This window comes from Brachionichthys hirsutus, unplaced genomic scaffold, assembly GCF_040956055.1.
Source record: "Brachionichthys hirsutus isolate HB-005 unplaced genomic scaffold, CSIRO-AGI_Bhir_v1 contig_465, whole genome shotgun sequence".
Taxonomy (NCBI): domain Eukaryota; kingdom Metazoa; phylum Chordata; class Actinopteri; order Lophiiformes; family Brachionichthyidae; genus Brachionichthys; species Brachionichthys hirsutus.
Window position 1 is genome coordinate 86 of NW_027180594.1, and position 69616 is coordinate 69701.

Consider the following 69616-nt stretch of genomic DNA (forward strand, 5'->3'; position numbering starts at 1 on the left):
CTCTCCGCCTTTCGGTTGACCCGTTTAAACGTTTGCTGCAAACTTTGCCTTTTAATTACTGTGATTAAAAAATCAGGCCCCTTTCCTCGAGACTTCGCGCTGGTTCGATGATTGACAGGTGAGAATGTGCGCGGTGGGGTTTAACCTCAGAGCGCGTGCGCGCGCGCGCGGAGCGAGCGGTGACTGAATCACAAATTCACATCTCAAGAACATAATGCACAGAGGCCATAAGTTCAAGTGTTGTCTGTTTTTGTAAGTAATGACCACTTTCTTTTTTTTTTTTTTTAAATGTCATTTTGGTAATCGTCGGGCGTTGTCATGGTGAAAAGAGAAAGGAATGATATTTATGGGATGGAGAGTTGGGCATTTAAGACCGCTGCTGCAGTCTGACGGACCAACATCCTCTTCGCGCTTCCCGTCATGTTTGAGGATTGCAGAGGAGACCAAGAGCTGCGAGGCAAAAGCACTGAGGACAGGAGAGACGTGATGGTAGGAACGGATTGGAGCTCAAACCGGATCCGTTTTTTAAAAGAAAACTTACTAAAATTTCAATATCACGACTTTTCGTGCTCGATTAACAAAAAAGACAACAAAGGAGCAAGTTCTTGAAGCCAAATAAAACTTTTAGCTTTAGGCCTCAGGGGTGAGAAAATTATTTCCAAAAGTCATTTAAAACAATAAAAATAAAGGCCGATAATAACTTTACTATTCGTACAAGATATTCAGACGAGCCTGTTTTATTCTCATCACGGCAGAAGCAGTTGGAGCTCAAACATTATGCCTTACTGCGCGTTTTGTTCACTGCGCGTCTGATCCCTCAGGGCGCGTCGGTGGAAGTCGAGGACGCGTCGCGTCTGCAGCCGATGGCATCCGCGCCCCCGTTAGGAAGCGTGGAAGTGTGCGCGAGATGCAACGAGGACATCGTGGACAAATATTTATTAAAGGTAAACACTAATCTTGCGCTTTATGACACGTTTTCCATTGAAAGACTCGCGCAGGCGCGTGCACGTTTCGCACTGATTGACTTTCGCTCCTTCGCCCCGTCGCTGCTGCAGGTGAACGACTTGTGCTGGCACGTGGACTGTCTGTCCTGCAGCGTGTGCGAGACTTCACTCGGCAGCCACGCGAGCTGCTACATCAAAGACAAAGAGGTCTTCTGCAAACGGGATTACTTTCGGTAGGCGCGTTAACGGGTTAACGGAGAGGCGCCGACTCCTCTAAAACAACAACAACAACAACAACAACGACTACTACTATACTACTATTACCAATACTGCTGCTGCTGCTGCTATACTTCTTCTGTTATTACTCTGACTAAGAAGTTTATTATATTAATATAATATGTGGGTTGGCAGAACATGTAAGTCATTGAATATATTTTATTTTACTAAATGAAAAGTTTCACTCACAATTTTCATTGTCTTAAATTTACTGGCATAACAGACAGATAGATAGATAGACAGATAGACAAAGATAGATAGATAGATAGATAGATAGATAGATAGATAGATAGATAGATAGATAGATAGATAGATAGATGATAGATAGATAGATAGATAGATAGATAGATAGATAGATAGACAAATAGATAGATAGATAGACAGACATAGATAGATAGATAGATAGACAGATAGATCCTTTTACTCACTCTGCCCAAGGATTTTCAACGGAAACCAGACCACAAGGGCTTTTGTACTATAATACATTCTACTGTGTGACTGTACATTGTATCTAATAAATATATTCATCATCATCATCACGTGCAGAAGATTCGGGACCTGGTGCGCGTGCTGCGGCCGGACCATTCACTCCACGGACTGGGTCCGCCGGGCCAAGGGCAGCGTGTACCACCTGGCCTGCTTCGCCTGCGTCTCCTGCAAGAGGCAGCTGTCCACGGGGGAGGAGTTCGCTCTGGTGGAGGAGAAGGTGCTCTGCAGAGTTCACTATGACTGCATGCTGGACAACCTCAAGCGGGCCGTGGAGAAAGGTGAGCCGTCCGACGGTCCGGGACCCGGTTCTGGACCGGTCTGCGTTTTCATCCTGCTGCTGCGGCTGATTTAATTTACTGCCGAAATTTCACTCTAGTTTTTCTTTTATTTTTCCATTAAAACAAAACATTGACCTCACTGTCTAAAATGTATTTTTTTTTAATATGTAGCCGATACGGAAATAATTCATTTAACATTATAACGAAACAAATAAATGAACAATCCCGAAAACAGACATAAAGAAAGTTTTTTTTTATGGGTGTAGGCTATTTCAAAGTGATGGTCTAAATATTTCAAGTTGTTCTGACGCTTTCTGCAGGGACCAGCGTGAACATGGAGGGGGCTCTGCCCACCGAGCAGGAGATTAACCAGCCCAAACCCTCCAAGAGAGCCCGGACCAGCTTCACCGCCGACCAGCTGCAGGTTAACCGCCATCACCCGACAGACAGGCGCAAATAGTTTATCAACCCGGACACTGGCCTTTTATTAAAAATAGCATATAATAAGAAATGTGTCTTTAAAAATCGTTAAAAAAAAATCTTTAAAAAAAAATCTTTAAAAAAAAATCTTTAAAAAAAAATCTTTTAAAAAAAAGAGTTATTATTATTATTATTATTATTACTATAATTATTATTATCATTTTCAGGCTCCTGAATAGTTGTTGAACAATTCATATACTAATTCGGTGTAAAATAGCATTCAGATAGAGCAAGAAAAATATTTTTTGATTACTGACAGTACATTTTAAAGTCAGCCTGTGTAATTTTAGCCGGTTTTCTTTTTCCTCTGCTCATGCAGGTGATGCAGGCCCAGTTTGCTCAGGACAACAATCCCGACGCCCAAACGCTGCAGAAACTGGCCGAGCAGACGGGCCTCAGTCGAAGAGTCATTCAGGTGAGAGCCGGACGGCAGCAGGCATGCAGGAAAGACGGGCACACAATGTTCCCTCTAATTTTTCATGCGTCTGAGCAAACACACAAATTCAAATAACGAATGATAACAATAAAAAAATGATGATAGTAATAACAACAATACAATAATAATACTATTTAAAACATAAATAACAACATTACTACTACTATTAATAATAATAATGTGTAATAACTTAATTGGGAGATAACATGAAGATGATCTCGAGTGTCCAACTCAACTGCCAAACTAAAGCAAAAATTATTTATCACTTCTCCAGAGATTTAAACGAAGATGAGGCCCTAACATTTTTTTTTTAACTTTGCAAGAGTTCTACAAACCGAAAAATAAATAAACAAGCTTCTGGAAAAACACATTTTTAAGTTTTAATCCTATTAATCCAGGTCTGGTTCCAGAACTGCCGGGCACGCCACAAGAAGCATGTGAGTCCCAACCACACCTCCAGCACCCCAATGACCTCGCTGCAGCCCGGCCACCTCTCCCAGCGCACTCCCACTCCAGAAGAGCTGCAGTACACATCCTACGGCGGCCCGGAGGGATCAATGCTCGCTGCGCTACACTCCTTCATAGACAGTGAGCATCCGTGTATTCATTATTGTACATGTTAAAAAAGATTAGGAAATTCAAATTAATCTTATTTTGTGGAAATGTCACAAACCCATATTGGAGATTTCCTGTTACTTTGGTTTTCTGATATCTTTAATTTCACATGTGAACTCTTTGCATTCCAAATTTAAGGTTGGTATGATTTTCTTTATTGAAATTGCCAAAAAAAAGCATTTGCAACTTATTAAATTCAATATATAAAATAAATGATTCCATTCTGAAATTATGCCATAACCTTAACTCTAAATTATTTGAGTTGTTCTGCTTTATTTAGATTCACCCGTCGGCAGCAAGGCCATTCATGTTTTTTCTGTTTAAAACCTCTGTTTACGTGAAACATGAGGGAAAATGACTTAGCAATGCTAAGGGAAGTTATAAATCTGTGCCACTATCCAGAACACTAAAGCAACACAAAACAAAACACTTCAAACCCAATTAGAGTTCTCTGACAGGCTTCCCTTCAAACAGATTCATGGAAATTACTACCTCCACCAAGGAGGTTATGTTTTTGATGGCGTTTGTTTGTCCGCCTGTCTGTTTTTCTGTTTGTTAGCAGGATTAAAGAAAAACATCTGGATGGAGCGTGATCCATTTTGATGCTGCTGTTATTGCTGGTTTCTTGTATTCATATGCTTTTTTTTTTTTTTTACCTTTGGATCTGATCCAGAACGAGGTCATTTCAAAGCTTTGAACCTGTGCCTCAAACATTTATGATCCATTCTATTTGATGTGTTTGTCCACAGTCCACTCACCTCCATCCATGTTTCCACCTCTGCTGCCTGCCCACGCCATGACCCCCCTGCCCGTGTCTCACGCCTGAGCCGCTCTCACACACAAAGACGAGCACAAACCTGCCTCAGACTTTACGAGCATTTGTATTTTGTCTCATCAGATTATAGCAAACGTCGTTTTGTTTAAAGTGAACCGTAAAAGCCTTTCATTTTACACGTTGATAAATCGTGATTCACTGTTGAGCTTATCACGTATTCCTGTAATCCAGTCCACGTCTGCTGCATTAGTACTATGGAAAGGGCTCAGTGTACCTCATGGGACCGACGTGCATCACTATGGTTTTGTTTGACCAAGCTAAGTGAAAGCCACCACATCCAAAATGTCAACTAATTATGAAGGCGACCTTGATTGTTTGTGTTTAAATATTGCAATTTTATTTATTTATTACATGTGAGGTCTGTTTTGAAAATAAATGATTACTTTCACAAACCTGAGAGACGAATGAGTGAAAAGAGATGTTTCACACGTGCAAAAGCAGCTGACATGGTGCTGTGTTTACCTCGGTGTGTGTATGTTTAGAGTCCAGGACACAAACAAACGTCAGATAAACAATTGACATTTTTTTATTTACATACATGCAATGTAGTCGGTTAAAGCCGTTTTTCAGTTGTGCACACATGAAGAAGTATATCTGCACAACTGAGCAACAATAAAGCAAAAAAAAAAAAAGAGAATTGCCTGCATTTCAGAGTGAGACTTTGTGGTGAGACGACTGACGCACATGTTTTACCTGCGTCTACTTGTTGACTGTGGTTGACCAAAAGAATCTCATTTCTAGACATGGCCGGGGGGATGAGGCACATGAAACAGTTTTTACTTCACTTCTCAGATCTCACTCTGCTGGGAATAAACTGAACCTGAGCTGCATTGACATAAAGACACAAAACACACACTTAGTTAGCTGTGCTGCATAAGAAAAGGAATAACAACATGCTATACGTGTGTAATAAAGCATGCTTAGCGCTGGAGGCAGCGTTTCTCTCCTTTGAGACACACTGTGCGATCTCTCTTGCTTTCATCGAATGCTTATGCTAAGCATGTTTCAGCGTGTTCGGCTGAAAACGAGGTGTGTGTGTGTGTGTGTGTGTGTGTGAGTCTGGTGGTGCCGCCACTCTGGAGCACCATGAGGGCAGCTTCTCAGGCTTAGAACGGCTTATAAAGCTAATCATTCCACGTGGCAGAAAGACCTCGCCAGAAGTTAAAAGTTGGTCTAATACTGGACATGGTGTGTCAAACATGCAAACAGCTGCATTACTGATTTATTTGTTCAGTCACCTGATCAACATCTTGGTGACATTTTAAACCCGGCTCATCATTAACATGAAAATCAAACAAACAAACAAACAAATTGACCTGATAAAACTCATAAAGCATTTGTATTTTGTCTTATCCAAGCAATGTGCTTTTACTCCACAAAACAACCTGCAGTGTTTTCTTCTCTATTTGTGTGCCATGAAAACCGAGTAGAATAGAAATTCCCTTTTTAAGATCAATAAGAAGACGAGACTTCAATTATCCCCAACATGGGGACATTTAAGCTGCATGTAATACGAACAACAAATGTTCTCGGTGAATGACACACTCACACATGTCCATGTTAGCCTCAGATTAAAAAGCAAAGCAAGTTCAAATGGCTGAACATTCAGGTTGCTGATCTTTGTTCAGGTGAGAGCATGAAATCCTTTCACTCCTATATTCACAATAAACAATAAACTCCTACCCTGAACATTTGTAAGAGATTCTACCTATAAAACTGCAGCTGCAAGACACAATTAGACAACGTGCAGGAAAAAAAAGGCACTTTGAGAGTGAAACACTTTTAAACTGCGTGGCCGTTGTATTCTTGACAGTCAAATAGTAAAACAGTGAAGACAAAGTCGTGAATTTATGTCTCAATATGAGACAATTTTTCGGTCAAATTGCTTGACCATTCATGGAAGAGTCAGCCCGTCGGCGGAGGGTTCACGTCTCAGTCAGACAAAGCGTATCTGGGTGCGTTGACACCACCAGGTGGTGATAGCAGGTTACCAAAGCACAGCTCACTAAAACCCCAATAAAGAACTAAATCACTGGTTCATGTAGAAACTGGCTTTGGATGTAAACAGAGAAAAACATTTTAAAGAACTATTTACAGGAACTTAAACACTTATAATCAAGCTGTCTTCTGCAGTTGCCTTTGAGTACCAACTAATTATCAAGAACACTTATACATGATTAAAGCACAGAACATAATCACAGCTGCTCGCCAATTCTATTGTGCGTTTCTAGCTTGAATACAGTTCTGTATTTTATATATACTTATTAAATGCTTGTACTGTGGATTAGTAAACGATTTGCTGTCTTTCTCCAGCCCCCCACCTTCTTTCCTCTATGTCCTGCTTCTGTTCTTGACGTTCTTCTTGCCCATTATCTTCCTCAGGTTGTGGTTCATGTAGAAGGGCCGATCAGGCGAGCCGTCGTTCACTTCCAGGTCCCACACTAGGAGGCAAGAGTGGCAACATGTCATAGATCAGGTGCAGACTGAGCTCACAGCTGAATCATGTCACAGCCTACACAGTTAAACCGGGATGTTTATGGTCATCTTTTCTCCACAGGCAAAGTATTTTCAAAATGCACAGGACAATACATAAACCATGTATGTTTATTAAAAAAAAAACAAAGATTGACATTTTTCATTATATTTCATCGATAAAAAAAAAATCTCCTGTACAACAAGAACAATGAATCACCTCCACACAGATGCGTGTATTATACTCGGTATTAAAACAGCACTACATCTGAGCCACCCGATAAAAAAAGGTACCAAAAATGGCTTTGACATCCTTTTAAAAACTTTATCACAAAAAGTTCCTGGTGTTCGGTCAAAACCACAGAATAAAAGGAACTATTTCCCCACAACTAGGCACATAAACTAGTGGCTGCATACAGAGGTTTCCTTAAACTGTCGGGATCTGTTCATATTCTAAGTCTTGACCTCCCCACAAATGTCTCTGTCTGGTTCACAGTACCTCCATGATAATAACTGAGACTATTGTGACCTTTTTCTATATAAAATAAGAGGAACCTGTTTTACTTAAGTGCAGAATCAAACACCATTTTGGATCTATGTGTTTGTAGTAATAATGTGGCTTAAAGCAACCTATAAAAACAATGGTAAACATTAACAGCCAGCAAAAATAATCATGCTTGATAGAAGAAATAGATCACGGTTCTTGTTCCATATGTGAAAGTGCATGCACTTTTACAATAGCAGAACGACGTGCGACAAGAAGGGTGCACCACAAGGGTGCGCCACAGTCCATCAAGTCTGTACAAGTTAAGGTCCTCATGTTTATTTGGGTAGAAATGCTCATGTTTCATTGATCTCAGCCCGTGCATCTGTCCTGCGAGTGGACGCGTACCGTCTCGGTAAGGCAGAGGTCAGCAGAGAACACAGAAAAGAAAAACAAAGAATAAAAGCGTGGCAGAAAAAAAGGCAAGTATCTGAGTTGGCTCAAGACAGGAAGTAAACAGATGTCTTTTTCTCGTCCCTCGTGCCTTTTCTGTGAGGAACTGAAGTACAAGCAAGTCTTTTCAGGTTCCTAGTTTTCTCTGTACCAGGCTGGGATGCATCCAGTGTTGAATTTTAGCCCTAGAGGAATCACTCTCATACGGCCAGAGCCTCCACACATACAGAAGATATGGAGAAGTGACTGAGAGTCAGCAGTTCATTAGCATAACCACGCGTCACTCAGGAGGCAGCACATAATTTAGCACCCTCCTGTCCTTTGCGCAGGATCTTGTGCAGACCAGGAGACATGTAGTAGGGCCTGGAGGGAGACCCATCGTTCCTCTCCAGGTCTTCACCTGAGACCGTGACCCCAGAAGAGGAGAGGAGGCGCAGGAGGAGCAGACAGTGCACAGAGAGAGCGGCAGCAAGGAGGAGAAAAGAAAGCAAAGACTTATTAGAGACAAACTATTATTCACAGGAATTAAAGCGCTGCATGAGCAGGAATCCATTTTATCAAGAGGGAAAGGGTTAGATCCAACCAATGGCATGCTATTTGACCTTTGACCTTTAACCAACAAGGACCCAGCGCGTGCATCGACATTCTCACACTGTGTAATGTATTGAAAAGCAGAGCATACTTACAAAAGCACAGGAACAGTGTGTCCACACACATGGCATAGACGTTAAAGAAGCCATGTGCAATCATGTAAGAGCCAAATATCACCGTCTGAAAGAATCAGCAGGTTTCAAACATCAAATCGGATCAGAAAGCACAGCCGCCTGGTCGTCATAGAAATCAGCAAAGCAAAACTAGCAGCATTAAAAGTCCTCTGTGAGAGTCCAAATCAGAAGAAAGACACAGACAAACCGCAAGGAACGCGATTCAGGCTCGCTGTAGTTTCATTCCTTACCACGAGGGGGACCCAGAAGTAATTCAGGGACGGCACCTCCTCTTGAATGACTGGTATCTTATGTGTGAAGACGAAAAATGCAAGAACACCTGGAAAATATATATATATATTAAAAAAACTGTGAAAAACAATGAGAGGTAAAGAAATGAGGACGACAGCACTGGAGATAAATCACAAGGACATTTCGTGGACATTGCGGCGGACACGTTTAACCCTCATGCCGTCAGAAACACTGTAAACAGGTGGAGATCTGCAACATTTTTAAAGATAAGTTTCACTTCACAAACTGTGAGAAATTAAACTCACCAACACTTCCTGAAATAAGCAGCTTCCCCAGGAAGAGCAGAAAGTCAGTCACCTTGTCCAGGACGGCCACCCTAAAGGGAAGAGAGTGAAAGCCAAGTGTGTCAATCAGCAGAAGGAGAAGGCAAAGGGATCAACGGATTCGCTGACTCAGATTTCCAGACGCTGATCACGTTTAGGCGAATCCATCCGACATTATTAAAATTCTCACCGAATAGCATTCCTCATCAAGAGGAAGAAAGCATCTTTGGAAGAGGTGCAGAAGTTCCTCCCATAGATGGCGATCTGTTGGTGAGTGAACGCAGCGCTTTTAGAGAGGAATCAGGAATCAAGCCAAACCAACTAAGAACTGAACTGCTGCCAGATTACAACGTTAATCTAAACAATCAGGACACAAGTTGCTTCTTAACTCACCATAATGTATGCATTCCTGTTCATAAACCTGATGAAGCATTCCAGGCACCAGAAGCAGCACTTGAGGCAGCAGACCAGGAATCGAGCGCATGCGTTTTGAGAACCTTGGAACACATCAATCTATGATCAACATCTCAACTGGAGAACTAAACTAAATCGAGCAAAATTGGAAAAAAAGCTGTTTTGCTCTTTTGGCGTTCCAGCTTACCTTTCACGTTGCGGCTAAGGTACTCCAAGACAATTCGGACCATCTGCACCACAGCGAGGATCAGGGAGCCAAAGGCGAGAGAACCAGTGTGGTAACTGTAAAGAGCAAGGAGAACAGCTTTTAAACATCTGTATAGACATCCAAGTCAATGCTCAATAGATCTTCAATACCCCGTTGCAGCTCTTTACCGTATAGCTCTGCTGAAAGAGGAGTACAGCGGGCAGGCGGGGATGTCGTTTGGCTTCTTCAGAGCCCAGTAGTACGACGCGAAGGCCCCAGCCAGGGTGCACTGGCCCAGCGCAATGACAAAGTTGACCAGCCAGAGGAACACAAACAGGTTGCACAGATGGAGGACCAGGATATAGCGGTGGTACACACTCTCCCCACCGTAGAAGGCAAACATGCACTGTGATCCAGGGCAGACTTTGGTGATATTGGTCTGACTGAAGGTCTGAAATAAAGCAAAAGAGTTCCTCACGATCAGTCTTTGTTGTATGAATCCTGAAGATGTTCACATAAAATGACACAAAGCAGGAAAAGCAGGTCAGGCTTAAGCAACCTCTGTTGGGTATTAAAGCGTCAGCTGTCAGTACGAACTCGACTGATGTTAAAATCCTGAGACTGACCTTTGGACTGCATGTGAGGCTGGCATACATGCACTTCTCATCAGAAGGAGTGACCTTGTAGACCGCATTGCCAGATGATGCTAGAAAGCTGAAGGTAACTATTAAGGACAATACAAAGGAACAAAGGGAAGTTTCACTGGTTGTTTAGTAATTAAAAATATTGGTTTTGTTTGAGTGCTTAGCTATCTGCTATCGAGTTGCATCTCAGACATGCAGGGATTACAATTCTAGGGCTAAGACAGAAAATCAGCTTGTTCCTGATTCCATAAAACAACAAGTGAAAGATGCACTCTTCCCTTTCAGTAAAATAAATCGACGACAGTTCGTTTTCCTCCAGTAAATCCTCCACAGAATGCATGACAGAAGCATCATTCTTGGATAAATCAGTTCATCAGTGTGAAGGATACACTGCTGTGATGGCCCAGTAAGCAATGCAAATGGCCAGAAGGAAAAAGGTGATGATAGGGTAGAAGAGAGTGGACATGATGTAGCTGATAGCCCTGAAAACCAGAAAGACCAAATATCTTTTACACACATTTCAGTTTTTAATGAGGGAACCGCTTTTTATCCATTCCTACCTGCTTCCCTCCTTCAGCAATGCAATAGCAATACGCAGCCTCGTCCTCAAGAATATTAGAACAATCACAACAATTGTCTCAATCACGCACAGTGTGATCACTGCAAAAAACAACACAGAGCTAGTTCAAGTTTTAGTGAAGAAATAATTTCTGACAAAAACAAAAAAAAACGTGTGGTAGAGGACGATAATGTACTGAAGATGAGCCAGGTCTGGCGGAGCTTTAGGTAAATGCTGAAGTCCGTGTGGAAGCCGATGTCAGAGATGGTGATGTTAGCGCCCGGCTTCCCGCTCAGAGTGCTGTACTCCCAGTAACAGTGCCAGATACCTGAAAGACGCAGACCGTGAATGAAAGCCAGGACAGGATTGAACAAAACCTTTGGTTGGGAAGCCAAATGCCAACGTAGGCAACTAGACAACAAACAAGTAGATCCAAGAAAACGCAGACGTGTTGAAATCGGTGACCCCATGACCTCTGTCATTGCAGGGTGACATAAAATACGTTCAATGTGTCTGACAATGTAAAATAAATATGCCAATCGAAAACAACGCTGAGGAGCAGATCTTTAGCACCTCGGCAAAGCACATCTGGATAGATCATACCCTGTTACATACGGCCATACGTGTGAACGCACATACAGATTGTCCAACAGGCAAGTTGAGCTACTGTCCAGACTCCAGAGCGTGTGCTCACCGTAGCCGACGGCAGCAATGACAGCAAAGATGACGAACCACAGGAGCACATCAGCAGTGTAGCGAAGCACCAAGATAAAGAGCAGACTAACCACCATAGTCATCACCAGACCCCTGCAACGACAGAAACACATGCATGCTGGGAACTGGCTCACTGTTGAAAGGCTAATAGGAGACTGTAAAAGTTTGTTTTCACCAAAGAGCAGGAGAAGGTTCTCAGCTCAAACGCCACACTTCATAGAGATGCACAACGTGAAAAGAACCAGAGGCCGTTCTTACATGAGGATCCAGTCCCAGGAATTTGCATAGTCCTCAAAGATCTTCATGCCAACTTCTTTGGCATTCAGCAGATTGGCGATGCCTCTGTGATGGAGTGACAAGATGAGATGGTACAAAGTGAGAGAGAGAGAGAGAGAGAGAGAGAGAGAGAGAGAGAGAGAGAGAGAGAGAGAGAGATAAGAGGTGGCAGTCGTTAGTACAGGACACTGATAGGGGCTGAGGTTTGTTTGTTTTAGTACTTTACTGAAGCTCCTCGAAAACATTTTGACACTAGATCTTTAATGTTGCCATGCTGAAGCAAACACGGATCCAGTTTCAAAATGGTTTTTGACGTTTTTAAGATTATTTATCAGATTACGAGGGATTGGAAGAACAGATTTTAGTTTCAAATAGTCAGTAAACAAGCATCAGTTAGTGAAGCACCGTCGGTCAATGGTTCCTTCAGGATGCTGGTCATTTTTTGCTGCGCAAAATGTGATACAAACCTGCATTTACATCAGCGTAAACACAGCATCTGCATCAAGAATGGGAACCCAACGACCACCAGGGAGCAGCACAACACCGTCGAAGGTGCATTACTTAACGTCGCCCACAGAGGAGCCGATGGCTCAAAGTTTTGAAGCCGATACATGAAAATAATTGTATTAACGTGTCTTAATTCCTGTCCTAGCCGTTGGAGGGATGCAGGTACAGGGTCGTCACGATGACGATTTTGAGAGTTAGTCTGTGCAAAGGCACCGCTACAGCGGAGGCAAGTTAAAAAGCTGAAACAAATCATCGGAGACCTTTCCACTCCTTGCTGAATGGAGGCCATTCGGCTACAGAGAAAAGAAGTGAAGCACGTTATAGTTTAATTAATTCATAAACAAGTGGATCGCAGTGCACAGAATCATGTATGTATAATAACTTCAGCTGACTGGTTCAAATGCACGATTTCCATGTTCACGTTTCACCTTTGCTGTCGCAGCCCATCAACACGATGTTAGGGCTGCGATAGGATCATAAGCTCGCGTGTGCTGCTGAAGTTCTGCTCATGAACTTATGAGTATGCAGAATTATCATGCAATAAACATGCAAATAATTGAATGTGGCTGAACACATTCCGGGGCATCAGTGACATCGGGGCCAGGCCCACCGGTCCTACCCTGGAACGTTTGTCCAGAACTCTCTGGCTGCTGTGTTGGCATTCCTATTGACAGTTTAAAAGTTTGGAAACACTTGAACACTTGATCTACAAGGCAGATAATAAATGTATGATCTTTTATCTAAAGCAAGAACACCAGTTCTCAGTCTAATCCTTGTCATATTCCTTCTTGAATATCTCATCTGGCTGCAAAACAAGGATAGAAGCCGACATTGAAGAGAAGCAGATCTTACTTGGCAGCATCTTTGAGGTCCGAGACACTCCTCTCATGATTGTGGCCGTCTTTGAAGAGCGTCTGATTGGCTACAGTTAAAATTCCATTTCTTGTATTGAAATCGGGGAAGCACCGCTGAAGGACTGAAACGTTTTACAGGGTTTATTTCTCTCTCAGTAAATTGGGCAACAAATAACAAGCTTGTGTTTTAAATTCTTGAGACACACTTACAAGGTCTGCTTGGCACAATCATAGACGGACAGTCTTCATCTTGAATGACTTCTAAAACTGACTGCAAAGAAGACGATTGAAATAATTGGAGAAAAAACAAAATTCAACAGGAAGTTTCCTGTTTGTTATTTGTGTGACAAAACAGGGGTTTTCAATTTAATGCAACTGTATTTTGCATGGTTATAAATACACTGTTTGCATCATTCAGTTCACAGAGAACAAAATAATGATCCTTACATATCCTACACAATTTGTGCTCAAACTAATAAAATCACAGAGATCTGATCTCACCACGTTTTAATGTACAGTGGTTTTAGAATTGATATTATTACTATAATTATTCCCAAACAACACCAAGAACTCAAATTCCGTGTGTTGACTTGGAAAGGGGCTAAACAGTGTGACAGAGCTGTTAGGCGCTCCCACACGCCACCTCAGGTACACTCCACCATGCCCACGTCACTGTCACGGATCCACCCCCAGCCTACAGAGCAGGGCTGCGATGTGATCCGTGTGCTGCTGGCTCACCGGTGCCTGTTTCAAATGGGCTCTTCATTAGAACGACTGGTGGAAACTGGGGGATGCATTTTCAAAAGCTATTCCCTGCATGATTTACTTTGGTTTTGTGAAAAACATTTGATTAAAATGTGTGTCGACAACAAAGGAAAAAGGTTCTAAACTATCAACAATTAGGACAAAGAGATTGAAATACATTTTTATCGAATTTGCAAAATGGCAAGAGACCTATAACTCCTCTCACCTTACTGCCAATCCCGAAGCCTGGTTTGCAGAATTGCTTGTAATATTCCCAGTTTTTGGTATTCCATGCATCCAAAAGAGTTGCAAATCTGTCAGGGCACTTGGAGACACAGAGCTGCAGGAAGCAAGACATCATGTTAATGAGAACGCCCATCAATCTTGCATAATCAAGCGTGGAGGAGAGGTTTGAGATGAACGGTGTAAGAAGCGATGGAAAAATGTGCAGCTATATAGAGGGGGCATGACTCAGCCTCTTACCTGGGTTGTAGGGCACTGGAGGTTAATTAAAACTGTCGGATTGGCACATTTCAACATGTTGAAGTAGAATAATATGGCTTTGTTTCTGTGGAGAGAAACGGGACACCGAGGAGGGTCTCGTTAGAGAGGAGGGCAGGGTATTCAGTCCCTTTAACGTATTGAGCAATACAACACGGTGAAATGATAACTGCATTTGATCCTTTTCTATCTGTATCTGGAAAAAGCACTATTTGTATTATGTATAAGAAATTTGTGAACTTAATTTTTTCAGTGCACGACAATACTCAAACTTATATCCTTGTACTTACGCATTATGGGTGTTCTGGTGGCCACAGAACTGGCCATGGCTGTCAGTTGGATAGACAACCTTCCTAGGGTCACCATGGATCCAGGCTGCAAACGTCACAGGAGGTTTTTGAGAGAAAAAGAAAAGCACAATTACTATAACGAAAGTCAGAGAAAATGCAAAACTGCTTTGAATCGTTTTTCATAAAGGCTCATTGTCAGAACGAAATAAAGGAAAAAAAATAATAAAGCCAAAGAAAAAATCAAATGGGGAACTTTGGAGGAAGAGCCAAATTAAAAACAAGAGCCGACAGAGAGACATCGCGATTCACAAGATTGCAGGGCCCTTAATCACCCAGACAACGTTAAATAATTGGCTTCAAGAAAGTCTGAATGAAAGACAGACACAAGGAATCACTGGCCGCGCGTCAAGAACTCAAAACAGCTTCACGAATGATGACTGGAGTCAAGCTGTGTTTTGTGATGCAACTTTCAATCATTAAAATAATAGCCCGTTTAAGCCCCACCCCACAACAACGTAAACAGGCATCATGAAACTGAAAACACAAAAAAACAAAACTGCTGTGTATCCTGGTCTGATTTGATTATTGTATTCTACTTCTACTTCTTTTGTAAAGTGCAGGAGGAATGAGCAATTCACACGTTTGGACCATGACGACAGCAGGAAATGTCACCGCTGTTCTGCATCATCTGCATCCGTGGACTTGTGACTGAAATTGATTATCGTCGTGAAATTGAGGTGTGATGTAATCTCCAACAATGCGTGGAACTCACCGATGGTACCCAGAGCAATGTAGCCGAGGATGGTGACGATGAAAATAACACAGCAAACGACATCAGTGCAGCTCCTGAGGGGGGGAATGAGAGAAAAATGAGTGACGAGGGGAATGTGTCTCATATCGAGGACAAAGAAATGTGTTTGGCTCGTTTAACAGTTTCATGTTTGGCAGGGAAATGAGTTTGAGCTCTATATCTGGGTTCTACCAGGCATGACAAAGTGTCATCTGTGTTCTACTGACGCTCCAAAGAGACCCTGAATCATCTCCCTCCAGAGTGAAGCGTCCCACGGTCCAGAGGCAGCTATTTGAAGACCGTGTCTCACTCCACAGTGCTTTCAGTCGACTATATTCAAGAGCTTCTCTCTCTCTGAGATTCGTCTGTCTCCCATAACGAGCCTTCCTCTTCTCCCCCCCCCCCCCCCCCCCTCCTTTCCCAGCACGGAATAAAGCCAAGCTCTATCCACCAAGCCTTGTGGAAACATATGCCGGACGTATGTAGCCTCCCCCTCCCCCCCAAGACCAGTCACTACACAAACTCTTGTCTCTTTGAGGTGCTTTTTACCCGTCTCCTCTTTCATCCAAAGGCGCAAGGCCATTTTAGGAGGCCCAATCTCAGAGGGAGAGAGAGTGAGGCAGTGTTTCCCTCTGTTGCTCTCTGAAGAGCAGATTGTCCTGGTTCTGTATCCGGTGTTGTTGGATGGTTCTATACCGACGCTGCTGCGTGTGCACTCTGCTCGTCAGCCTCCAAATACTGATGATCCAGCACAAATGAGAGCGCAGAGGTACAAAGAAGACAGCTGAGGACAAATACCGCTCCCTTTTACATCACAATGGAAGCAAGACACAAACAAAACCAATGCAACTCGATGTCATGTCTCGTGTTTCAACATGCACTGCAATTATCCGGCACTCTTTGCATTTGTAACTCCAGTTAAGGTCTATTTTTTGATAACTGTAGTAAAGTATGCAATCTATGTTAACAGGCTGCCGGGGGGGTTGATTTGCTGAATTGAGCAATACTGAGGACTGAGAGTTTCTTTTGTCCCGGCCAGGCCGCTCATTCTGTCCGTTTCTCATTTCAGAATCAAACGACTCCATTATCGCCACTGTTATCTGATTTACACCAAGAATGTACACTCATAAAAATGGACTTTGTCTGTTGCTAAATTAAGTCGGTACACTTGTGAAAAAATGTACTTCATATATCTGCGTTGGCTTGAAGAGCAGCGGTAACTTAAACTGAAAGTTCGTTCGGGTCATATTGATCAATTCCAAGGTGATCAGATAATGTGGTAACTGTCTGATAACATTTTATTGATTGCACATAAGTGAGTTCTTTTTTTTTTTTTTTATCAATAATGTTATTCAATTATATTTTACACAAAGTCTTAGTTGTGTGAAAATGGTTGACATAAATGTTCCAGTAGATCCAATGAAGATCTCAGAAAGTTCAAAACATGAAATCATCACTCAGCCTGTGCAGCCCATGTAGCAATAATTAACCCTCAGATCACATGCAGCATGTCATCAAGTAAATGTTCAGCCAAAATCGGTGCTATTGGATTGACAACAGATTGAAAGAACGCTTTACCGCTGTCGAAAGCGAGGCTTGGGGACTATAACAACTTGAGAGGAACCTTTTCAGAATGCGCAGCAATTATTTTCTGAAGATAAGAGGCAAGCGTAGCTCTGACCGGTGACAGCCACTTCTACCCTGACGTTGAATATACGAGGAGCAGGAATAAAGCCTGCCGCACAAGCTGCAAAGCTGATGCAGATATTGTGCATATTATTAAACATAGCGAGACAATGGAGGACAATTTAAATTCATCAGACAAAGAATAAAGGGAAGCGGTGTCGGCGTTGCCATGTGACGGCTACATTCCCTGCCGCTGAAAGCCCCCACATCCTCTGATAGATAAGTTAACTATCACTCAGCCACACATCAGAGGTGATTAAATATGGGGGGGGGGCTCAGAACATAAAGCGAACCTCCACAGTAATGTAATGTCCCAACGCCCTCCTATTGACAAGACTGCATTATTAAGATAAAGTGCAAACACAGCACCACAGCGCTCAGTGCTACAGCACAAAGTCACCTTTGAAGCTTAGGTGAGTGCTGAAGGGAAGCTGAAAACAATTCATCTCAGCAAAAGCATGCCGCGCTGACTGCAAGTCGTATCCAGAAATATAATCAAACAACAATCTACATGGACGACGTGGCCTCACTCCCAAAATCCAGACCCCCTCTAACGTGCACATTTCGCTCTGCTCGTGTTCAGCGCCGGCAGGCAGAGCGGCTCTAAAAGGCCAAGAGAAATCAGGACAGGAAGCTACGTCAGAGCAACATTTAACTGTTGTGCAAGTTACGTTAGGGCTGATATTGAGCAGGAGCCAAGGTGACACAGAATGCATGGGTGCCAGTGTGTTGTGAATCAGTTTGTCCAGCTAATCTATAGCAAGGATTTTATGCGAGTGCAAATTGTGGACGTAAAATAAATAAAAGTTGCATTAAATCAAAGACCGATCGATCGACACAATCATTGTAGCTCCAGATCTGAAAAGGATCAAATAAACGTGTCACTTGACTGGGGATGTTTGATGGCACATGGTGCAAAGTTAATGTGGCCCAAACCTTAAAGCCACAGAAGAAATTATAACATTACAAAAGTGTCGTGGAGTTGTGGCTCATCTGTGTATACTCAGCTCTGATAATGCAGATGCATTGTTTAATGCTGGAGCGCTGGGGCCACTTCTGTCTGGGCTTTAGGCGACTGCTCAATAATAGCAGATGCAGCTCCTTCAAAGCATTGAGCATGCATGAAACCACGATGACCCCAAAGTTAGTTCTCTCACAGTTGTCATTAAGAAAAGCCTCTGAGCTAGAGAAACATCAAAGCCCTCCACGTCCTTGGTGCCTTCGCCCAGCTGCAGCAGAGGAACGGGCCGGAGAGCGCCGAATGAAGAGACACAGGAGGACTGAATCGCGCCGGCACAGCAGCCTGCCAAGCTCACGGCAAACATAAAAGAGACGAGGGCCTGCATTGCATCAGAAAAAGAATAAATAATTGAGAAAAGCTCGTGAAACACACCCTGGAGAATGCTTTGCTTATTATTTCAATATTCAGCTCTTCGCTGTGCTCAAGAAAAGGAGGCAGACCCAAAATGTAGACTCCATTTTATCATTTGAAACAACAGCGCTTACCACTGCGCCACCGTGATATTTGATAAATCAGATCCAATATATAGTACTGTGGCTTTCATGAGCTTCTGTCGTTAGCAGACTGCCGTGAAGTGCTGCCGGGCTACCAGTTGAACCTCACTGAAGGTTGATGTGAGGACTGCATCAGCTTTGGGTGCGTCTGTCTAGTTAACAGTAATAGCGTGTGTCATTGCACTAACTCCAGCCACCAGCTCGACTTATTGCTATTGATCTGCGCGGCGGAGTGGAGTGAGCCGTCAGCCTCGCTCTTCATTAACGTAGCATGACAAATGATCAATCTATCAGAGCGCCGGACGGGGATGTGTGCCAATGGAATTATACGAATTGGAACAATCAATACGAAAGCAGAACCATCGTTATTGTCATCGTTCTGTTGGTATTTACATAAAAGTCTGTGCATTTAGATTTATTGACATTTTAATGAAGTGATTTTGTTGCCCGTCATTTTCAGCAATGACCAAACATTTTTCAACACTATGAATTGAGCATTACAAGTTTCTCCATTATTAGCGATATGGTAAGATGGTTTTTACCTGTTGTGAACAGGCCCTCTGAAGTTTGGGTCAAACTTGCGTGGTTCACCTAAAAGAAAAGGAGAGTAAGATTATCTGAGACTTGAGGATAGTTTAATCTTAATGGAACAATAAATAAATTCACTGACAGAGTACAAATACCGAAGACATAAGAACTATATATATATATATGCAAGTGCGAGATACACACTGTTATAGGAAACACTTAATTCGTACTGATATGGATATATCGGTAGAAGGATGCTGAGGATGGAACTGCCAGGGAACAGGGCTAGAGGTCGACCCAGGAGGAGATACATGGACGTAGTGAGGGAGGACATGAGAGAGGCTGGTGTTGGGGAGGACGATGCAAAGGACAGGGTGAAGTGGAGGAGGCTGGTTTGCTCACAGGACAATCCAAAAGTACAGTAATGTACTGATATGGATAGACCATAACCACTATCACATGGGACCAGCCTGACATAACGTTTGTCCAAGTTCAGACAGCAAAATGAAAATAACTGAGAAAAACATGTCCGAGCTGCAGAGCTTTAGGGCTCTATAAAGCATTTAACGGCAACGTGTCCTTCAGTTTTAGAGGATATATTCTGTCTCAGTTTTTACCTAGCACACTTTATGTCCTCCTGCACATAACGTGCTGCTGTTTCGGATTTACAGTTCATTCCTCTGACCAACGGCTCTCTGACATTCATGCTGTAATCATGTATTATGCTTCGGCTGTGCAGCTGTTCCCTGTTTTACCTCTCTTCCTGAAGCTTCTACTATTTTTTAACCCTCTTGTTCTTTTAATTACGCCTGCATACACCACATCTCACATCGAAATGACTCTCTCCTTCTCACCACACCAGTTTCTTCTCATTTTAGTGCATTATTCCCTCCAGGTCTTTTCCTGCGTCAGGCTCTTATCAGGGAGGTTCATGCCTCCCTTCTCGGTGTGGGAACTACAAACTCATTGTTGTTTTTGCCTCTCACTATTTGCACCTGTACAAACCCCTCACAAGTTATCCTCCTCATTGTCAGTCAGATAAACGTGCTCCAAGCACACTGGCTCTTTGAAACAATGTTAACCTTGTAGAGGTGCTAATAACGTCATAAAAGAGACTCGTTGTTGTCCACTCTCATTTTTTCCCCCTAATTTCCTTGACAGTGTTAAGAGTGTTGTCCACGTATTGGAAAGTCTGTGGTTTGAGTCCCAGTCCTCCCAGTCTGCATGCAGATGCATCTTCAACGTAACCTGCTCCCAGGTGTAATAAATGCTGTCCACTGCTCGTCAAGGAAGAGTCAACTGCAGAGAGGAATTTGCCCTTTCCAGAGATCAATAAGACGTGTGCAAAAGAATCAGGAATACTCTCAGGTTGGTCCCTAAGCACTCCCCACCACCAGGAAAACTAAGTGTGTTGTGTTCCTATTATTAATCATCACTTATGGACTAGAATATCTCCAAGCAGCTGTGGCGGACTTCAGGGCAGTAGGTGTCGACCTAAACTACAAAGCAGAATTACATACCGGCTCTGAATGTAATAACAAGTCCTGAATTTAACAAGCACAAAGCCCTTTTTAGTTTTAGCAGCAAATCCAACGCTACAACAGCCAAATTCAACAGCTAATTTATCCTGATTAAAATGACTGGTGTGCCGGATTTATCGTATGCCTCCTTCCCATAGCGCTCTACAATCATCCATTAAAAAACACATTTAAATGACCGACTGTTGCTCTGGGCGATATAATCTGTCATTAAAATGAGCATGGCCAGTGTAGTTAATTTTGAAATGGCTCCACACACACACACACACACACACACACGACTCTTCATTATGACGCCGTTCAGCTGATAATGGTATAAAAAGTCTGGATATGTGAACATCCATGGTATACATGAGCCAAATATGTTCAGGTTCATTCATGATATTCTTGCATTAATGTTTGTATTACCCCCCCCCCCGGCAATCGTCGAGTAATTAGTCCATAAAATTCAGAAAGGTTGGAACATTAAATCACACCAAACCCCCTTAGAGACTAAACATAAAGACACACTACAGGGCGTATATAACATTTTATTATTTTGGCTTATAAATAAACTTTCACTCAACAGACTACAAAAAGGCAGCAGTGTCATGCATCTACTGACAACGCCGGTTATCTACGTGCCTTTAGAACAAAACTGTGGTGACTTTTCTGTATCGGTTCATAAAGATCATCACTTGACTGAAGGGCTGTAAATAACCAAGTAGTGCTGAATAATTCCTATTAACTATCGCCTGGAAACGGCTGCATCTGTCAAAGGTCATAGTCGCTACCAATTGAGCTCGAAGCAACGTGAGCTGCCACCCAGTAACAGATTTGATAAGTGGCTCCTTTTCCCTTTTGTCCTTGCTTTTTAAATCTCTTGCTTTGCTGCCCATCTGTTTGGCTGCCACTGAAAGTCCCTCGCAGAAGTGCCGGCTGTCAGCCAAACAGCTGATTCCTCTTTGAAGTCCAGCAGGACACTTGAATATATAAATATTTCTGACTCAATATGTGTTTTTTTTTTTTTTTATGATGATGATGAATAAACATTTATCTTTATACGCTACATAAATGTTCATGAATGGATTATAGAGCTCAAGAAAACGTGGGTGGATCGTCATCTGGATTCAGGATTTATGTTTATTACAAGATTTAGTTTGGGTTTGACATACAATGCTTATACAAATAAATAACAGAGTAACAGATTATATGCTACATATTTATAACAAAGCTCAAATTGTAGTTAAAACTGTGCTGATTATGTGTGCTGCAAAATTTAAGGTACACCATCTTATAAATATCAAACTAATGGCAACAGTGTCATTACAAATTCTAAATGCCCGAGAAGTTGTTTACAATCAGATCAGGCAAACACAGCTGTGGTGGTGGTGGTGGGGGGGCTCAGATACTCCATACATATCTGAGCATGAGTTGTGTTACGGGTCTAAAAATGGAAGATGTTCTGGGGTAAGTGTGTGAACTCGTCATCCTCAGCTGAGGACACAGCGTCACCGTACCAGGTGCTCGCTTCAGGAACTCACACAGCACTGAATAAGAGAGAATGTTAATAATGAAGGTAAATCGCACCAGAACTAGATCGTTCACTATCACAGGAATATTCATGACTTGATAAGCCATTATGATCCCAGCTGACTGGGACACCTGAACTATAGCAGCTCCACACCATTTCGCTTTAAAAGTAACAACAGTGAGAAAATTATTATTTTGTTGCGTCTTATTAAGTTGCCTCCAATTGGGTTTTAACATCTGACATGACCAGCAGGCTGCATCATATTAACTCTCATTAGCACTCATTGGAGGTGCTAGACAGCAATATGCTAGGTCATAGGTTCAAATCGTCTCGGGTTATGTGCATTTCAAAACAAAAAACACACACACACAGGATTCCACAGCGTTAGAGTTACTGAGCTAAAAGCAGGTTTCTCCACATGGCGAGTGTGGACCGAATCACGCTGGGATCAGGGAGAGCCGGCGGTGTGACGACAGCAGAACGTGAGTAAGTCCAGTCGGAGGACCAGCGGACAGCGAGCCTCCCACCAGTTTATCACAAAATTAGGACAGATCACGGTCTGAAATACAGCAATTATAAATAAAAAATGCAATAAAATACGACGGGAGAAACTTGAAAACAAACGAGCAATCATGCTGTGCACAATAAACTCAAATGTTCCGGGGGAGGTGGCGCAGCATGTGCTTATTCAGCTGAGCTAAATTTAATTTTACCTGCTGTTCCTACTAAATAACACCTCCAGAAATACCCCCAGGCTGTTGCAGCTAAAGCATTTTTCAATGAAGGGTTAAAAGAGAGAGGTGAAAATCTTCAGCGATGACTGGACTAAAACAGACGCTGCACAAGATGCCGGCTGCTGGGACTGCGCTGCAGCCTGCCAGTGCAGGAGAAGAGGCTGGCGGACTGGATGCGAGCTGCTGGCTGTGGTCGAGCTGAATGACGGGTCTGTAGTCAACAACGTTTGGGAAAAGGCTGGCAGGCAGGTTACACTAGGAAAGCTGCAGAGGCCCTGCTAGCTCCGCTTTCGGCGACTCTCTGCATTGACATCGTGCTGGATAATACCAGTGTGTCCTGCTGGGACTGGAAGATTTAGGCGTAATACAACAATCATGGTGGTAATCACAGGCTCTGAGGAATGAGATGAGGAATTACACACAAACCCTTTGGTGGTAATCTTTGAGCTCCAATCCAGTTTTCATAGAATAGATGAACCTCACATCATGAGTCTGTGGCCGCTTAACTAATTGTGTTAAAATAATAAAACATTGTAAAATGACTGCACAGCTCATTTTGAAGTCCGTAACAGTTGAGAATGAACGTCGCCGCTTGACCTGGGCTGCAGAATAAACACACGTAAACACGTTTATTCTGTCATTGGAGTAATTCCGGCATTAAAATAATCACTGGCAAATGCATTTTTTGTCAGTCTGGGGAAAGAAAAATAATTGAAAAAATGATTTCTGATGAGCCATTCTCATTGAGCCAGTTTAGAATAAACAGAAAGGACAAAGGCTGAATAATAATCCTGGATGACGCACAGCATTTCAGTGCAAGTGCCATTAGACCATTAGAGTTAAATTCTAAAGTGGGGCTGATGAAGAAACATTCACAAAACTGCAGTATGGTGGTCCGCAGCAGTATAATTATTATTTGGCTTCCTGCTCAAATGTTCCTACAAAAACCTGTAAAATATAAAAAACGTTAGGAATTATAAGGGTTTTCATCAAACCCTTAAGCCTAAGTCTTTCTGGTTTTCTCAGGTACCCGGCATTCCTCTGCTTGTCACCATAAACACATGCAGTATGCAGAGACAGACCCCAGTGTACAAGACTCCACAGTCCAACACAGGCCTCTTTCATACAGAGGTCCGGCAAACAGCACCACGCCACAGGTCTGGGTTGGGTCAGGCGGGACATTAAGAGGGAACTTACTTTTCTATTTATTTCCACTGCCAAAAACACTTCCAAGACCTGAAGAGAACGGCGCATTGTAAGTTGGGCTTAGAACAAGCTTTCAAGAATAACAGTGGAAAATAGAAATGATAAAAACATTCTGCTTTGTGATGTTCAGTAGAGTTGGTGCATTATGCAATTCGGAACGCTGAGCTGCGTTCATTCATATTTGATGAGCGCGTTGGCTTCTGCCAATCCGCGGAGGGAAGTAGCATCGCTGACACGGCTTTGGTCTCTGTGTTTCCCTACTGGGGTGGTTTTTAAAAATTAGCAGTGCTCAGGTTTCTGCTGCAACATTAGCTTGGGGTGCGCGGCACACTGACAACGAGGCTGGCGTGGATCGCTGCTGGAAAGACAAATGGGAGACTGGGACATGTTCATGGGACGTCTGGCAGAGATTCACTGTCAAGGGTTCACGGATGAATAACATTAAAACAGACTGAGAGGAACTGAGATGGATGGGGGGGGGTAACTGGCAAGGCCTAACTTGACTTTGTATGCTACAAACACACACACAGTTAATTGACATTCTCGTAAACAGGATACCTGAAAGTTCAGTTTTGAAATAATGAAAAATAAAATCCCCAAATCATCCAGAGGCTCGTTTACAGTATAAGTCAGATGTTCATATCGAGCTCTGAGAGAAAATAATGATCATTTGTTAAGTGTTGCTCAGCCTCCACTGAGACAAAGCCCACTCGCAGAACGAGCCCGAAACAACAAAACTCATCTCTTCAAAGAGCAACTGTTGTCTGTGAAAAGTTTAGTCAAAATATATGAAAGTGTTTTTGAGTTACGCTCTGGAAATGAAATGAAATCCTTCCTCAGTTAGCAGAAGGGGGTGGGGGGGTAATAATGAAAGTAGTGAACGGCCACAAATGGGTCTCATTCTTCGTAACATCAATGCGGTGAGTAAATACATGCAGCCCCCCCCCCCCCCCCCTCAAGCACCATAGCTCCGCTTTACTCTGCCTGTCTTCTACCCCCCTTCTGTATTCAAACGCATCTTTTGTGCCTTGTTTTTATTTTCCCTCTCTAGAGAAAAACACAAACATTCAAAGTGCTGCTGTCCTCACTGAGACAAGTCAACAAGATCCAGATCGCTGCTTTAGGAGAGTCCCGCCGGATCCTCCAAACTGTTAGCAGAAGGGTGAGGCCTGAGAACTCGGAATATTTTAACATGTAATCTACTGGATTAAGAGGGACAGTGAAGGTTAGCTGTTCTGGAGATAAGGTCAGAGAGACCAGACTTGGATGGTTTGGACATGTCCAGAGGAGAGACGGGGACTAGATCGGTGTAGAGGGATGCTGAGGATGGAACTGCCAGGGAACAGGACTAGAGGTCGACCCTGGAGGAGATACATGGACGTAGTGAGGGAGGACATGAGAGTGGCTGGTGTTGGGGAGGACGATGCAAAGGACAGGGTGAAGTGGTGAACGCTAATTTGCTGTGCCCCTCAAGGACAGGGAAGAGTGGGATCCGGGTTGGGGATTTAACCAACAAGAGTGTCAACTGCTGACAGCCAGTCAGGAGCAGCGTTGAGGCTCGGCCTTTGTGACCTCGGTCACTTTGGCGGGAGCCTCCAGGCATGTCAGCGTTCCTGTGAAACAAGACTCACTCCTGCCAAACACACGGCAAAGCATCGCAAGATGTCTCACAACTATATATATATATATATAACGTTTCTCCTTTGTCACATACTGTAAGGTTTATAAAAAGGTGAAAAACCAACAAAGAAAAAGGCAAAACTTGCCTCAGAAACAGCTCTGTCAGTCAGCTGTTTCAGAAATCATGACAAATGTCACTTCTCCTTCTGGCCACAAACCAACAGCAAACAACTACATGCGCACTTCAGAAATTGCCTTGCTGCCATCCAGACATGGCTGCATCCTCTTTGCAGCTAAATGCCCCGTTTTAACCGACGAGACCAAATAACCATCCAGCGCTTGAGAATCTCTGAAATTATTTACCGACTCGCCCCAACCATTAGCGTGAATAATATACTTTCAGCATCCAGGAAGACACGGCTAGCGCTCGTCTATGAAAAGACATTCAACATTAGCAAGAAGAACAACATCACTTTGGTAAGGCCAATGAACAGGAATGCCATGAAGACGAATAAAAAAAAATGTGCCGGGACATTGCTGAGTCAGCATCGCTCTTCATTTAAGGTGAGTGTTTGCAGAGGACAGCGATGCTTAAAAAGGCATCACAAAATCAGCCGCTGGAGCGACGCTGACTGCAGCTTCACGGGAGGAATCTGAGAACGTCTGCGTCGAAAGCGCTCAGCTTTCTGTCGACACACTGCATTGACTCCGGGTAAAAATGCAGCCTTTAGGGAAGCAAGCTGCTCATCCGAGGAATTTGTTCATTAACAGTGTGCCTGACTCAGCACTTTATGTGGTGAATGGAACTCATACCTAAATTGTTACTTACCCAACCTGCACCAGAATGATTAAGACTTTCATTTTGTTTTTTTCTGACTGACTGAACATTTCCGCTCTACAGTATCAGCCCAATGAACACGTTATGTAATACACTAGCCACAAGTACACTGGAGATGGACTGATTATCCAGTGCTGATGCTGAATGTGAACTTCAGCACTGGACAGCGCCCATATGTAGCCGGCTACATATGGGCGCTGTCCAGTGCTGATCCTGAGCACCATATGTAGCCGGCTACATATGGTGCTCAGGATCAGCACTGGACAGCTCCATAGGTAGTCAGCTATATGGAGCTGTCCAGAGGTTATCCTGAAAGTGACGCTGCATTGACTCCGGAAATGTTCTTTATCTTGCCCACTTCGGTTGTTTTTTTTGGTTTGAGCATGTCCATGACAAGACAAGGTGGTGGCTTTTTGGTTTTGCTTTGATTTTGTATCGATTATCTTTGTTCCTGCATGATGATTACATTTGAATGGAACTTTTCCACATTATTAGTTGTGTTAATTTATTCCCATCACAAAATTTGGTTCATACTTATGATTCTTCTCATTTACAGTATGGTTTTATCTCTAACAATGTTTCAGTTACAACCTTTTAAAAAATTGATATCAAAACTGAATATTTTATTGTAATTACTGTGGCAGCTAAAGAGTTAAATATAAAAATAAATAGTTATTTAACAGCATTTTAAGGAGTAGTAACATTTATTTTACATTAAATGACATTACATTTTGTTTCATTGTTTACTGTGTTACGGTTTACATTTGGCCTTTGGAGGGCAAACATAATGCTAATGTGGCCCTTGGAGAAAATGAGTTTGACACCCCTGTAATAGAGAGAGGCCCGATAAGTCCAGCCCATGCTCTAACCGGGAGGGCCGTTGGACTCTGATGAGTAAAATCCTATTTCTTCATTATACTGTATTCTCTGGACAGGAGCATCTCAGTCGCGAAAAACAACTATCAACATCCACAATGATGCACATTCGTTGAATCCCAATATTATAATGACTCGTGATGCTACTCTTAGGGCCGATGTAACACTGTGAAGCTGACTTGGACTCTGACAGGTTCTGATGGCGAGCTGCTTGTCAGTGGCAAGCCGTGAGAATGGGCTACAACTGACAGGGTGTGGTTGCGATTGACAGAGTGCTGCAGTCATGAGATCTGTGGGACACGCAGGGTCAGCATGTTCACAAAGAACTGGAAAGCATAGAAGCCTTTCACATCAAGGGCAGGTTTAAAAAAAATGCCTGTGCCACTCTAAATTTATGGAAGTGCTGCATCAAGCCCGAGTTGAAGCTTCGTTAACCGTCATCTCAACCAGAGACTGATAACCCACATTCATAAAAGATAATCATCCAGAGTCTCCTGACAAGCAGAACTGTGAGATGAAAAGGAGGTTAATAATACACGTATGAAGTCTGCATCATAGTGAGAGTTGGACTGAGTGGCACATTGGTATGTTTTAGGTGTACCTCTGGCTATACTGGTGAACATGATATAACGGATCAATAGAAATATAATTGTTATAACTTATATAATATAAGGCCCACGCCTCTGCCAATGTGTGAACCGCTGCAAAATAGCTTCCAGGCTATGCACTCAGGTCATGTTTCACTCTGATGAGCCTCAAAGCAAATTAAAACATGTATCATGATTTTCCGTAAGGATGAACGCAGATCTATTTCCAAAGAAACCATCTCAGCTAAATGTTGGAGGCAGTGCCGGGTCCAGTGCCGGGTCTCGACCCCTTTCTGTCGCCTGTTTAACCAAAACACATTACCCACCACCAAATATATGTTTAATGGTGGTGGAACATCATGTCTGTGTCTCTATATTTTCAGTTTCATCATCTAATAATAATAATAATAACGTTATTTATATTATAATAATCAGTAGTAGCAATAGTAGTAGTGTGATATTGGAAAATTGCTTAATTTTAAGAAACTTTCCTAAGCCCAAGAGCCACTGCAACATAAAATTTGATCCAAATCCAGTGACACACACACACACACACACACATTTTCACCAGCTGATGTAGGAAATCAGATGAAATTGCATTTCATTTTCTGCGGAGCTTAATTCTTTTCGTTTAGCTCAATTCTTCCACGGAGGTGGTGTGTTTTTGTTCTGTTTTTTGTGCACTGTGCTTGTATTTCTGTCTGTGAGCACTGTTACCAAAGAATGAATGGATGGAAAGGTATGGCCCAAGAAACAAATATTATAATATACATTTGATTTTTGGAGTGAACATTCACAGAATATCTGAAACACAATCTAGTATGGTTTGGATCCCAGTACTATCCCTAATTTACTGATGCAAGATGTTTAAATTTATAGAATTTGCTCCTGTGGGATAACTAATAATAATAATGATCCCACAGACTTGTAACTAAAATCAAGCAGTAACTAAAACTGGACCGAGTGGGTTAGGTGTTTGACATATCTTCAAAAGCTACCGAGCCAAATCCTGAAGAAAAGCACCATTAGTGAAATAAGGATTCTATTTTTTTTAGTAGGCCTCAAAGTGATAATGACTTTCATGTGATTCCTGGGGTAGTTTTGAACGATCAAGAATTGATGTTATGATGGACAAACTATCGCGGGACTGTTGCTGCCAGGAGCAAAGAAATAATGATGGAGGTTTATGTTCTCCGAGTGCCGCCTGGATAAGAAATGTTTTATTGAAAGGAGCATGAGACGCCCTGGATCGTCCGACCTCACTTTCAATGGCAAGCAGGCTTCCGTGATATTCCCCTGTAGCCTTACTGTACGTATCTAACAAGAGGCAACGTATTCTCGCTCTTCAATGATGAGAACGGAAGGTTACTAAATATAGAAAGGAATATTTTTAGCTGTTGAAGTCTTACGACTGACATCAAACCTAGAAAAGACACCAGTACGACGAGGAAACACGGTGAACAATCTGAGAGAGGAGGATTCTGCTTCTGTGATAAACAACATGATTCACAGGGTAATCTGGTGGACAAAAATAAAGCCGCTCGAATATATCTACGATCAAGAGAATAAAAATAAATCCTTTGTTATCAGAACTGCTCCACAGTAGCTGCACCTCCCGGACGACAGGTGTTATAATGCTGTTATTACCCTCAAAGAAGACAAGGAGGAAAGTCTTCTCACAGTTTCTAAAAGCAAATAAACACTACAAGGAAAAAAATTGATTTATATTTTGTCTTAATTTTGAGTAAAAAAAAATATGAACAAGAAGAAAGCAACCTGATGGCATCATCATCATCATCAGGAATATTACATTATGTAAACATCTGTAGCAGCAAGCAACTTCATATAATTTCAGAGTCGCCTTAATCGATAATGTTGATAATTGCAGCTCTAAAGAAGATAATATTACATTCTGTTGTCAACAGTAAAAAAAACCAAAAAAAAACACCTCTGCGTCTGAGAATTAGAATGTTTGATGTGAGAACAAAGAAAGACGGGAACAAGTGAATGTGGAAAGTGTCGACAGGACAGAGAGCAGCCTTCTATTGTGAGGACTTTAAACGTTCCAGGGGACAAGTCCCACAATAGGAGACCGAAAGGAACGTTACATCACCGGGGGGGGGGGGGGGGGCACAGACTCCAAGAGGCGCTGGGCTGCTTAATCCGCTGCGGAAACTAAACGTAGAAAACGTTTCTCCTGCGTATTTGACGCAATTAAATAGTTAACATTCGCAACTCGCTATCTGTCGTCCTGCGTAAATCACAGCAGCGGGGAAAGCGCCGCTCCAGACTGGCTGCATCCCGCAACGCTCCACGGAGGACGGGGGGGGGGAACAAAACATCTTGGCGTTTTACGCAACAAAAGACGAGCCGGACTCACCGTAGTAAGAGGACGGGACGTCCGTCTGTCTCGCCATGGCACTCAACAGGACAGATGCAGCGCCGTCGTCTTGAGTTTGGAGCCCGCATATGAGAGACGGAGGTGAACCGCAATTATTCGAGTGGGTTTCTAGTGGGTCCCCTCGAGAAATAAACACGGACAACCTGGGACCTGGTCTCCGGGTTCCTGGAGGATGCTTCGTCCACGCAGCTGAGCGTCAGTCGTGTTTACAGCGCGACGTCATGGATCCAACATGGATTTAAAGGCGACGCGCGCCATTGTTCGGGGGGGGGGGGGCACAGAGGAGCAATGTTCCCTCTAATTTTTCATGCGTCTGAGAAAACACACAAACTCCCCGAGCAGTCCCCTTGGACAACACCGTAATAATACATTTTATTCTAAACGCACACGCAACGTAATTATCGCTGCGCGTATTTACGCAGGAGCGCACCTTAGAGGGAACGTTGCAGAGGAGTCCGGTGGAGAAGCACTGACCTCAGCTGGACATTCTGTGACATTGCAGGTTTACCTCGTGCACAAGACGCGCGAATATTTTCCACTTCTGCAGGTTAATTCGTTTAAACTGGGTGGAAGTCATGCTTCAATCTCATTACTTTACTTCATTTATTTATTTGAGAGGCACCACGTGTCAAGAATAACTGCACATTGCCTGATCCCTTTTTAATGACAAGACTAGCATCAATATTTCATGCATTTAATATTACATTGGATTAGAAATGGGATTGGCCGCGCTATTACATAACGACATCTTCAAAGTCTCTCTTATTGCTCTGTTGTTCAAAGAAATGAGAGTGTGGTGTGTGTTGCCAAAGGGTGGTCATTAAAAAGGGATTGAATTTGCCTGGGATAGATCAAACGTTGATACGGCAGGATTATAGCGGGTCGAATGAGATCACTTTGCTGCCAAATACAGCACAGTAGAATACAGCAATAGCAACAAGTTACTATGAATTGGTTTTGTCAATTGAAATTAAAGGCATTGTTACAGAAAATTAGATTGTTGATTTGTCTGTTTGCGTATTACTCAGAAAGTTATGGACAGAGTTGGACGATCCAAGCCATTCAATTTTGATGAACATCTAGATCCACATTTTTATTTCTAGCATTGCAGGATTGCAATATCTTGATGGATAGTGCTGGAACAAAATCCCACAACATAATCCCCATAAAATCACACAAGGGTCCATGTAATTTTTCATATCCAGCGATCCAGAGAGTTGAAATTTATAGGGCTTACAGAAAATTAACTACTGTAAGATAATAAATAATTTGGAATATAAGAATTCATAAATCTGTTAATGGAGTTGGTTTTCAATTCATTTCCATTAATTAATTGGATATATAGAGAATTACTTTAAGACATGCTACAAAGTCAAGCAAATTAAGGACTATCACATGTCAGAAAAGCTGATTTGTGTTACTCTCTAAGAATAACTGTACTTTCCAGAGCTGCCAATCACATGTTACTTGTCATTCAGTGAAAATCAAGGCGTATAACATGCTTGCCAACTGCATAATTAAATGGGAACACAACAGATGCATGCAGACGCAGTCAATTCTTGTGCCGGTTTGGTTTGCAGCCTTTTTCCATCTTTCTGAAACAAAAGGAATCAATCCATGGCAGCTCTCCATCTGCAGCTTGGAGGGTGTGAATTTCACACTCAGAGGCACAAGGAGGAGGTCCTTTCAACACAATCACGCTTTTTTATTATTCCCTCAGCTGCAATAAAACTTGCTGACTCCAAAGAAATTAAATTGCACAAGCGCCATGAGAAAGGAAGTAATTGTGAAGCAGTAGTATCACTGCATAAATAAGCAACACAGCGTACTTGGTCCCCGTGAGCCCAGATATCTCTATCAATTAGATACGCACAATTATCCGAAGGAATATGTGTATTGCACGATTGCTTACAGGAAATCTGGTAAGAGCTGCAGACTGAAGAGTTAGCATACTGTCTGTGAATGAAGATGTTTTGTCTCTTTAGATTTGGAATGGTACAGTGTACATGTTCATTAAGATAATATTACTGCGCACAGCCTGATAAAAGTTCTTTAAAACATTCATATTTGTGGTATGGGAGCAATGTCATGATTCGGCTGGTTCTCATATAATAAACAGTTTATTTCCATTAACTGGAGAAAAATAAGATTCTACTTACTCTGCTTCAATTTTGAGACGTCACTATTTGGAATAAACATTTTCTTTTTTTTTATTTGGTCAAAATAAACTAAGTAACCTTTACAACAGTGCTATTCAACAATCTTACTTTAAAGCTTAGTTGAGTTTCTTCAGTGACCCCTGGAGGCATCTATTTTTCAAGCTGGGGGCCACTATGAATAAAACAAAGATTCTGGGGGACAGAAAACAGGTGAAAACAAAGTACCGGTATATCATTTCACACTTGCTTTTGGCTCAGCGTCGGAGCGCAGATGTCTGGCGCCTACATGGGTAGGAGGATCAAGTTAATTAAAAATGTGTTCCACAGACATTTGCCTTGCCTTTGTGTGTGAGTGCTCCCTGGAGTTGTGATTTGAGATTCATTTGAGATCCCAGGGATATTCCACCTTAGGCTCTGATTTCATCATGATGGCGCATTATTGAGGCGCTGCTCCCCAGATTTGAATTTGGTGTTTAAAAGCATTCTTCTTGTGATAAGGCATGTTATTTAAAACAGCCAAGTGATTTGTCCTTTACTGTATATCTTTAGAAGCAATCAATAAAACCACCGCACGTCCAACATGAAGTCTTTTCCATGACGATGTAGGGCGATAACACTGATCGAATCAGAGTCCAGTGAGTTGAGATCAGACTATCTGTGTTGCACTGATGTACTTTGTTGTCTTCTGTTGTGTCATCCTGTATCATGTCATCTTGCATATTGTAATATGGACTCATTATTCTAAAAGCGGCAGTCATGTAAATCTGGGACAAAAACATAAAAAGGAAAAGCTGTTCTCATTTTAGCCTTTATAGGCCACTGCGATTCTAATTGCAGCATCTGGTCTGACGTTATATGTTGTTGTTGTTGTTTTGTTGTTGATGTAAATTACTTCAAATTTCCCACAAGGTCACAACATAAATTTAGTTTGTGAAATAAGACATTCAGAGGAGTTACTAAAGCAACAGCGAATGAAAATATTAAATACATTGACGCCAGCTCGGAGAATGAAATATAAAAACTCATTCCCCATTTTTCAGCTCGTTCTGACTAAATTGCAGCAAATCTGCCTCCCGTGAGGAGCTTTGGTGGCTCAGGTGACAAGAGGAAGAATTACTGTAAGCCTCTGTACTTAAATAGGATGCTTCAGAATTTACTAGGATGATAAAAGAACACATCATGCATGTGAGGACTAATAGATAGGTTGTTATTTCTTTCAGAAAATAATTTAATTCACAAATCAAATCATAAAGTTATAAAAAAAATTACATCTTATGCATATGGTAAATGGTAAATGTGAAATCCATTAAAAACTAACACTATACTTTGAAACACACATCATTTCATCTGAACTCCAAATCTCTCGCGACATTTGACTCATTTTGACATTTTAGAAAACAATAGCCTGTAAATCACTGAGATTTCCTCTTAACTCAAAGATGTGTCTGTAGAAATCCAATCTGTGGCCGCCAGCTTCAACTTAAAGTATATCCAGGTTGCTCGCATGCGGTCTTATCTTTGTTATCACAAAAAAAGCACTTTACAGTTACAGACGTGATCTGTGGGTAAGAAATATTGAAATCTTACAGTATACTTACAGTATATACAGTATGCTGGGGTGGAACAAAAGCAGCATTTCTTGCCCGTGTTGGAGACATGATCAGGAGGATGATGTTGATCTGCTGTCCGTCTTGTGAACAGGATCGTTTGGATTGAAAAATGTAAGGTGGAATAAACTCCCAATGCAGATGTGTGGCCATTAAGCATTTCACTGCTAGGAAGCGTGAAGATGTCCACGAGGCCTAAACTGATAAACACACTGAACATGAGAATTATGCAAATATCAATATTAAATATAACTGAACTAAAAAGCACTCGGAGAGCGCAGACCTCCGCCGAGCAGCTCATTCCCATCATAATTGGATTTACACCGTCCACATAGTGATCTGGATCATCATCAAAAAGGTTCTAAATAGTTCTTGGTATCTTTATACACCAACCATGAGAAGTAAAAGTGAATCAGAGTTGAGTATTGTGTATTTTTAACTGATTTTTGCATCAGTAAATGGGGTTTTAAATGTTAAAATGTCATATATATATTTTTCCTGACCACATTCTGGATCAGATCCTGTCTTTTACTTGATAGTGCATATCGGACCCCTTTATGACTGGGATTTTTGGTGAGTGAATTGAATGCATATTTTATTAGATGTGATTTATTTTTTTTAAAGCCTGCATTATACGTAAATGGAGGAAAAAAAATCCTTTTTGCGTGGCTGCCCGTCTGAACTCTGAAACTGTGATCAGCAGGGACGTGGAGACGTTTAGGACCGCGAGGAGCGCGGTGTGGAGTGGGACAGCGTGGGGACGGAGGAGTGGAGCTCCGTAGTCTGTCGCTGCCAGTTGATCCCGACGATGCTGCCGCTCAAGTGTTCCGTGCATGAGATGCCGAGAGAGCTCTGCCCCCCACCCCCCCCCCTCCTAGGATGAAGACGCGATCTGTGCTCGGAGGCGAGAGGAAATGAGGATGAAGATAAGAGTGGTAATTATGGATGAGACTGGCAGGGAACATCACTGTTATTGTCCCTTTGTGCTCGAAAGGCTTATTTGCTGCAGAAGTGAGTTCCAGGCTACTCCAGTCTTTATAAATTGGACTTTATGGCGATTTATTTCCATCTTTTGTAGCTTGGATGTATTATATTTCTAATAAGCCAGTGGGAGTGTCCCCACCAGTAGCAGTAGCATTGTTTTTTTTTATACTAAGATCCATGTTTGAATTCGACAGCACAAAGCTATTTTTGCACTTCTCTTCGGAATGTGTTGCCTGAGCATTCTGAGCGCTTATGAGTGGCACAGATGACATTTCATTTGCAGTCTTGCACGAATGGAACAGCATCTGCTGTTGTTGTGTTGCTACAGTCACTGACATTTAATTAGGGTTGAATTCCTGACCAGGCAAATATGAAGTTCTTGCCCTGAAGCTTGTACTTTCTAAATCAAATGCTCTGGTTCCATGATGCATTCTTGCTCTTTTTTGAACTTATATATTTTATGGTCTCTCTAGTGCCAAGGGGTTAGTGGACTCATCATCATCCTCATCATCACCATGGTTACCAGTTTTATGTTGGTCTACAACAGCAGCACTGGTGACAGCTCATCTTCCTCATCCCACCGTTTTAACGGAGCGGTTCTATCCACGAATAAGCCGGAGAGAGTCCCGACATCAACACTGGAGGGGTACACAGGCGTCATGGATCACAAGGTGAGACTTCTCCTTCACAGGCAATAATGAGCCAATGTTTGAACTCGGCATTCTAATGTCGATGTGATTTCATAGCCAAACAATAGTACAAAGTTTTCATTTTGGAAAAAAGCTACTAAAGGTGCAATAAGCGTGATTTATTTTTTCATCCACCTAAAAAAATCAAAATCCAATTCATTCGAAGATGCAGGAAACCAGTGCCGGATGCATCCAAGGCTCAAATATGAAAGTCTGTTTGTGTACCGAAACAATGGCATTGTCTGGGGTCAGGGGTTCACGTCACTGCACTGGATTGTAGCATTGATAGCAGGTTCTGGATTTAGAGCTACAAGTGACAAATGCATCAGGACTTTGTTGCACCGAACTATGGAGGAGCCTGCATAAAAACAGCCATGAAATCGCTGTTAACGCCGTTATATTGTATAGATGAGCATCAATTTCCTAAATCAGTCCTGTTATTATATAAAGAGTGGTTGTATTTGTCCTAAAATAGAATAGTGTCCAGCTGTGTTGCCAGTCCTTGCTACAGTGTAAGAACTGGCTTGTTTGTGGCTTGTGTCAAGTGCCCAGTCCTTGAAAATACCAGTGGAAAATTCTGTGTCAGTTTTGAGTGAATGTGATTCCAACTGCACCTTATCTGTATTCTACTGTCATACAGGTAAAGCAGACAGAGAGGTTTAGGCACTGAAAATGGCTTTGTGAAGCTTTGGCAGCTGAATAATCCTCTTTCGTGTGCGTTACTTGTGAGCTCCATGATGTCCTCACAGTCAAATATTATGTCCAGGCTTTCAGGTAGTGCAATGCATGTATTTAAAAAAATATATATTATTATTTTTGCCTTTAAATCTATTTTTAAAAATGTTTTAAAGAAATTACAGGAATGTAAAATATAAATTTTAACTTGAATTTGTATAGAAATTTCTGTCCAAAGGAAACACCTCAAAACCAAACGGGAGTTTATTACAGGTTTTTTTTTAAGACGTTTAATAATATAGAATATAAAAATGTCATATTTTAATTCTCTCTGGAGTTCACGTCGCTTCCTTGATTCATAATTAATGTACCCACCGTGAATTATTCAGGGACAAAAGCTCTTGAAACAGGATGGAATGATCTAGGATGGCCTCACAGAACATCAGTGCTGAAAATCCTTTGGTCATGTAAGCTCCAGTGTTTTTTGTGTAGCAGACACCAACCATTCACACAACGAGGCACAATGGAGGCCAAAGGACATTGCGTTGCAACACTGGGGCGGGTGACGGGAACAAATATCGGTTGTGGAGGCTCACCTTCAAGAGATTAATGATCAGCGGCATGAGAGTTTTAGAGCGGCATTAATTTAGAGAGAAGTTTGATGTGAATGAGGCTTCCTGTACTCCGTTTATTTATCTTTATGTTTAACATTGAGGTCTCTGAGATGTCGTAAAAATCTTTTCAAATCATATTCAAGTCAGTGAAAAAAATGAAACATCCATCTACAGATGTTTAAGTAAAAACGACAAGCAGTTGCTTCAGTCTGAGATTTTTATATATTTTTCTTTTTTTTATGAAGCGCAGGCACTATTATTCAGTTTTTCTCCACCGTCCACTTTTCTGACTGACAGCTGATTCACCATGAATCCACACTGCATCATTTTTGTACTGCTTAGTGTCACTCTACTCCCCCCCCCCCGGGGGGGGGGGGCTTCCAGCACTGCTGCTGCTGCTTCACCCTCAGACAAAGTCAGCAAATGACGAACCAGAGCAGAACTGCATTAGATCTGTGGAGGGGTGGACCAGTCTGTTCAGCTCCCTTTACGGTCGGTCATCTGAGGTCTGTTGCTGCTGCTGCTGGCTTTAAAGCGCACACACACACACACACACACACACACACCTACACACGTTTGCACACATAAAAGTCTTGCCAAAGACCAGACATAATGTTAAAATTGTTGGAGCCCTGCAGGTCTCTGAAAATATAAGGAGAGCTTGATGTAATGTGTTTTTTATGATGCATATTAACTGGTGCATTTTAACTGTGATGTCACAGAGGGCGAATGTGCACAAGATGTGCGTGCACATGCATGCACATTCATTGTTGCGCGCATGCACGCAATGAACGTAGTTTCATTTTCATTTTCAAAGGCTTTTCTAACAGACAGAAAAGAGGGGACGCTGTCCTGCAGCATCTGTTTGCTATTTTGACAAAAACCTTTACAGATATTTCATATAAGTAAGTGTCTGGGAACTGCGATGCCTTAATGCAGTCAGCTTTAGAGTAATAGGTTCCATTAAAAAGTCAGTTACGCATGCAGTCACTAATGACTAATGCACAATTTAAGATGCCTTGTGCATGTTAATATTCAGCCCTTTCAATGGATGGATTCATTAGATACACACATTTTGATTTCACTTATAGCAATGGGATGCTCTTTGCAAAGCAGATTTGATCATCATTCATTGGATGACTTTAAATAGCCCCATTTGTATAGTCACACTCATATTCCTTAGTGCACGGCATTAACGTGTTCTGAATCTGGATCTAATTTCTGAATAATGAAATACGATCCATGGATCTTTGGATTAACATTCGCTATTCACTGGTGATTGTGCCGCATGGTGATCAGACGCAGTGCTCTACTAATGAGATTGCATCTCCTGCAGATGCAGTCATTTCCCTCTGTCGGTCTGAGGATGAATGGATTCAGAAGAAGAAAAGGAGCATTTGATTTTCTAGCATTTGTTTTTTGGTGACTGAGAACAGAGCGAGTTTAGGATTGCGACTCCAGGAGGAGCCTGATGAGATGTCCCCTGTCGGGAGGATTTCAGTCTGATTATTTGGCTGATTGAAGCCTCACACAATAACAGGCAGTCAGTGTCAGTCATTATCCTAATTCTGTCGACTTCAGAGAGTGTACAATTCATATTATGATACTTGAGACTCGATCAATTTGCAAAGTGATTTTGGATAAAGATGCTATTTTTCATCAGGTTTGTTGTCACGAAAGAAATTCATTTGGTTAACAATGGCCGAGCCCCCCCCCCCTTTGACTTCTAAAGCCTTACCTGTCTTGTTTCCAGGATGATTGTACTCTTGACCCTTATGTTGAAAGGAGTGCAGGCAGAGGCTGGTGGATTGGAAGCATTTCGTAATCTCTGCTGTGATATTTGAGTCTGACTGAAAGGGTTTACTCTGAAAGCAATTATGATCCTGGGATCCCCTGGGGGGTATATAAACGGGATCACACTGATGAGTCTGGAGTCAGTGTGTAGGTGGTAATTGACTTCTTCTTCCGTTGCTGTGCTTCAAGGACACTGTTTCCTTTTTCTTAACACTATTGATTTTTAAAAAATATATTTTAAACTAAAGAAGAATACAACATAAAAAACCCCACATGATAAAATCATTGTCATTGTAGCCTAAATGACGTCCCTCTCAAACACAATCCAGGTGTAGAAGGTACCCATGTTTCACGTATTCACATATCATATTTAAAACGTTACACTTGCCATGAATATGACCATGAAATGTGTTTTTTTTCTTTATTCAAGTTAAATAATGCAAGATGACAAGCGAACAGCATCATACAGTGAATGTTTATAGAGCAGACAAGATTTCTTTTTTACACTATAAATATACTATTTATTAATTATTGAGATAATTTGAAGATTGATCACAAAACGTCCTGCAGGCCAAAGAGAGTAAAACTGGTCACATGTAGGGGGGGGGAATTGGAATACCTGTTCCTCGAGGCATTGAGGATGTTTGTGTGTGTCAAGGATATTGCAACTAGTTTTAGATCCAGGCACTTGCAGACAGTCGCAGAATCTTCTTTGAGAAATGTGATTGTATTTAATATCTTAGGACCCCTGAAAAAAGGACATCCACAGCCATGATCCACACCTGTAGGCGACACACACACACACACACACACACACACACACACACACACACACGGGGCAATGACTCACTATGAGAGATAGTGGAACAGTATTGTACATTCAACAACAAGAGTTCAGCGAGCTCAGCCTGTGGCACTGGCAATAATACCTAGACACACACACACACACACACACACACACACACACACACACTTCAGAAACTGATGAAATGTGAAGCTCGGAGCACATCTCAGAATACCAATGTGGCTCCCTATGAAGGTGGGGAATAATTCATGTGTGAAGTCTCTGCGTTTTTACTGCGGAATCATTCACTCCTAGCTCACCTTTCTGTGACTGTAAAGGCATGCTTGAACACAACAATATGAACACACGGTAAATTCAATGTAAGCCAGTACAACAGCCCGGCAATGCAACGTTCACCGCGCTGACATGCATGAGCGGTCTTCTGCGTGAACTCGGATGAGTCTCCTGATGTTTGGAAAAGGCAGTTCAGCAGTGTGTGGCCTGATGATGATGCAGTGGCTAGCAAAGGGCAAAGGGTTGTGCTCCCTCCCTGGTAGATAGAAGGACTGACACATATGGTCAGGGCGTTGCATTCTGTGGAGACAATTCCATCAAAAATCAATGAAGATGATATGGAAGATATGATTATTCATTGACTCTAACTTAAGTGTTAAAGAGCTCAAATTTTACCACGACGGCAACAAGATTAGTTCACATTAGAAAGTACCTTCTCGCCTACAATGTGCATTCATTAAGAAAAAAGACCTGATCTGATGTTATGTTGGGCTGTTTGTAGACACGATTTTCCTGCAGGACTCAAAGACTGCGCAGAATAGCCTCTGTTAAATTGTCAACCATCATAATCTGTATTACATTTGAATAATAGGACGCCTGCCAGACCAGCCATTATCAGTCTGTCTGCTTGATTCTGCACCAGTTTAATTTAATCAAATGCTTCATAGTTATTATTGTGAGTTTGTGCGAGTTTGTGTGTGTGATGGAAAAGTACAATAATCAGTAAATATAAAAAATCTAAAAAAGCCTGGAATAAAACTTCAGAGTTTATCAGTTTAATCTTGTGGGAAGTATTCTTGCCCTTTTCATCTACACGCATGCTTTTTTTTTTATTCTTTCGATTTTGTGTTTTGTTTTGGCTGACAGATTTCATGTTCAAACGAGAAATCTCTGCAAGTGAGATTTGACCTTGATGCACAGATGTTCGTGTTTCTTTCAGAGATTTAAAGATCCCCTAAATCTACGTTTTGTGCCGTTATCAGGTCAAATTACATCTGCAGCTTTTCGTGTTTAGTAACAGACAAAATGCAAAGACGAACCCAAGACATTGTCACTGTGAGCAGTTTTGTGCATGTTTGCCTCAAAAATATATTGTGTGCCTTTTCTCGTGGCAGGAAAAACAAGTGATCTAGAAATATTGATCGAGATTACATTTTCACATTCTGTTACTCTTTCAACCAAACCACACTTAACGCTAACCTTTAATATTTCACCTCCACAGCCTCTGAAGATGCACTGCAGGACTTGTGCGCTGGTGACCAGCTCTGGCCAGCTGATTGGGAGCAAGAGAAGTGGAGAAATAGACCGTGCCGAGTGTGTAATCCGTATGAATGATGCTCCCAGCATCGGCTATCAGCGGGACGTTGGCCAACGTACAAGTTTGCGAGTTGTTGCTCATTCCAGCCTGCAGAGGGTGCTGCGGAGCCAGCAGCAGCTTCTCAATGCGAGCCAAGATACTGTGTTCATCTTCTGGGGACCCAGCAGCGGCATGAGACGAGATGGAAAAGGCCAAGTTTACAACAACCTCCGGCTGCTAAAGCAGCTACTACCCAAACTTAAAGTTTACATTATTTCTAGGCTCAAAATGCTAAAGTTTGATGAACTTTTTAAAAAGGAAACGGGGGTCGATAGGTAAATGTTTCATATGACTTCTCTGTGTGGAGTTTTATGTTCTTTCTGTGTCATGGCATTTGATCACTTCTGGTACTCCCGGCAAAAAAAAAACATGAAATATCAGGGAACTGGTGACTCTAACTTGCCATCAGTGTGAATGTGAGTGTGAATGGTTGTTTGTTTCTCCATGTGGCCAAGTGATGAACTTACTTCTCTAGTGTGTACTCTGTCTCTCGCTCAAAGTCTGGGATAGGCTCTAGCAACGCCAAGTGCCTTTGACAGATAAATGGTGACAGAAAATGTATGGATGGATGGGTTTGAATTTATGAAACACTGTGCCCTTGTCTTTAAGGAAGAGTTCCAACTCCTGGCTGAGTACCGGCTGGTTCACCATGATCATCGCCCTGGAGCTTTGTGACAAGATCAATGTGTTTGGAATGGTGCCCCCTGATTTCTGCAGGTAAAATCAGATTATCTATCTACCTATCTATCTGTCTGTCTCAATTGCATTTGGCATTGAAATACAGAAAACTTGTATTCATCTACTTTTACAGTAATAAAGATCTTGGAAGATGAAAAAGTGCAATGGAAGATTTTCTTGTTAGTTTCCTAGCAACAGTGACCACATGACTTAAAGCCCCTTAAAACTGTAAACATTTACTTCTTAACTTTTCAGATTAAAAACTCCTTGTTGCTATAAATAGCGCATTACATAAAGCTTTAATATAACGAGGTTCAATATTACAAGGTAGTATTTCTTTTAGAAAACTATTACTATTACATTTTGTCATACAGAAAAGACATGATAGCATTTATACACCAGGAAGGCTCGCAGTAAATACAACATCTGTTTCGTCCTCAGGATTTATGGATTCAGTTTGCTACTTCCTGTTTGAGCGAGTATGGCAAATAATGCATGGCGTGGATGTTCACGCTCCTCTCCTAATGCTCTACTCTGTGATCTAGTGCGTGCCAACAGCATTGATGTGCTTCTACTTAAACATTTAATGCATCTTCAATTGTCCGTCTTCAGGATGGGGAACGACTGCTCGACACCAGTGAACGCATTCGTGTTAACATGTTTAAAAGCAGATGCTATGACGCTACCTCACCCATTTAATATGCGTATGCAATCTCCAGGCTATCTTTAAATAGAATAATAATTTCAGTAATATGTTCTCCTGGGCATCAAGGACACTTTGACACATTTAGATAATCCCAGGGAAATCCAGCCCAGAATGGCTTGTGGCTGACTCTTCTTTTGAGCTTGATGTAGCTGTAACTATCAGAGGAATAAGATGGTGTATAATGAACTCGGATTCTTCTGATCTTTCTGTTTCTCTGCCGTCTCCATTTTCATCCCCGCTGTGACTCTCCTGCCCGATCTTCTTGTAATCATCCCTCTACTTCTACATCCCCACCCTCACATTTTGTCTTTGCTACCTTTTCATCCTCTCCTCGGCTCCCGTGCAGATCCTCCTCCCATCCCTCCGTGCCGTATCATTACTACGAGCCCTCTGGGCCTGACGAGTGCTCCATGTATCTCACTCACGAACGGAGTCAACGAGGGAGCCACCACCGCTTCATCACAGAGAAGATGGCGTTTGCAAACTGGGCTCGAACCCTCAACATCCACTTTTACCAGCCGGACTGGAAGCCCGCTGCTGCCATCGATGCCACTAACACGTCATACACAGCAGGATCCTGACATTGACTTAAGAATTGATCTCCAGAGTTGTAGAATGCCTGTATGGGCCGTTATCAGTGTGCATTAGAGACAGCAACGGGACCGAACATGTAACTGCCACATGCTTTGAACTGTTTTGGCACTGCAGAAATGGGTCCTTACATAAAAGCGGGGAACACGTCTCAGCAATATTTTTGGAATATTATTGTAGCGTGAATTTAATAGTGGAGCTTGGCTGCAGTGTGTTTTTTTTTTAACTGCGTGTAGAGATGCTTTAAAGCACTTGAGCTGTCAAAGGGGTGCTTTGCACAGCACTGCGGCAATAAATGCGGCAGGACTGATTCATGTCTCTAAATGTGAGTAGAGATGCTGGGTTCATGCTGTCATCGTGAAAGCTTTATCAACCGGAGGAGGAGTTTATACGCACACAGATTTAATCGAGTGTTTTCAAAGCTGCTTGAGATATTTTTTAGAACTATTGTCTCAATTTTAGAAATGCCTTGTTTACAGCTTCATCAATGTTCAGCATTTTCAGAGGGCGATTTGTGACAGTAATGATGCAGACATCCCATATTTAGGGTACTTTGTGGTTGTGACTTACTTCCTATTCTTATCCTATGTAATTTTGAGAACAAGCGCATTACATTAGAATTGACAGTAGACCACTTACTTTATTACAAAAAAGCAGGAATAAAAAAAAATTAAATTCAGGTTTTGTATTTGCAAATTAAGCACCTGTGATTTATAAATCTCTCATAACCTGCCTTGAGATTTTCTACTATTTAATGGCAGTATCACTGATGATTTAGTCAGAAGTAACCATAAATGTTTAGAAAGATGCGATCACAGCTGCAGTCGTGGAGGTTGAAGTCAGACATCATGCATTGTTTGTCACAACTGCAGCAGATGAGAGCAGGGCAGACAGGCCGAACCGAGGCTCATATTAAAAAGGATTTACTTTGCTAAATGATTATGTGACAATCGAATTGATAATTCTTCACACCTTTCATTAATGTGCTTTATCACACTGTTCATATTAGGCTTACAGTAAATGCACCACATGCTTGGACACACATGTGTCCCAAATTGCAGTACCATTACATATGCAGCAGGAAAGTCTTAGCTTAGAGGTAAGATCATTTACTCATCAAAGTAAGATTTTATAAATAGATATTTAGGAGTGGCTTCTCCTCCAGAACAACGGTCCTCCTCAGTCCTTCTTTAAAATTAATTGCAAATCTATTTTATAAACAAGGTTCCAGACGACATAGTCCATTATTGCTGATGTCTAGTCACATCTGAGAATATTGGCTTTTGCGCTGATGGCCCTCTGTAAAACGCATTCATCAGATACTGTAGGCTGTGATTTGCCCTGTTATTAAAGCTAAATGTCAGAACGAGCCCTCCGACTACAGAATAAGTGAACTGCTACAATATGAATGCAAATGATCCCATCAGAGTGTCCTGAGCAGCTCTTCAATCCGGCTCCGCAGGCTCTTCAGCACGCAAAGGTGAGCAGGTTGTTAGCGAACGGTTACGTTGAGCTATCCAACCATATGTCCAGGTCGACAGAGCAGCAAACAGAATTTCAGAATTTAAGATGTGCTCTCCAGCAAGAAGGACTGAAAAAAGCACTGACGGCTCCCCGTCTTCCGTTCATTTGGATTTTACCATGAACACTTGTACTGAAGTGGAATATCAATGTTGTGATGTTCTCAGATGCCCTGGTGCAATACTGGTATGCCATGCCAGCCGGCTGCTCTGCAGACCTGTGCTGTGTGCCCTGCACACAAATGGCTCCCTCTCCAGGGTGAAGTGTTGGATTTTAACAGCTTCAAAGGGAAATCTGGCAGCAAAGGAGTCTGCAGGAAGTGCAGTCTGGATTTCTTTCACCTTGCACACCAGAGAAAACTATCAATTATACTAAGGTTCTTTCAGGATTGAACTCTGCATGCAATACTTAGTCTTCATTCAATGAATCATTAACAATATCAATTTGCCTTAATTTCATATGAAACCATGCAAGCCCTGTGTTTTTTTTTACTGTCAATAAGTGTCATGTATATACACTGACACCTGGTGGCCTCATGCATGTCAGCATTTTCTTTTCATCATTCAAAAACCTAAAACTGCATATTAAATGTGCTGATTGGAGTTTAAATTTCAATTCAAGCATTTATTTATTTATTGTTTCATTTTATATATTCTAATAACTTTAGTCACCAAATTAAATTAACACATTTTTTAGGGATTTTACATCCCAGCAACTAAATAGATTAGTACCATCAGTCAACATTTAAATAAATTGTTCAGTTTTCCATTTCAGAGCGTTAGTTATTATTAGTTATATAATTAGCCCAATATCCTAACATAGCAGTGACATGGAAATTAGATATTGATGAATCGATAATCAATCCGTTCGACCAGGGCAGCAGTGTCTGAAGTGGTTCTATGATGCTCCTCACTAATCACAGCTGAATGTCTCGTGATGACTCAGAATGTTTGTTTTTCTGCAGGTCATTATGTTCTCTGCAGTCACTGAACATGGAGCCGGCTTAATGTTCAAGCTCCTCTGAAAAGAAGTCATTGTGCTTGGTGCTCCTTTCTACGTCATCTGATGCAGATCTTTGAGAACGCTGTTAGGAACAAAAGCCTGTTGGCCAAAATGGAGGGGGGGGGAAAGCATTGTCCCTGGCTTTGCTGCCCTGCAGCTGTTTATCTGAGTTTTATACCATCTAAAAATCTGTTTTTAGTTTCCGCATGTGGGACCATGGTCCCTTTGCTTGTCCTGTTGACGACATCATAGTCATCGTTTGATGGTACTGACAGCGGTTTTCCGTTCCTGGTTGAGACATTGTTCAGTCGGTTTAGGAAGCAGGTTGTACTGTACGAGGGATTAAAGAACTGATGAGAGGTACAAGATTGGGCAAAGGCAGAGGAAAAGTGCTTTTGATACCTGTGAATTTTAGGACGGGGCGCTTTTTGTAATTAGGCCTACATGGATGGAGCTGCTGGTAAAAAGCCTGCATTATGGTTTATTTTACCATCTCACTCAGTCTGCTCTCAGCACCATCTGAACTCCACTGAGGCAGCCAGTCTATTAGAGCAGCCCCATTAACTGCAGCCAACAAAAGAATGGGATTGCACTCCCGTGCTTGTGCTTGCAATGCTTTGTGGCTGACTGCTCCTCCGGGGGTCACTGCAGGGAACGGTAGCTCCTGTAGGACACCGCACACTGAGGTGCAAGGTCACGATTTCATCAGGAGTCACCTTGCCTGATTAGTGACTGTTTGGCTAGGATGTGAAAAGCTAAAAAGAAGAATATACAGTTTGCACCTTCTCACTGTAGCTCTGATATTCAGTAGCTGTAATAACTCAGCAGATTCATCATTAAATGAAAATGATATAAATGTGAAAATAAAACCGTTATAAATTGGAATTCGTATATTTCTACTTGGTGTCACGCACTGTGTTTTGGACTCTCACGGTAGAACTTGGTGCAAGGTGAACGTGAAGAGGTTGTTGGATAACCAATAATATAGCTCGATGGGTTTTATTTTATTTGAGCTCGTAATGCTGGGTTTCAATAGGCTCCCATAGTTTCCAGGAATATTTGTATAACACTTCCAGAATGTCAACGGTCTACTTGCAAGATCCAGGATCCAGGATCTCTTCTGGATCATCACCAAATTGTAATAATATGTTCCTGGTAATATTCCCAACATTTCCTGAAAGTTTCATCCAGATCTGTCCAGAACCTTTTGAGCTATCTTGCTAACAGATTCGAAGGTAATAATATTGAAAACTATAGATAAATTCTATCAGCGACTGGCTGTGTCACTCTTTTTGCTGGGAGTATAGTTGCACCTGAATTTGTGACACTTCTTCTTTTTACCAACACCAAAATATTAGGTTACAATAGACCACATTAAATGGTGATCTTGAAATTAAATGTAAAAATGAGAAAGTAAAATAAAACTAAAACAGATGAAAGTCCTGATGACTTCAGTCACCAGCAGGTGATTCATGCTGTCTGAGTCAACCTGTTTCTGCTGCGCTGATAGGAGCAGCAGATCCAAGCATATCAGGGGGCGAATAAAAGCACAGAGACCATTGCTGTGCGTCTGTTAGCAGAAACTAAGATGGACAGTCCTCAAACATAGAAGCATGTCTCCGTGTAATGCAGTTCAGGGGACAACTTTCAGTGTGCATTTTGCCAAGAGTTGATTTTTTGGTCGACTAACAGTTATAGGACAAAAAAAAAGAAGAAGACTTGTATGGATTTTTATTTCTTTTCCTGACTGGGACAAACGTGTACAGCATCCACAGTGGGACTGAAGCTTGTCCTCCGTCCCTGACCCCACTGACCAGAGGAGCGCAAACGGAACAAGTTGAGCAAACCAAAGAGAGAAAGAGAACTCGGTCTCGTGGTCATGGAAGACTTATGACGAGTCATTTAAGAACAGACCGAGCCTGAGGTAAATCACAAAGTTGTTTTATCTCATGCAAATCTGATCCATTTTCTAAATATATTGCTTCATTTCATTTCATTTCATGATCACTACACTTCAGTTTCATGCTTTATGTGCAAATTATTATTTGAGCTGTGAATAGAGAAGAAGCATCACAACTGTCATATATTTACTATCCAGAAAAGTAACACATTCTTCTTTTCTTATAAGCAGAGGGTCAACAACATATTTGCTGGTGAAGATGATAATTGTTTTATTGTGTGACTCAGCTTTCATAGTTCAAATCTAACAAAACCACAGAGAGGGCTGTTAGTCTTTTAGAGGAGGTCAGCTTCTTCGGAGACACAGCATCGTATTTGATCTAATCGGAGGGCACATTGAGGTTCAGCATCACATATGAATTAATCCGTTTTAATGGAACCCCCTCATGCACAGAATTACATTTTTCCCTCGAGAAAATCATTCAGAGGGCAATTTATTGTGTTTGTCTCCCACAAGGGCAACTAATGGCACACTCGCGCCTTGAGTCCAATAATAGAAAGTTTAACCCTTAACACTTTTCAATTATTTATAATTTTTTTCAAAATCATTCTCCATTCTAAATCAGTCAAACGATGTCGTAGAGTTGTCATATTGGGATTTAAGTATTATTCACACATCCCATCCACAATATGTCCTTCCCTTCAGGCTTCCCTTTCATCATGTCAGCCAATGGGAGTTCAGAAACACTCTGCGGGTCAGAGGTCAGACCGAGCAACGACACCTGCAGCCAGGAAGAACTATCTGTCGCTGCTTCCGCTGTCTCCATGACTGTGGGCATCTTCTCCAACAGCCTCGCCCTCTTCATCCTTGTCAAATCCTACAGACGCATCAAGATCAAGTCCAAGGCGTGCTTCCTGCTGTTTGCCAGCAGCCTAGTGGTCACAGACCTGCTGGGTCACCTCGTCAACGGCTCCCTGGTGCTTTTTGTGTACAGTTCTCACAGGAAATGGGAACATTTTGACCCTCATCGTATCGTGTGTAGTATTTTTGGGGTGTGCATGGTGTTCTTTGGCTTGAGCCCTTTGCTTCTGGGGAGCGTCATGGCTGTAGAGCGCTGCATTGGAGTCACCAGACCTATCTTCCACTCCACGGCGTTGGCTTCCCACCACGTGAAAAGGCTGCTGGGACTGATGTGGCTGCTTGCAGCCCTGGTTGCCGTGCTGCCTGTGCTGCTGTGGAGGCCCTACAAGGTCCAGAGCTCCAGGAGCTGGTGCTTCTTCCACATGGAGGAACCCAAAGACTGGCTGGATGTGCTCCTACCTCTGCTCTTCTCTCTGCTGGGGTTGCTGGCCCTGGCGCTGTCCATTGTCTGCAATACACTGACGAGCTGTGCTCTGCTGCAGGCTAGGCTGTGTCGCAGACGTCACTGTCGAGGCACGCCCCACCACGTGGAGATGATCTGCCAGCTTCTGGTCATCATGTTGGTGGCCTGCGTCTGCTGGGGTCCATTACTGGTGAGGCACACCCCTCTGTTTTGTATTATTTGTGCTGTTTATGGGAATCCCCAGTTCTGAGAGGTTGGTAGAGAGACCAGACACGTATGCGATCCCACCATGATTTAAAAAAACCTTGGAGTGATTCTTTTAAATATTTTTAGAGGAGAGTGAGTGTGCAGCTCATTGGAGAACGGAATGATAGACAATAAAAATCTATCTCTAACCAATAGAACATTGGCTAACACAACTTACAATCCAAAAAAACACATCACAATAGCTCCCCTGTTGCCCATTTCAAACCCAGTTACACTAGCCAGCCAGTTAATTTCTGTCAGTTATCATTCATTTTGTGACTATTCCACCAGATCCACATCATCTTGATGAGCACCAGCACCAAGGACAAGCCTGCTCCAGTCAGTCTCCTGATGGTGGTACGCATGGCCACATGGAACCAGATCCTGGATCCCTGGGTCTACATCCTGCTGAGGAAGGCGGTTCTTAGGAAAGTCTTCATGCTGACCCACAGATACTGGTTGCTGAAGTCTCATTACCATCATCGCTGGCAGTGCAGCATGCTCCGCAGCTCGGTGGAGCGCGGCAAGTCGGGTGCAGGCCCATCGGACTGCCGTTGTCTTAGTAGGTTCCCTCAGCAAAGCACGGGGATCAAATTCATCACCTGAACTCTGGTTCCAAGAGAATTGATTACCTGGATGAAATAGAGATGGTCACAGTCTCAGTCATTGGATGAATAACATGTAACGTGTGAGAAATGTCCTCTTCTTTATAATCGTTTTATCGTAATAGTACTCAGAAGCCCAAATCAAACTGTTTCGGTCATTAGTTGGGCTTTGTCTATCGGATAAGTTATTGTCTTTGTTCTGACAACCTCATCCACAGATTCTGGTTTGATGATGATGATGATGGATTATCGTGCCTGGTTTTTGTGTCGCTGTAACTAAACCGATAGGCAGAATATGATCTGTGCTTTTTACCTGACATGTGGATGTTATTCCATACATCCATTTTCTTGTAGACGAGATGATCACAATCGTCTTGTCGTCTAGAGAAACGGCGCAGACACGGGGAGAACGTATACAAACTCCCCACAGGGAGGAATCGAACCCGGGTCCTTCTTGCTGTGAGGCGACTTACAGAATATCAACGGTCTATTTGCAAGTAATGTCATTAAATAATTGTATTATTTGATGGTGCCTTGTAGCTGTCGTCTCTTAAATATGTTTAACTTCATGCTGCAATATAGATGAAAACAATAATAATATATATATATGTGTGTGTCTGTGTGTGTGTGTGTGTTGTAATGTCATGGGTTTACTGAAGCTTAATGCATCTCCAAAGTCTAAATGCATCTGCACACTATTCATATGAACACATAGAAATATTTTCTTTATAGGTTCACTCGATATTTCATTGTATTCTACTTAAGTGCTCAGAAAAAGTAGATTGATAGATACGATTGATAAATAAATAAAATACTTTTATTGATCCTGGAGGAAATGTGTTGGACTAATGGACTAAGGGGGGGGGGGGGGGACCTGAAAACTGAAAACCAAATGAAAAAAACATTCTTGTATCTGCTTTTTTGAACTATGTGCTTTGTTTTGTTATGTCTTTTGTTCCTTTATCAGTATTTCTTTCTTTTGTATGTACAAATACTTACACATTTTTATACATGTTCGAAAATAAAATTCATTCATTCATGTGTGCACCGCGGTCAGGAGAGAGTCCTGGAACGCCTCATCTGCAAAATACAGTATATAACCAAATTTGTCCTGTGTCCTTCTCACGTCTCCAACGGTAGCACACGTTGTCCAGGTTGATGTCCTCGTCTGCAGTGCGCAATTACGCACGAGCGCGCCTTTGAGGGAGCGTTGAACTGGACAGTATTTTTTATCATAAGTCTGCAAGGGGACGCTTTTTGGACACTGGAGATGTAATTTATAAAGTGTCCTGTAGATGGCAGAAGAAAACCTAAATCCTGACATCTGTCCAAAACGAAGAAGACAAATCCGCATGGTACGTGACGTAATCGCTTACCCCACAATCCTCCAGTTTACAGTACCGCATGAATTTGGACTTTTAAGCAGGTTTGGAAGGCTGACAGTGAATTTGTGTGAAGTTGTCGTTGTTTGCGGGGCTTCGTGGATGTCGGTGTGTGTTTGTAGCAGCGCTGCCAGGCTGAGCGGAGCGTTGACAGGCTGCTTATTCAGCCTGCAAGGCCCTCCCTGTGTTATGGTTTCAGCTCCAGCCTCGAATACAGCAGCATTCTGATCAGCTGGAGATAGTCTCCGTTAGTATTCCCTTAAACGTTTATTGTTCTTTTATTGATTTGCCTCCTGAGATAAATCGAGCGTTATTCAGTCAGCATATTATTGGCGTGTGGAAACGGGGGACCCTTTCTTGTCTCCTGTTAGCTCGTGGTTGTTCTGGCTAACAGGGGAAAACAGACCAAGTCACACAAATATATATATGTATTTGACGTTTTATCGACATTCCTCTGATACTGCAGGTGTCGACATGAATCAGGAAAAATTGGCAAAACTTCAAGCCCAGGTCCGGATAGGAGGCAAGGTAGGTTTACACCCAGGAAGTGCGTTCTTGTTTGTTTTGTGTGAGGAGCCGAGGTCCGCGTAAAACTAGCATCACCAATTCGACTGCGTGTTAAAGGGTTGCTCGTCACATTCATCTGAAGTGTGAACTAAAGTCGTTTAGAAAATAGTTTGAATGCTAGAAAATTGTTATCATTATTTCTGTGCATTTAATTACTTGGTAAAATAGCTGTGGTTTTATTTCTTTATAAATAATTTGGAGTAAATTTGTGTGTTATGTCATTATAATATGTTATATAATACACGTTTACTACAAATAAATACAACACACAAACACACGCAATTGTCTCGTCATAAACACAAACATTAGGACGCACAGTTGATACGGTCTTCGCGCGGCAAAAATCTGCGTCGCGCACAAAAAACAAAATCCAACCTAAATTGAAAATAACATAAACACGTCAACATTCATTCTGTGCTATTTTCCACTGAGTCGATCAGAGAGTATTGACGAGTTTCTCGTTCACTGGCAAAATGTCCAACATGGTGTCTTTTGTTCATAACTCCGATTAAAAGTGTTTTTGTTAATATTCTCATGCAGTATTTGAGATTTTTAATCTCGACATCCAGATCAGTCTTTAAAAAAACCATCTGCCAGGCTGTCGAATTGAGCAGAACAGAATCACATCAGTGGATAGCTTCATGCTAAATACACCCAGCGTTATGTTTCTGCTCTTGTTCCTCCGATGCTGCTATTCTTGTAAGTCGTTGTGAGCTTCGATTTTCTGTCATTTAAGGATCTTATGTCGCCTTTGCTGTAGGGATCTGCACGTAGGAAGAAGAAGGTGGTGCACAGAACGGCCACAGCCGATGACAAGAAGCTTCAGAGTTCATTAAAGAAGTTGGCCGTCAACAATATTGCTGGAATTGAAGAGGTAAATTGTCGTGAATGTTTTTGGCCGTGAAACTCTGTCGAGTGTTTCGATCGCGTGCGAGGTTGTCGTGACACAAGGTCGAATGGTCCTCTGATCTCAGGTGAATATGATCAAAGACGATGGGACCGTAATCCACTTCAACAACCCCAAAGTCCAGGCCTCTCTGTCCGCCAACACCTTCGCCATCACGGGTCACGCTGAGACCAAGCAGCTGACCGAAATGCTGCCCGGCATCCTCAGTCAGCTGGGAGCCGACAGCCTCAGCAGCTTGCGCAAACTGGCTGAGCAGTTCCCACGGCAAGGTCGGTGCTCTTTGACCTTTCAGGCCGCGGGCGTTTGTGATGTTCTGACTTATGATTTAAAGCTGCACTTATTATTATATTTGCAGTTTGATGACTTGAAAAGTTGATTAGTAGCCGAGAAGCAACTGATCTACACTTAAAAATCATTTTTTACTTCTATAGCATCACAATGTTCTGTGCACATTTACGCCACACAGTATCAGTTATCATGTTAGCGGAATAAGTGCAACTTTACAAGATGCTTTTCATGCAACTAATAAAGACGGGGATTTATTATTATTCTTTATTGTTGGAACTGCCCACAAAATATATGAATAGACAAAAGAAAACGGTAATTTGCTGGTCCGTCTCTCACTACTGTTCCGCCGGAAGGTAGAAGGCGAGGGGTTAAAAGGTCACCACTGTGTAAGGGCAAAGGGCCGGCCTAAACCCTGCAGAGCACTCAGGTTTATTTTAGCAGACTCGACTCAAACAGGTGATTTGAAATGTGAGTATTTGCAGCTGCAGATCGTGTGATGTCAGCGACACAAAATAAACTTCATATTTATAGCAATGAAGCCGTATATATATATATATATAATCAACAAGTGTGAACGTGTGGCTCAATGAAGTTTTGAATTTGGTTTTGGGCGCAGAGGAGGAAGGAAGATAAACGAAGATTTTACCACACAGATATGTCAGACTGAAAATATTTCATTTTTTATTTATTAGCATTAAATATATATATAAATTATCACCGGAGATATTTTTCAGGAAAATATTTCATATCAGGCTAGAATCACGTAATGTTGGAGTTATAACTGCATTATTTATTTTTGCGTTTCTTCTCAGCTCTTGACAGCAAGGCTCCGAAAGCAGAGGACATTGAGGAAGAGGATGATGATGTTCCAGGTATGGACCTTTGGATGTAAAAATAAGTCAACCAGCTAAAAAAAGACATTTTCTAAGTTTTCCATAAAATGATAGTCTTAATAAAAATGATCCAGACAAGTGATATTTTGTTTTGAGAATACCAGAGGTAATAGAATTGTATTCTTCCTGTGTAATAATTCACATCGTCTTCCTCCCCAGATCTGGTGGAGAACTTTGATGAGGCATCAAAGAACGAGGCAAATTGACACATCGGAGTGAAGCTCTTTGCGTGTTTCAACCAGACATATCGGACGCTACCCCCAGTAACCCCCAGAGACTTTTTTAATTTAGCCACGGCCCACTGATGCCCCAGTCAGACCGGATCGTGCAGTTATCAATAAAAAATAAAAGAACAACTGTCTGGTAAATGGTTAGATCCCTTCAACACGTACCAGTCGTGATCAGGATTCCAGTCGTCTTAAGACTTCTTTGTTTATGAAACAAAATAAAGATGGTTGACATTTTTAGATGTGCTGTGGTCAATGGTCGTATTGAAGATTTGAGCGTGGCCGTTTGGCTTTGATGTTCGGCTACTTCGGTGATGCTGAAAGCTGGGAATCGTTCCTGCAGTGTGACAGACAGGATTCCCTGCCCCCCCCCCCCCCCTGTGGGGTTTGTGTACAGATAACTGGGGAGGGACATTTCTGCATCCCTCTTGAGTTTCTTGAAAGAGCTGCAGAGGGAGGAGGAGGGGGTGGGGGTGTGTGTGTGGGGGGGGGGGGGGGGGGGGGGTGGCAGAGAAGGCAGATCGCCCCTTCCCTCCGCCTGTGAGGGAGCCGCAGCTGCTCGGATCCGCCTTGGTCGGGATGCAAATGTCAAAGGAGAGAAAATGCTGAAGTTCTTCTCTGCGCGGGATGACGAGCACGAAAGCCTCCTGGGAGCTTTAACGGAAGGTACGAGCAGCGCAGTGGGGGCGCGCCATTCATGGCTGCGCGTTACTGGAACGATGATGCAACAACGAGTTGCCTTCAGAAAACAGCTGGTTTAGCTTTTTGGCATCGCGCCCTTGTTGCGCATCGTCCGTGCGCGCGTGGAGGTCGTGCATTTCTATCACGGAGACGGGCTTGCGGCGTCCGCAGCGGCACCGGACGGGATGAGGGGTGAATGTCGCATTGTCGGCGGCTGCGAGCGGATTCAACATTTTTGCGCGTGTGACGTCATGCGTCGCTCCGGTCAGCTGGATCGCTTCGCTTTGGACGCGCCGCCGTTTCCTCTGTCGGTATTTCTGTCGCCCCAACAGGAGGGATCGACGCGCCTTTCTGCTCCAGGGTGTGACGGAGCTGCAGCGCTGCTTCTCTCTGCCGGAGCCCGTTTCGTTATTCTTGTTTTTTTACGTGGCAAACCGTAAATCGACCTGGAGTGGCGCAGCCCCGACCTCTGCGTCACGGCCGTTCATCAATCATTCCAGCTCAGCCACGCATGATCTTGGAATGCGTGCGCGTCATTTACATGAGTGGGGTTGTATAACTAAACCTTGTGAAGGATGTTTAATGTCTTCTATTTTGGAAAAACTCCATTTATTTTAGACTGGCCTTCATCTGCAGCATCTCAACCTGGGAGCCAATGAAATTATAGCCACTTATTGGAACTGTTTGATCATCCGGGGAACCGATATCTATGTGAGACCACCCTTTATCCGCAAATAATAATAATAATAATTAAAAGCTCCTCTTCTGCGATTAGTTCGGCTTCATCTCTCAAGAGGCACCCAAAGCTGCCTTTAATGATGATTAAAGAACTATGAGCTTATAGGAAATCAAATATAGCATGTTGCTACATGGCCCTGCAGCAGCTACTAAATGGTGATCAAAGACATGTGAGAATCCCCGGGCAAGGAGGAACCGGCGTCCCATCGTGCCTTCATCGTGTTCACACAGAACATCAGCGCAGAAGACAAGCAACCATTCATATGCAGGCAGGTCAGAGTCACCGGGTCATATTCCATGCATGGTGTTGGGCTGTGGGAGGGGGTTCACACGGATGAGTCCGCAGGTCCTCGAGGAATTTGCCACCACTGTGCATTCACCATTCACTATTACCGCATCTGCTTACTGCAGCCTGGTGCCGTTTCCTCGCATATTTTTTGCAGGTTTTCCATAATTCAACAGGTTTCTTTTATGCTGTTGCGTTGGTGTGAGTGAGCGCCTTTATTCCATCTCGTACGATGATGCACCTCTGTTTCCTCTCAATGAAACAGAGACATTATGCGATTGTGTATCTCAACAGATGAGGGAGACCATTCATCTTTTCAGGACACAAAGAACCACTGGCTGAACAGACCCTGCCTGCTGGTGCTAAAAGATGGAGACGTACCAAAACCAGGACTCGGCTGCAGTCAAATGCGACCAGAAACTCTGTCCAAGGTCTCTTCAGACACGTCCATCAGAAGCGGCATTGAGAAATGTGAGCAGAAATCCTCTGAAAATCCTGCCAAACCCGCCTCGCCCTCCCAGATGGAGGAGGGCGACTGCACTGTGACAAACATCTCCACGTGGAGCGAAAGCTGCTTCAGGGAGCCTTCCGACTCCTTGGTGCTGAGCCCGGCCGAGGCTGCATGGCCAGAGGAAGAAGGGGAGAAGGAGTCCGAGATGCTTCCATCAAAGGAGGACTCTGTGGTTGAGGAGAAGGAGCTGGAGGAAAGTAGGTTGGAGCAGCAGGAGCAGCTGAGCAGCTCCGAGGCCGCGGCAGCGACCTCTGCTCTCTCACCTGAGGAGATGCGTGGCAGAGAGCTCCAGAGTCGTAAGGAGGCCGGATCAAACGGGGAACGCGTCACAGACGGCGGCAACACTCGCGCAGCGAGAGGAGCGAGAGCAATGGGGCACGGCGAAGCTTCTTCTCTGGATCCTGACAACGAGTCTGAATCGAGCCCAGTTGGGATCCTGTCCAAGGATAGAGCAACTGTCCTCGGGGAAGTGGCTCCAGTGTGGGTCCCTGATTCTCAGGCACAGATCTGCATGAAGTGTGGGGTCAAGTTCACGTTCACCAAGCGCAGGCACCACTGCCGTGCTTGTGGGAAAGTGAGTAAAGCTAGTTGATACTGTGTAGCATTTCTGATGACCCACACCCATCCCTTATTTGTGTGCATGTTTGCATCATCAGGTTTGTTGTGCACTTTGCTCCAATCTGAAGTTCAGACTGGCACATATGGATGGCAAGGAAGGGCGAGTTTGCGTTTCCTGTCATTCGACCCTCATCAAACGTAAGCGCAGAATGTTTCATCTTTGTTAACATCTCTATTTCTGTGTGTTTTCATTGAAAAGCATTCAGGCTTTTCAATGAAAAGCCTGAATGCTTCTGTCTCCCCCCCCCCCCCCCCCCAGGGACACCTCCCAGGGGGAAAAGGAGGGTGTGGTTTGCCGACGAATTCCTTAACAAACAATCGGAATCTGCTCCGACCACACCAGTCAGGGGCCCCGTTCTTTCACCGCTGGTGAGACGAGCTCATGCCGGGCAGGTTAAAAGCCCCGCAGGTTCACCACAGACCAGGAGAGCCCTGCGGCCACACGGGACGAATATCAATGTAGGTTCGCCTAACTCGTAACACAAATGAGCATTTCTGTAATTTAGAGGAGAATGAGGCTAAAATATCCCTGTGATATTAAATCATTTCACTCATCTTCACTCTTTCTTCTTCTTCTCCTTCTAGGAAGCTTGTCGTCCTCGTGGCTGGGGCACCACAGCTTTAGCGAGCAGCTCATCCAACCTCATCCCCGTGGAAGGCCTGCCACCTATCCTCACCTCCACCGGAGTCAAGGGGGGTAAGACTGAATTGGCTGTAAGAGTGAAAGGTTCGGCTAAATCAATCAATTACCAGCATTTTCCTGACCTTCACTATACGTTCTTGGTTCATCTGCCAATTTGTCGGTGTTTCGACACGTTGCACATTCTACCTCGTGCATAACTAGGGCAAGCAAGCACAGTAGGGAGTCGCACACAAGACAAAACGGAGCCAGGTGAAAATGTGACATGATGCTCAAGAGTTGACAAACGCTGACGACAAGGTGAAGTATGGAAATACGAGCACTCGGAGAGCGCAGACCTCCGCCAAGCAGCTCATTCCCCTCCTGATTGGATTTACACCGTCCACATGGTGATCTGGATCATCATCAAAAGGTTCTAAATTGTTCTTGGTATCTTTATACACCAACCATGAAATGTAAAAGTGAATCGGAGTAGATGTGTGCTTGCAACAGATTTTTCCTTTTCAATGTTACAATGTAATATTTTTTCCTGACCTCATTCTGGATCAGATCCAGATGAACTTCGGTGGTGAGACAGAGGCCCCCCACCGCTAGACAGTGGTTCTTAATTTTCACACAGCTGTGAGTTCTATATTTAAATGTGATGATATGAGCTCTTTTATTCGGCTACAGCCGAGGAGGAGCGTGAACAACAGGACAGAAAACGCCCACACTCAGCGGCTGGAGCAGATACTACAGTGTGACATCAGTGTGCTACGTGTGTGTTATTTCTGCAGACTACACCGTGGAGGAGCAGCCCTCTGAGATGCTGCTGATTCAGGAGTTGGAGAGTGGCAGGCCCAAACCTCTGGTGTTTGTCCTCAATGCTAACCTACTCGCTATGGTCAAGCTGGTTAACTGTATGCTTCCTTCTTATTTTCACCATACATGGTAAAATGTGTGAAAGCAACTAATGGTGTTGTGTAGTTCTAATCAAATATGGAGCTGGTGTGATTAGAAATAAGAACATAATCAAAAGGAAAAATACTTTTTCTTCCATCGTGCAAACATTGAAAATAACTGTAATTATATTTACATTAGTTTTTCCATCTGCTCTGTAATTCACATTTCCTGCCAGAAGGAGGCAGAAAACAGAGACATTTATTTGACACATTTTGCTGAGTTTACAGCGTCTCGTTTGTGTGACAGACGTTAACAGGAAGTGCTGGTGTGTAACGTCAAAGGGGATGCATGCTGTGGGCCAAGCGGAAGTGGTGCTGCTGCTGCAGTGCCTGCCCGAAGAGAAAAGCTTCCCGAAAGACGTTTTCAGCCACTTCCTCCAGTTGTACTGGGACTCCCTCACAGGTCAGCGCACGCACACACACACACACACACACACGCACACACACACACACACAGTGAGACAGCTCCATGCAGCAGTGGTAGTGATGTGTCTTTATGGAGTTCTGCGTTCTCTGCAGGGATCCATTATGGAAACAAAGCTCTGATTGCCGTACCCTCAAAGTGTTTTTCTATGAACATTGCATGTCGTTTCCTGTGTGTTTCTGCAGGAAAGGTTGTGAAGCATCTGTCACTTTCCTTGTTCGGTGGTAGTTTCCTGGGCAGTGAGGAGCATGCAGGCTTCTTGTACGTTCGCTCCACTCACCAGTCCCTGCAGGGCCTACCTCTGCCAAACCAGCCCTACCTCTTCGGCCTTCTGATCCACAGAGCAGAGGTGGGGTGGGCCAAAGCCTTTCCCTTGCGTCTCATGCTGCGACTTGGAGCCGAATATAGATGTAGGCAAGCCCCCCCCCCATACATCTTGTTTGTGCATCTATATTGAATTTCTTCTTTTAATTGCTTTTTCTTTCTTTCTTTCAGTTTACCCGTGCCCCCTGTACAGCGTGCGTCTTAGGAAGCCTTTGTTTGGAGGAATTGGTCACACCATCATGAGACTGCTCATTGTAATTATGACAATTATTGGTTTGGTGTTGCAATTCCAACCGAGCTTTCCATATTTGACGTTCAGCTTCCGCTCCCGTCCTGTTCCAGGACTTTAGGAATTACCGCTACAGCCTGCCAACGGTGCCGGGGCTCACTGTGGATCTAGAGGCTCAGAAGACTTGCATAAAGATACCAATCACTGGCTACAATGAGGTAACGCTATGCCTTTAAGTATATCTCACAGTGGCAATGCTAATATTTATACAGTCTAATCAATAGTCACCCTTCCTTCTCTGTGCACATGTCTAATGGCAGCTAATGAAGGCTCTTAATAAGTCCAATGAGCACGTGCTGGCCATTGGGGCGTGCTTCAACGAGGCTGCAGACTCCCACCTCATCTGCGTACAAGGAGGCGACGGACAATACCAGACCCAGGCCATCAGTATCCACAACCAGCCGCGCAAAGGTGGGCTTGCAACGGGATGCTATACCAGGGACGTCACATGTTAACAGTCTGGACTTTGTGTTACGCAATGAAGTGCTATGGACGATCGGAAGTTTGATTCGCTACAAGGAAAGGAAGTGCGACTTGATGACAATGCATACATCGATATACACAGACAAACAATAAATTGTACACTTGCTTTATAAAAAATGCATTGTTACAGGTACATGTGCAAATTCATGATGTGAATGATGATCTAAATCTGCTCTGAAGTACAGTACATCACAGAAAATCGGATAAATGAGTTGCTCAAAACAATAATGGGTTTGTTTTCCCTTATTAAACACCAGATGACATGACCTTTTTTTATTGTCTCTGTAAAGAATGGAAAAATGAGACTAGGGCTGAATCCAGTGTTTGTTTCTTTCTCTTTTCTTCTTCTTCTTCTTGCAGTCACAGGATCCTGTTTTTTCATTTTCAGCAGTGCACTAAAAACATCTGCAGGGTGTCTCGCCAAATCCAGCATTGTAGAAGGTAGGATGTTCAATCAAAGGGAGGTGAATTTACCTCAAGGTTTTTATTTGGTTTGAGAAGTGTATGTTTCAAAACTGGTTCATGCAGAACGTGTTGATCTTTGTGTGTGTCTGCGTACATTTTAGATGTGTTGATGTGCGTGTCTGTGCGTATATGTGTGTGTGTCCCATCTTTTTCTTGTCTGGTTGTGTGTTTCTCCTGTATTGCTGCCCCCTCTCTCCAGATGGGCTAATGGTGCAGATCACCATGGAAACGATGGCGGAAATCCGTCAGTCACTAAGGGAGATGAAAGATTACACAGTCACCTGTGGACAGCTCGACCAGTCAGAGAGCCAGGAGCTTGTTTGTGTACAGTGGGTGGAGCAGAAATGCATTGCGAATAAAGGGTGAGTACGTGCTTGATGTTTATGGAGCGGCCTCCGAATGGCGCCTTTGTGTTTAGTAAAAAAACAAATTTAGATGAAAATAAGACTAGAAAGGCACTCAGAGAGCGCAGACCTCCGCCAAGCAGCTCAATCCCCTCCTACTTGGATTTACACTGTCCACATGGTGATCTGGATCATCACCATAAGGTTAGAAATTTGGTGGTGAGATTGAGGTCCCCACCCTACACGACTGTGTCAAATCCCATAAATATCGGTCAATAATCAACAGAGATATTGAGGAACACATTCTGAAGCTCCATTGACTGCAATGATACCGGAAATTTCAAAGTGATCCATAATTCAGGATCTTTCCTGGATCATCTGCAAAATGTAATCATCTGTTCCTGGTAACATTCCCAACATTTTCTGAAGATTTCATCAAGATCCTTCCAGAACCTTTTGAGTTATCTCGCTAACAGAAGGACAGACAGACAAATCCGTTGAATCAGTGAGTGACACAGGGCCTCATTTGAACCTGCAGCAGCGACAACATACACAATGCGGTGCATAGAGTAGAGTTTGTGTTTTGTTTAATTGTGGTGCTGTAGCATTGGGGATAAGAAAAACTGAACTGCATGGGCTCCTTCCCTCCAGAGTTATAAGCCCCATCGATGGGAAATCCATGGAGTCCATCAGCAGTACGAAGATGTTCCAGAAGTCCGAATACAAAGAAAATGGGAAGATCATCCGCTGGACAGAAGTATATATTGATCTGCTTGATCTGCTCTCCTGCTTGAAGCTGCTTTTACACTTATGTGCATGTTTTGTCAAGGTATTCTTCCTGCAGAAAGGAGATCATCTCGAAGGAGGAGCCAGCGACACCGCTGAACACAACCGGTTAACGGAACGGATCGCCCGAGCCTTCTGCCTGGCCCTGTGTCCTCACCTCAGACTATTAAAGGAGGATGGGATGGCCAAACTGGGGCTGCGTGTCTCTTTTGACTCTCAGAAGGTCAGAAAGGATGTTTGGTATCGATGATCTAAGTCACAACAGCAAATAACACAGAAATATGACATTTTGACATCTCCATTCTATGTTATAGAGGCAAGAGCATTCGTAGGAACTAGAAAACAAAGAGCCAAGCCACAACTGAGCTCATTAAGTGATAACATTAAGTCTCTCTTTAAAAGAGATATTTGATCATAATGGGACATTCGGTTGCTGGTTAATGAAGGAAAAACAAAAATCAATTGCCTGTGAATAATCGAAGTTGAGCTTCGGAAAGTACTTATTTCTTTGTAAAGACATGAAATCAAGCCATTAAAGTTTTCACGTGCTTCAGTCTGTTGGTTAGCATGAAAACGATCTTTCTTCTGTAGTTGCATAACCTTTTTTTTAACAGCAGTCCTTCAATATTTATCATTTTAGCAGTAAAATGTTATATAGTCTTCGCTTCTCACACAATGATTCCTAAAAGTTTACATTCACCAAATATATAAGTAATAATCTCTTCAGGGTGGAAACATAATTGGTCACACTTTGAAGCTGAGAAGATATGACTCATAAAAACACAAGGCTGTGAAGATCCTAAACCACCGGGTGTGAACACATCAAAAGTAATTGTTGGCTTGTTTTGTCATTTCAGGAGGGCTTTGCGGCCGGGAGTAACGGACAGCCCCTCCCTGATCAGTACCTCAACGCTCTGGACCGAGTGATGACTCCCGTCATGAACAGCAGGGGCCACAGGAGGGGCAGTGAGCCCATGGTAATGGAGCTGATCTTTTACATTCTGGAGATCACTACTTAGCGTCCACGCTAAAGAGAGGATGAAAGCATCCTCTCTTTTGACCTTGACTACAAAGTCTGCCACGTCTGGCACTTCTTGTTATTGCAACCGTTGGTTTCAGACGACATCATGATCTGCATCCGTCTCATCCGCTCGAGTAGAGAGAAGGGGTCTGGCTCCTTAGTGGTCTTCTGATCTAACCCCACCCTGCAGCAAGACAATCTGGGTATGCATGAAACCTAGGGTGGACTATAAGGATTAGTGTACTGTACTGTACAGTTATAGCAGCCTCATAGCTTGATATTCATGTCACAATGTTTGTTACCATTTGCCATATGGAGAATACCTTTGACGTGGAAGCTGGGGGTCAGCCCACAACCTTAAGGCAAAGAGAAACACGATGACTTGGAATGCTAGATGTGCACTGAATGAATGCTTCAATGATGTTTTCAAATCAAATGTAATCTCAGCTTGGAATAAAACGTGCAACAATGATGGAGTCACTGCCATTCATCCAACTCGCTATGTTCAACACTAAGGGCATTTACTTGACCCAAGTTATGCCCATTCTTAAGAGAATTTTACACAATACACACTCCTCAAAAAAAAAAAACATTTACAGTATAACACCTACTACTGTTGTACTTCCGGCTTGTCCCGTGAGGGGTCGCCACAGCAAATCAACGCTCTCCACTTCACCCTGTCCTTTGCATCGTCCTCCCCAAAACCAGCCGCTCTCATGTCCTCCCTCACTACGTCCATGTATCTCCTCCTGGGTCGATCTCGAGCCTTGTCACAATTGAGAGGGGCAGAACTGCAGTACAACCAACAACTGCGATCTGCTAAGAACATGTGTGACAGATGCATTTTACATAAACAAATGTCTGCACACCAGCCATCCACATTTGGTCCCCGGACCTTGAGTTTGGCACGTTTGCTCTAGGACACAGTCCAGTATAAATTGAATTGATATAAACACTATGAATATGTCTCTATTGTCCAGACTTTTTTGACACTTGGCCTTTCACATCATAAGTTTTTATATTTCTGTTTTCTCTTTAAGATAAATTAATTCTAATAATTAAATAATTCTGAAGTTTGGTCTGATGGTGGTGCCAGAGAACAGACCAAGGCTTCTTTATCAAAGGGTTATTTATTTATTCATGACTCTAGTAATATGTAATTGTAGCTGGATAAAAGGATCCCTAGATATCGAACATTGATCAGATCCTTCCACTACAACGCCGAGTTTAGGATGTGCCGTGATTGACAGCGAAAAGAGCCGACACACACAAATAGAATAAAAGCATATAGTGACCTTACAAAAGTAACATAGCTTCCACAAACAAGGTCTGCTATAGCCTAAGGTGCCAGGCTCAATACATATTTCTTCATTGGTCTGAATTCATTCAGATAGAGACTAATCACCTCGTCCTGAATTATTCCGATATCATTTTCCTTTGTAAATCTTACACATTTCTAGCATTCACATTTGGGAAAAGTTGAACTTTTATATGCCTAAACGTTTAAGCTCACATACTGTACCACTGAAACCGTTTTAAATGTACAATTTTATTTTTAATGATTCTCAATTCTTTCATTCGAATCAATAATCGATATTTAAACTATGCTGAACTGGCTTTGTGGAGGAGAATCAAGTTAAAAGAAGGGAGACTACACAGAATAAGTGTCTTATTTAGCAAGTGCGCTTTATGAAACAGTCCACTGATGAGCAGTCAGTCAATTTTCAAGTGGAGTTAGTTGTATATTAGCATATGTTACAGCCGTAAGTTAAACGCTGCAGTAAGCGTAAAGCTGGCTTCTCTCGCAATGACAACCCTGATAACTGAAGCGTGCGGACGTAGATCTGGTTTGCAGGATGGCTTCTATCTGAGCCCTAAACACAAGTAGAATGGGGCTCTTGTCTACCTCCTACTAGCTCCACATACTCAGGATTGTCAAGACCAGAGGCACAAGCAAGCCTTCATTTTTGTTGCAACCCAGCGCGCGGTCAGAGATCCGACAGTCTTCAAGAATAATTGAGAAACCCTCCAGCACATTAAACACACTATATATATGCCCTTATTCTGGAAAATGAACAGATACAAAAGGATGTCAGAATTTATATTTATTATTATACGTAATAAATACGTAATGCAACTAAATATGTAAAGCATACCAATATGATGTTATTTTGGTATTTTAAAACCATTCACACAAAGTATTCATGTTTGATAGAAACTGTACAATCATCTTTCCACAGTAAGCTGGGGTGAAGGCAAGTGAGGTGCAAAACTGAAAGGTGGTTGCAGCTACATCCGTGAAGATAAATTAAAGCATCTTCTCTTCATATATTGTGTTTCATAACTGGTTACCCAACTCAAACAAAACCAACCAATTACAGAAGCCCAACTGTGGAGGTCATTGACAATGTAAATTATTATTATTTTTTTTAAAGGCATTGCATATAAAATGTAAAACAAAAAAACAAAATTCACATCTGGATTTTTCTAGTTTCTCTTCAACTTTTCACTTGAACTGCCACCATTCTCCTGGTGATGAAAGCTATTTCTGGCTTCGTGTTTGAGGTTGCTCTCGTTCCCATTGCGTTTGCAGTCAGCGTGGGGAGTGATGCCATTCTGAACATGGTTAACGTCTTGTTTTGGCAAACGCTTTCCCTTCACATAAGCTTGGATCCAGAAATTGGAGAAGAGCACAAAGAAGAAGGTCCCATACATCCAGACAAGGTGGATGATCATGGGGAACTGGTAGTCGCAGCGGTCCATGAAGTAATACTGGGTAGCATGGAGAGATATCAGGATGAACTGGAACTAGTGGAAGAAATCAGGGGTTAGCCAGACACTAGATGTATAGAAACAGAACGATGTCTTAGTACCTTCATAGCAGAGACATTTAGGGAAGGACAAAGACGTTAGACACCAAAACCATGATTCTAAATGCATTAAAGCATCATATTGTCTAAAATAGTTGATCAAACAACAAGCATGGTGTCGGGGCGTGTGTACCAGCTGAATGGCAGTCATGTATTTCTTCCACCACAAATACTTCTGGAAGCGTGGTCCAGCAGCGGCAAGGCCATAGTAGAAGTACATGACGACATGGATGGAAGAGTTCACCATAGCATGAAAAGATCCCATTCCACCTGAGGCAACAGTGACAGTAATTAGATGAGGCAAATCCAAATTTGGACCCATTACAAATTGCCTGTTAATCATTTTATGACTAGACTGAATGTTTTTAATCTAAAGACAAAGGCAGTGGGGAGGATGTTTTTGCACAGTTCACCAGGTACACGATTGATTTCCATGCTCAAAACTTCAATCGTTTGTTTCATTTTCAACCCATTTAAGTTAATGTGTACTCACCAGGAGCGTAAGTGACTCCCCACCACCAAGTCCAGGGCATGAAAGAGTGGTGGAAGATGTGAAGGAACGTTATCTGACCATGTTTTTTCCTCAACACAAAGAAGACCTGAATGAGAGAGCATAACAATTTAATTATGCTAAGGGAAGGAAGGGGGCATATTAATTGTCAGACAAACTTGACCGAACTTACTGTGTCCATGAGCTCAATAATCTTCGAGAACCAGAACAACCAGGCCACCCTCACCATCTAATGAAAAGAATAGACTATAATTGACAGGCAACAAGCGCGTAGACAATTACTTGTTTCGTTTCGTTTGAATATTTAGAGGGTGGGGGGGGGGGGGGGGGGGGGCTTACTCTTAGTGCTTGAGGACTGTCGGATGTATCAACCGCATCACATTGCCAGGTATATGTTGTGATCCAACCAGATAACATGAACTGAAAGAAAGGGGGAAAAAAAAGATTACCGTTACTTGCTTGGGAACTCACTTGGACATTGTTCAAAATTACACTTTCTTCACCCCTAAATTCACACTGAAGCTGAATAAACAACAACAATAGCAACAAGATACCTCAGTTGCCTGCATCCTGCATTGACCCCCCCCTTATTAAGAGACTAATATCTGACAAGCATTTCAGATACCTGTGTAAGCAACAGTTATGGACATCTTGTGGTTCAGCAGAATTTTAACAATGACCTCCTTTTGAGCGATCATCAGATTTATATTTCAGGTTGGTAAATGTAATTTACTCCCAACAAGTTGACCATGGTAAGAATTTTATGTATTCTGCACACATCCCTAACAGAAAATGTATTTCAAGACTCGACACGTTTGAAACTTAAACCGTCTTACTTCATAGACGATGAATATCGACAGTGCCACAAGCGTGAAGTTGTAGGCTATCATGGCTTCTTTTAGCAGGAAGGGCTTGCGATTGGCCATTAGTTTAGGTCCAAGGGACAACGTAAAGAACAGGTAGCACAGCAATATTATTGACATGGGAACAGGACTCTGCATGAGTGGATAGTCCTTCAACCGTGGATCTATAAACAGAGAGAGAGAGAACGACATTAGAAACACACAAGACCCATTTTGTATTCAGATGGGCTAATTACCTACCAATTCCAGCCAAGAGGAAGTCATAGATATCCACAGCATGTGAGCCAATCTCCTGAATTCCTTGGAAAACGTTTGCCATCGTGCAATATTGTTGCTCAATTATCTGCAGAAAAGCCAACAAGAAGAGTTTTAATCTTGGCGGAACAGCAATCCTCCCACCGCTCCCCTGAAGAATGGCATGTCTCATTCATTGCTTACTGGTCAAGACCCGTGACCAATAAATGCCTTAAAAAAAGGACAATCATAGTGTAACGTTTAACTCGTAAGCAGGACTAAAATGCAATTACTGGGCCATGCCTGCTCATCTTTGACCATACTGTCACTCCCACTCAAACTCCCAGGATGCTTTGCACTGGCTCTACCCACCCAGTTACTGGGCCTGCTATTAGTGAGGCGCTGCTACAGGAAACACAAGGGACCCTTATCCTACAGTAAAAAAGGAATCTGACTGTAAAGTAAACTGGGAGCAGAAACTGGGGACATTTAAATATCAATATACTACAAAGACAAAGGCAGAACATTCATCAAGGTCCCGGAACCAAAATGTAGTACACACACATTTAATGGAAAATTGTAACTTGAATGAACTGCAAATATGGGATAAAGTATTCCAATAGCAGAGGGTAGAGAGACATGCACACAGGAATGCTGCTGGAGTTCTGCTCTGCATATCTTGTTGACACAGCCTTCTATCAAACAAACTGTAAAATATGAAAGTGGATCCAAGGCGTGGTCTCAGCACCCAGAGTAAGTAATGTACAATAGACAAAGCCTCAGCTTTTCACTGCCTAAGGACTAAAGAACAAAAAATAAGCAAATATGATCTCTTTTTTAATGTGGAGGAAAAACCAGCCGATATAATACAGGTGCCTCTCAGAAACTCTGCAAAGTGAAGGATGTGAGGGATGAGAGAATGTACTTACAATGAAAGTATTTAATTCTGCAACCAACTCAAACACTCAAATATAAAATGCGTATAAATACAACTAAGCCTTTTTGATCTTGGTCCACTCACGTCACCACATTCAAATCCAAAACTGAGTAAGACTGCAGGAAAAATTGATCTCCCGACTTTCATCGAGACTGCCGGGCAGTCTGATCAGGGTAACGCTTTGTTCCACACAGATCAATGTGTGGACTTACTGGTTAATCTCGTAAAGCTTCAGGCGACATTTGATCAGTCCCTTTACATTATAACAAGAGTATCGCGCCTGTGTTGTAGAGTCTGTCGTGTTCTGAGGAAGAATTCTGAACGTTAAACTGATAAGATCATCCAGTTTAGTGATTAGATTAAAGTCATTTTTACAGCTTTGGCGAATTGTCTAGTAGCCAGTCCGTTGACCATGTAACATGGCTTAAATCTGACTTCATTTGTTTGAATTCAAAAAGGTCTTTAAAAAAAGCACACTCTTATTTGAGCAATGTTACATTTGAAACGGTTGAAGGTTCGTATACATCAACCAGATTGTTCCCACCATTGATCACCTTAAAACGCTGAGTAGGATATCTATAACCTAAATCCCACATCAAGATAGATGGCTGCAGAATTATAAAGGGCCATTCCGTGATAAATAGCACAGAACTGACTGTTTTACAACCAACAGTAATCACTGCACCTCCTGCCTGCCTACACCATGATAGTTCTATCAAGCTCCACCGATACAAGGGCAGTTCCTCGCCTCAGAATTTGAAGCCGTAGTATTTTCATATTAGAAGTCATTCCTGGAGGAGGGCAGGAATTTCCTCATAACAGAGGCCGCATACAGAGACCTTTTGTTTGTTTTTACTTAGCCATAGACAACCCACCATCATCTTCTCTGTAGGAACCACGCTAGATCAGTACAGTAGAAACCAGTTGTAATCCCTTCTGTAGGTCCCACCACATCCACTGGGCATCATTAAGAAGGAGGTTCCTGGTTTACATCTGCCATAGCACAATGGAAATAGAAGGCTAACATTTCCTAGGACAGCTACGTCAATGAATCATAGGGATGGGGGAGAGAAAAAAAAAAAAGCTCAGACTCATGAGGTTGAAGTTAATGGAAAAACTTGAGCAGAAGGTGCGAGGCAGTGAAGAACCATTAAACCCAGCACTGGTTACAAACAGGGAAAGTTAAAGAAAATGAAAAGCAAATAGAAATCTTTCCTGCGAAAAAGCAAACCCAAAACCAACATGTGCAGACTCCACGCAGGTTCAGCCACCCTCGACCGCACGCACCACTGA

The 69616-nt window shown here is 42.7% G+C and overlaps 7 protein-coding genes across 9 annotated transcripts in view; 5 read left to right on the forward strand and 2 right to left on the reverse strand.

Annotated features, from left to right (window-relative positions):
- Nucleotides 1-420: 420 nt before the first annotated feature.
- Nucleotides 421-4344, forward strand: LOC137916083 (LIM/homeobox protein Lhx8-like). The gene is made up of 8 exons (XM_068759206.1): nt 421-489; nt 822-944; nt 1056-1177; nt 1767-1987; nt 2308-2411; nt 2787-2882; nt 3302-3491; nt 4268-4344. Exons 1-8 carry the CDS (start codon nt 421-423, stop codon nt 4342-4344), a joined length of 1002 nt encoding a protein of 333 aa, XP_068615307.1.
- A 3702-nt stretch (nt 4345-8046) lies between these two features.
- On the reverse strand, nt 8047-30579 carry LOC137916082 (choline transporter-like protein 5-A). Its single transcript, XM_068759205.1, has 24 exons — nt 30543-30579; nt 22283-22297; nt 19265-19313; nt 15504-15577; nt 14732-14816; nt 14424-14508; nt 14167-14280; nt 13407-13467; nt 13195-13318; nt 12962-13006; nt 11818-11901; nt 11540-11652; nt 11042-11173; nt 10847-10946; nt 10676-10768; nt 10269-10356; nt 9831-10093; nt 9643-9737; nt 9435-9538; nt 9232-9305; nt 9024-9094; nt 8718-8806; nt 8449-8533; nt 8047-8162 (listed from the first exon to the last, which is right to left on the reverse strand). The coding sequence occupies exons 1-24, from the start codon at nt 30577-30579 to the stop codon at nt 8047-8049; spliced, it is 2196 nt and encodes a 731-aa protein (XP_068615306.1).
- Nucleotides 30580-35243: 4664 nt separating this feature from the next.
- LOC137916084 (alpha-N-acetylgalactosaminide alpha-2,6-sialyltransferase 5-like) lies at nt 35244-43485 on the forward strand. Its single transcript, XM_068759207.1, has 5 exons — nt 35244-35264; nt 35787-35984; nt 41386-41795; nt 42130-42237; nt 43251-43485. The coding sequence occupies exons 1-5, from the start codon at nt 35244-35246 to the stop codon at nt 43483-43485; spliced, it is 972 nt and encodes a 323-aa protein (XP_068615308.1).
- A 5152-nt stretch (nt 43486-48637) lies between these two features.
- LOC137916085 (prostaglandin F2-alpha receptor-like) lies at nt 48638-50094 on the forward strand. The gene is made up of 2 exons (XM_068759208.1): nt 48638-49432; nt 49780-50094. The coding sequence occupies exons 1-2, from the start codon at nt 48638-48640 to the stop codon at nt 50092-50094; spliced, it is 1110 nt and encodes a 369-aa protein (XP_068615309.1).
- A 1308-nt stretch (nt 50095-51402) lies between these two features.
- On the forward strand, nt 51403-54594 carry LOC137916081 (transcription factor BTF3 homolog 4). 3 transcript variants are annotated; one of them, XM_068759204.1, is made up of 6 exons: nt 51403-51448; nt 51942-52003; nt 52803-52916; nt 53017-53218; nt 54050-54109; nt 54290-54594. In XM_068759204.1, the coding sequence occupies exons 2-6, from the start codon at nt 51950-51952 to the stop codon at nt 54334-54336; spliced, it is 477 nt and encodes a 158-aa protein (XP_068615305.1). In that variant the 5' UTR covers nt 51403-51448; nt 51942-51949; the 3' UTR covers nt 54337-54594. The 3 variants fall into 3 exon arrangements, with proteins under 3 accessions (XP_068615305.1, XP_068615304.1, XP_068615302.1); XM_068759203.1 differs by having other exon boundaries at nt 51438-51519; XM_068759201.1 differs by having other exon boundaries at nt 51446-51500; nt 51924-52003.
- A 365-nt stretch (nt 54595-54959) lies between these two features.
- LOC137916086 (zinc finger FYVE domain-containing protein 9-like) lies at nt 54960-63302 on the forward strand. Its single transcript, XM_068759209.1, has 14 exons — nt 54960-55023; nt 56357-57147; nt 57777-57888; nt 58608-58730; nt 59020-59175; nt 59382-59606; nt 59692-59774; nt 59863-59967; nt 60070-60220; nt 60653-60733; nt 60957-61119; nt 61753-61858; nt 61931-62110; nt 62745-63302. Exons 1-14 carry the CDS (start codon nt 54960-54962, stop codon nt 62904-62906), a joined length of 2502 nt encoding a protein of 833 aa, XP_068615310.1. The 3' UTR covers nt 62907-63302.
- Nucleotides 63303-65005: 1703 nt separating this feature from the next.
- LOC137916080 (very long chain fatty acid elongase 1-like) overlaps nt 65006-69616 on the reverse strand; it is a 4662-nt gene continuing 51 nt past the window's right edge. Inside the window, exons 2-8 of the mRNA XM_068759200.1 lie at nt 67393-67495; nt 67126-67316; nt 66629-66709; nt 66462-66518; nt 66272-66377; nt 65912-66048; nt 65006-65716 (exon numbers count right to left, since the gene is read on the reverse strand). Coding sequence (XP_068615301.1) covers nt 65396-65716; nt 65912-66048; nt 66272-66377; nt 66462-66518; nt 66629-66709; nt 67126-67316; nt 67393-67471 — 972 coding nt within the window. The 5' untranslated portion in view covers nt 67472-67495 and the 3' untranslated portion in view covers nt 65006-65395. The remainder of the gene's footprint in view (nt 65717-65911; nt 66049-66271; nt 66378-66461; nt 66519-66628; nt 66710-67125; nt 67317-67392; nt 67496-69616) is intronic.

What these genes read in the sequence shown, in the direction of transcription:
- LOC137916083 (XM_068759206.1), top strand. Translation starts at nt 421, where the DNA reads ATGTTTGAGGATTGCAGAGGAGACCAAGAGCTGCGAGGCAAAAGCACT. An exon ending in TGGACAAATATTTATTAAAG is followed by an intron (nt 945 to 1,055) that starts GTAAACACTAAT and finishes TCGCTGCTGCAG; the next exon opens with GTGAACGACTTGTGCTGGCA. An exon ending in TCACCGCCGACCAGCTGCAG is followed by an intron (nt 2,412 to 2,786) that starts GTTAACCGCCAT and finishes CTGCTCATGCAG; the next exon opens with GTGATGCAGGCCCAGTTTGC.
- LOC137916082 (XM_068759205.1), bottom strand. Translation starts at nt 30,579, where the DNA reads ATGGCGAGACAGACGGACGTCCCGTCCTCTTACTACG. An exon ending in CATTGCTCTGGGTACCATCG is followed by an intron (nt 14,817 to 15,503) that starts GTGAGTTCCACG and finishes TGACGTTTGCAG; the next exon opens with CCTGGATCCATGGTGACCCT. An exon ending in TACTGGGCCATCACAGCAGT is followed by an intron (nt 10,357 to 10,675) that starts GTATCCTTCACA and finishes AGTTACCTTCAG; the next exon opens with CTTTCTAGCATCATCTGGCA.
- LOC137916084 (XM_068759207.1), top strand. Translation starts at nt 35,244, where the DNA reads ATGAGGATGAAGATAAGAGTG. An exon ending in TGAGGATGAAGATAAGAGTG is followed by an intron (nt 35,265 to 35,786) that starts GTAATTATGGAT and finishes TGGTCTCTCTAG; the next exon opens with TGCCAAGGGGTTAGTGGACT. An exon ending in CAGGCGTCATGGATCACAAG is followed by an intron (nt 35,985 to 41,385) that starts GTGAGACTTCTC and finishes TCACCTCCACAG; the next exon opens with CCTCTGAAGATGCACTGCAG.
- LOC137916085 (XM_068759208.1), top strand. Translation starts at nt 48,638, where the DNA reads ATGTCAGCCAATGGGAGTTCAGAAACACTCTGCGGGTCAGAGGTCAGA. An exon ending in TCTGCTGGGGTCCATTACTG is followed by an intron (nt 49,433 to 49,779) that starts GTGAGGCACACC and finishes CTATTCCACCAG; the next exon opens with ATCCACATCATCTTGATGAG.
- LOC137916081 (XM_068759201.1), top strand. Translation starts at nt 51,446, where the DNA reads ATGGTACGTGACGTAATCGCTTACCCCACAATCCTCCAGTTTACAGTA. An exon ending in CCAGTTTACAGTACCGCATG is followed by an intron (nt 51,501 to 51,923) that starts AATTTGGACTTT and finishes CGTTTTATCGAC; the next exon opens with ATTCCTCTGATACTGCAGGT. An exon ending in AGAGGATGATGATGTTCCAG is followed by an intron (nt 54,110 to 54,289) that starts GTATGGACCTTT and finishes CTTCCTCCCCAG; the next exon opens with ATCTGGTGGAGAACTTTGAT.
- LOC137916086 (XM_068759209.1), top strand. Translation starts at nt 54,960, where the DNA reads ATGCTGAAGTTCTTCTCTGCGCGGGATGACGAGCACGAAAGCCTCCTG. An exon ending in ACTGCCGTGCTTGTGGGAAA is followed by an intron (nt 57,148 to 57,776) that starts GTGAGTAAAGCT and finishes TTCTCCTTCTAG; the next exon opens with GAAGCTTGTCGTCCTCGTGG. An exon ending in AAATGCATTGCGAATAAAGG is followed by an intron (nt 61,120 to 61,752) that starts GTGAGTACGTGC and finishes CCTTCCCTCCAG; the next exon opens with AGTTATAAGCCCCATCGATG.